A 72089-nucleotide genomic window follows, 5' to 3' on the forward strand; every position below is an offset into this window, starting at 1 on the left:
TCATTAGCACACACACAAAAATAACAAGAATAACAATTAAAGTGAAAAAGAGCAAGTGAAGTAAAAAAGAACACTGGATACCTTTGTCTCTTTGTTTGTTTGTTTCCTTCCCCTATTTTTCTACTCATCCATCCATAAACTAGACAAAGTGGAGTGTGGTCCTTATGGCTTTCCCAATACCACTGTCACCCCTCATAAGCTACATTTTTATACAATTGTCTTCGAGATTCATGGGTTCTGGGTTGCAGTTTGATAGTTTCAGGTATCCACCACCAGCTACCCCAATTCTTTAGAACCTAAAAATGGTTGTCTAAGTTGTGCATAAGAGTGCCCACCAGAGTGACCTCTCAGCTCCTTTTGGAATCTCTCTGCCACTGAAACTTATTTCATTTCCTTTCACATCCCCCTTTTGGTCATGAAGATGTTCTCCATCCCATGATGCCGGGTCTACATTCCTCCCCGGGAGTCATATTCCACGTTGTCAGGGAGATTCACTCCCCTGGGTGTCTGATCCCACATAGGGGGGAGGGCAGTGATTTCACCTTTCAAGTTGGCTTAGTTAGAGAGAGAGGGCCACATCTGAGCAACAAAGAGGCATTCAGGAGGAGGCTCTTAGGCACAATTATAGGGAGGCCTAGCCTCTCCTTTACAGCAACCGTCTTCCCAAGGGTAAATCCTGTGGTAGAGGGCTCAGCTCATCAAATCACCAGTCCCCTATGTCTGTGGTCATGTTACCAACGATCGAGGTGGGGTAGGCCAATACCCCTGCACTCTCCACAGGCTCCTCAAGGGGGCAATACATATCTTTTTCCTTGGTTTTTCTTTTTAAATTTTCTTTCTTTTTTAAATCAACTGTGTCTTAGTTTGCTAATGCTGCAGAATGCAAAACACCAGAGATGGCTAGGCTTTTATAAAATGGGGGTTTATTTCACTACACAGTTACAGTCTTAAGGCCACAAAGCATCCAAGGTAACACCTCAGCAATTGGGTACCTTCACCGGAGGATGGCCAACGGCATCCGGAAAAACTCTGTTAGCTAGGAAGGCAGCTGGCGTCTGCTCCAAAGCTCCAGCCTCAAAATGGCTTTCTCCCAGGATGTTCATCTCTAGCAAGCTTGCTCCTCTTCAAAACATCACTCCCAGCTGCACTCAGTTTTCTCCCCCTGAGTTAGCTCATTTATGTAGCGCCACTGATCAAGGCCCACCCCGAATGGGCGGGGCCATTCCTCCATGGGAACATCTCATCAGAATCATCTCCCACAGCTGGGTGGGGCACATTCCAAGCAAATCGAACAAGCACCAAAAACGTCTGTCCCACAAGACTACAAAGATAATGGCATTTGGAGAACACAACACATTCAAACCGGCACAAACTGTATGAAAAAAAAATTAAAAAAAAAAAACATACAGTAAAAGAACATTTCAAAGAGACCATCACAAGGGAGTAAGAAAAAGACAACTAACCTAAGATAACTGCTTTACTTCCAACCTGTTCCTACTTTACCCCAAGAAAGTTACCTAATATAGCAACATTTCTGTGAACTTGTTCCTGCTATATCCATCAGAAATTAACAGACCATAGTCATTCCTGGGCATCCCCAGAACGTTAAATAGCTTATCTGTTCTTCTTGGATTATTGTTCCCCCTTCCTTAATTGCTCTCTATCGCTAGTTCCCCTACATTCTACATTATAAACCATTTGTTTTACATTTTTCAAAGTTCACATTAGTGGTAGCATATAAAATTTCTCTTTTTGTGACTGGCTTATTTCGCTCAGCATTATGTCTTCAAGGTTCATCCATGTTGTCATATGTTTCATGAGATCATTCCTTCTTACTGCCTTGTAGAATTCCATTGTGTGTATATACCACATTTTATTTATCCAGTCATCTGTTGAAGGACATTTGGGTTGTTTCCATCTCTTGGCAATTGTGAATAATGCTGCTATGAACATTGGCATGCAGATATCTGTTCGTGTCACTGCTTTCCGATCTTCTGGGTATATACCGAGAAGTGTAATCGCTGAATCGAATGGTAACTCTATATCTAGTTTTCTAAGGAACTGCTAGACTGACTTCTGAAGTGTCTGAACCATTATACAGTCCCACCAACAATGAATAAGAGTTCCAATTTCTCCACATCCCCTCCAGCATTTGCATTTTCCTGTTTGTTTAATGGCAGCCACTCTAATCAGTGTTAGATGGTATCTCATTGCGGTCTTAACTTGCATCTCTCTAATAGCTAGTGAAGCTGATCATTTTTTCGTGTGTTACTTGGCCATTTGTAATTCGTCTTCAGAGAGCTGCCTTTTCATATCTTTTGCCCATTTTATAATTGGGCTGTCTGTACCACTGTCATTGAGTTGTAGGATTTCTTTATATATGCAAGATATCAGTCTTTTGTCAGATACATGGTTTCCAAAAATTTTTTCCCATTGAGTTTGCTGCCTCTTTACCTTTTTGATAAATTCCTTTGAGGTGCAGAAACTTCTAAGCTTCAGGAGTTCCCATCTATCTATTTTTTCTTCTGTTGCTTGTGCTTTGGGTGTAAAGTCTAGGAAATGGCCGCCTAATACAAGATCTTGAAGATGTTTTCCTACACTATCTTCTAGGAGTTTTATGGTACTTTCTTTTATATTGAGATCTTTCATCCATTTTGAGTTGAAGGGTGTGAGGTAGGGGTCCTCTTTCATTCGTTTGGATATGGATATCCAACTCTCCCAGCCCCATTTGTTGAAAAGACCATTATGACTCAGTTCAGTGACTTTGGGGGCCTTATCAAAGATCAGTCAGCCATAGATCTGAGGGTCTATCTCTGAATTCTCAATTTGATTCCATTGATCTATATGTCTATCTTTGTGCCAGTGCCATGCTGTTTTGGCAACTGTGGCTTTATAATAAGCTTCAAAGTCAGGGAGTGTAAGTCCTCCCACTTCGTTTTTCTTTTTTAGAGTGTCTTTAGCAATTCGAGGCATCTTCCCTTTCCAAATAAATTTGATAACTAGCTTTTCCAAGTCTGCAAAGTAGGTTGTTGGAATTTTGATTGGGAGTGCATTGAATCTGTAGATGTGTTTGGGTAGAATTGACATGTTAATGACATTTAGCCTTCCTATCCATGAACATGGAATATTTTTCCATCTTTTAAGGTCCCCTTCTATTTCTTTTAGAAGAGTTATGTAGTTTTCTTTGTATAGGTCTTTTACATCTTTGGTTGTTTATTCCTAGGTACATGATTTTTTTAGTTGCTATTTAAAATGGTATCTTTTTCTTGAGTATCTGTTCAGTTTGTACATTTCTAGCATATAGAAATGTTACTGACTTATGTGCATTAATCTTGTATCCTGCTACTTTGCTAAATTTCTTTATTAGCTCTAGTAGCTGTATATCGATTTCTCAGGGTTTTCCAGATATAAGATCATATCATCTGCAAACAATGACAGTTTTACTTCTTCTTTTCCAATTTGGATGCCTTTTATTTCTTTGCCTTGCCAGATTGCCCTGGCTAGCACTTCCAGCACAATGTTGACAATCACAGTGGTGACAGCGGGCATCCTCATCTTGTTCCTGATCTTAGAGGGAAGGCTTTCAGTCTCTCACCATTGAGTACTATGCTGGCTGTGGGTTTTTCATGTATGCTCTTTATCATATTGAGGATGTTTCCTTCAATTCCTACCTTTTGAAGTGTTTTTATCAAAAAGGGATGTTGGATTTTGTCAAATACTTTTTCAGCATCTATTGAGATGATCATTTGATTTTTCCCTTTCAAATATTTAATGTGTTGTAATACATTAATTGATTTCTTATGTTGAAGCATGCCTGGAATGAACCCCACTTGGTCATGGTGTATGTTTTTTTAATGAGTCTTGGGATTCGATTTGCAAGTATTTTGTTGAGGATTTTTGCATCTGTATTTATTAGGAAGATTGACTGGTAGATTTCGTTTTTTGTAACCTCTTTGCCTGCTTTTGGTATTAGAATGATGTTAGCTTCATAAAATGAGTTAAGTAGTGTTCCATTTTCTTCAATGTTTTGAAAGATTTTAAGTAAGATTGCTGTCAGTTCTTTTTGGACAGTTTGGGAGAATTCCTCTGTGAAGCCATCTAACCCTGGGCATTTATTTGTGGGAAGCTTTTTGATGACTGATTGGATCCCTTTGCTTGTGATTGGTTGGTTGAGGTCTTCTGTTTCTTCCATGGTCAGTCTAGGTTGTTCATATGTTTCCAGGAAATTGTTCATTTCCTCTACATTATCCAGTTTGCTGGCATACAGTTGTTCATAGTATCCTCTTATATTTTTTTTAATTTCTTCAGGATCTGCAGTAATGTCACCTTTCTCATTCATTATTTTGTTTATATGGGTCTTCTCTCTTTTTTATTTTTTCAGTCTAGCTAGGGGCTTGTCAATCTTGTTGATCTTCTCAAAGAACCAACTTTTGGTGTTATTTATCCTACATATTGTTTTTTGTCTCTATGTCATTTATTTCTGCTTTAATCCTTGTTATTTCTTTTCTCCTCCTTGGTTTAGGATTGATTTGCTGTTCATTTTCTTTCTTCTTCATTTGATCCATCAGTTCTTTGATTTTGGCTCTTTCTTCCTTTTTAATATATCCATTTAGTGCTATAAATTTCCCCCTCAGTACCGCTTTTGCTGCATCCCATAAGTTATTGTATGTTATGTTCTCATTTTCATTAATCTCTATATATTAAGCAATTTCTCTTGCTATTTCTTCTTTAACCCCCTGATTATTTAGGAGCCTGTTGTTTAACCTCCAGGTATTTGTGAATTTTCTAAGTCTCTGATGGTTATTGTATTCCATTGTGGTCAGAGAATGTGCTTGGAATAATTTCAATCTTTTAAAATATTTTTAACCTTGTTTTATGTCCCAGCATATGATCTATTCTGGAGAAAGTTCCATGAGCACTAGAGAAGAATGTGTATCCTGGTATTTTGGGATGTAATGTTCTATATATGTCTGTTAAATCCAATTCATTTATCTGTCTGTTTACGTTTTCAGTTTCCTTATTGGTCTTCTCTCTGGTTGATCTATCTATAGCAGAGAGTGATGTATTGAAGTCTCCCACAATTATTGTCAAAATGTCAATTGTTTCCTTTAGTTTTGCAGTGTTTCTCTCATGTATTTTGTGGCACCGTGATTGGGTGCATAAACATTTATGATTTTTATTTCATCTTGTTGAGTTGCCCCTTTTATTAGTATGTATTGGCCTTCTTTGTCTCTCATAGCATCCATGACTTTAAAGTCTATTTTATCTGAGATTAATATTGCTACACCTGCTTTCTTTTGGCTGTAGCTTTCATGAAATATTTTTTTCTATCCTTTCACTTTCAATTTCCTTGTGTTCCTGCATCTAAGATTAGTCTCTAGTATGCAACACATTGATGGTTCTTTTTTTGGATCCATTCTGCAAATCTATATCTTTAAATTGGGGAGTTTAATCCATTTACATTCAATGTTATAACCATGAAGGCATTTCTTGAATCAACCTTCTTATCCTTTTGTTTATGTTTGTCATATATATTTTTCCCCCTCTCCATTAATATCTTTTAATGTACCCATACTGAATCTCTTTAGTACTGAACCTTTCTCCATATCCCTCTCTCCTTTCTTTGTTTCTCTGTTGGTAGGGCTCCCTTTAGTATCTGAAGTAGTCCAAGTCTCTCATTAACAAATTCTCTCAGCATTTGTTTCTCTGTGAAAAATGTAAGCTCTCCCTCAAATTTGAAGGAGAGCTTTGCTGGATAAAGTATTGTTGGTGGGAAATTTTTCTCTCTCAGAATTTTAAATGTCATGCCACTGCCTTCTCACCTCCATGGTGGCTGCTGAGTAGTCACTATTTAAACTTATGCTGTTTCCTTTGTATGTGGTGAATTGCTTTTCTCTTGCTGCTTTCAGAACTTGCTCCTCCTCTTCTGTAATTGACATTGTGATCAGAATATGCCTCACAGTGGTTTATTTGGATTTATTCTATTTGGAGTTTGCTGGACATTTATGATTTGTATATTTATGATGTTTAGAAGATTTGGCAAGTTTTCCCCAAGAATTTCTTTGAACACTCTTCCTAGACCTTTATCCTTCTCTTCCCCTTCTTGAACACCAATAAGTCTTATATTTGGACATTTTATATTATCTATCATATCCCTGAGGTCCATTTCAATTTTTTTTTATTTTTCCCCATTCTTTCTTTTATTCTTTCATTTTCTGTTCTGCCATCTTCCATGTCACTGCTTCGTTGTTCACCATCCTCTAGTCTTGTACTATGAGTACCCAGAATCTTTTTAATTTGGTCAACAGTTTCTTTAATCTCCATAAGATCTTCTATTTTTTTATTTAGTCTTGCAATGCCTTCTTTGTGCTCTTCTAGGGTCTTCTTGATGTCCTTTATATCCAGTGCCATGCTCTTCTTCATGTCCTTTATATCTTGTGCCATGGTCTCATCATTCATCTTTAGTTATTTGATTAATTGCTCCAGGTACTGTGTCTCCTCTGATCTTTTGATTTGGGTGCTTGGGCTTGGGTTATCCGTATCATCTGTTTTTGTCATATGCTTTAAAATTTTCTGTTGTTTTTGGCCTCAGCATTTGCTTAAGTTGTTACAGTTTTTTTAGGATTTGTAGACCAATTGAACTCGTTATCTCTAATTTGTCAGATCTACAGCTTCATGGAGTACACTTTAACTAACTGGCAGGTGGTGTCCATGAGCCACCTGTTCCCCTAAAGCCAGTTCTCTCTTGCTTTGTCTTTGTGGTGAGTGGGGGAGTGAGTCTTGTGGGGTCCAATTGGTGTACCAAGCTTGCATGTGTAGTTGGTGTTGCCCACCCTGTATATGAGGCATGTGTCTTGGTGGTCAGGGAGGGGGCAGCTCTAACAATCAACTCTCCCTGGTATTCCTGGAGTTTTAATGCTGTTGCAATAGTCTAATCCTTCAATTTAGCCCTGGCACAGTTTTTCTCTGCCACTGACCCACAAGTCCTTGGTATTGGCGTATGGCCCCTGAGACTTGCAAGTGGGTCATTCTTCCAGGCTTTGCACCCCCTTGTCCTCTGTTGAGGGATGACTGTGCTATGTCACAGGTGAATGCAATCCCCCAGGGTGGTTCTGGTCTGCAGCACTGTTTACAGTGGCTCCCAGACTGCTGAAAATATGGCTGAATGGGGCATGATAATTCACACTGCTCTGTCATCCCAGCTGTGGGACAACCAGCTCAGGGTGCAGGAAAGGCTAATGTCCATGCCCAATTTTGTGATGTGTGCATGTTATTGGAAGAACTTCTGTCACACTGAATTGTCTGGGGCATCTCTGGGCTATGGGGCCATCAATGGGCAGGAGTGTTCCCTGTCCACCAGGATGATGGTGTTGTGGTGCCTGCAAGTTAAAGTTCAAGACAGCCAAATAGAATTTGAAGAGCCTTTATTAGCCAGCTGGTGACTGCTCAGCATCACTCCCTCCACACAGGGAATTCAGTGAGCAGCCCTGACGTGAGGGTACTGGGGACTTATATAGGCAGAAACTAAATCCTGGAAACATAAGCAAGCTATTTTGACAGAAGCAGAGTTGGCAGTTAGTTATTGGTTGCTTAGGACCTTTTAGCAAGTTTGGCACAGAGGTTGGTACAGAAAAATTTCACAAAAAGTTTCACTTGGAATTGGTACAATTGTTGATTTTGAAAAGGGTTACACTTGGCTAATGCATACAACCACAGTTTCACTTCCTTCAAATGGTAGTTTTACTTCCTTCTTCTCATGGCTTAATGCTGCTTACATGACAATTTTTACTTTGCAGTCATTGCCGGTCGAGGGGGAGGGGACCCTCCTGTTACAGATTAAGGGGAGGGGGCCCACTTCAATGGCTGTGAGAGGATACCCCCCTTTTCTTTGAAAGTTGTGATGTTTAGTGAATTCTCTCTGCCACTGGATTATTGTCTTTTGCCTCAGGGTTCTCTTAGTTCTGCTCTTGCATTGACTTCCCCAAATTGCAAGACTTTGAGGCTTTCTGTATTGTGCTTCTTATAGTAATTGTTTTAGAAAAAGAAAAAAAAAAGATAAGAAAAGGGCCCTCCTCACAGATCTAATGGGTTATTGAAATGCTAAGAGACAAAACAATTAGGGCCATTAAGGAAAGGTCCAAGGGGCAGAGGGATGTTTTTCTTTTCTGGATTTGCATATGAGCTTCAGGGCCTGAGCTGTGCCCTTACCCTTTTTATGTTCACCAGAACTCCAAAAAGCCTCTGCTTTTACTTTGGGTTTTTGTTACTGTTTTTTCTATCCCTATCCCTTCTCCACAGGGTTGGCTGCTCCCAGATTCTCTGGTGTCTGGTCTCAGTTTTCTGGAAAAATTTGGATTAGCAATAAAAGGGGTTTGGAGGTGTAGGGCATAGAAAGATATAGTGGAAAAAGGAAGAATAAAGATTCATCTTCAACCCACTATATCTGCCTTCCAAGGTCTCAAATGCCTTTTTTCTCTATATTTTTATTAATCATTTTTGAGGGTTAGAGAAATTGTTTTACAGAAATATGATGCATAAAATATACAACGTACAAAGTTCCCATATGCCACCTTATGATTACCAGCATACATTAGTTTGGTAAAATTGTTATAATTCATGAGAAACCATTTTTATTAATGCAATAATATCCATCATCAATTATTTACAATAGCTTTCAATGTTTTAAACAGTTTTAAGCTTTTTCTTTTAATTTTTATTCCAGTAAAATATATATGACCCAAAATTTCCTCTTTAACCATATTTACATAAATAATTCAATCCTGTTAATTATATTCACAAAGTTCTGCTACCCTCAACTACCATCAACAAACAAAATGTTACAAACAAACAAAATAGAAATTCTGTACAACTTAAGTATTAACTCCCCATGCCCAAACCACAACCCAGCTCCTGGTATCCTATATACTAGATTCTGACTCTGTGTTTATATGTTACAATTATTTCATACTTCTGATATCATATAATATTTGCCCATTTCTCTTTGGTTATTTTACTTAACATGTCTTCAAAATCATTCACATTGTGATATGTATCAGAAATTCATTTCTATTTTTATTGAATTATTGATGCATATTTATATACCATAAAATGATCTAAAGTTTACAAACAGTTGTTCACAGTACCACCATATTTGTGCCTTAATCAACACAATAAACCTTTGAACATTTTCATTACACAGAACAAATAAAAATAAAACTTCAAAATAATGCCCAAAATATCCCATTCTCTCATCCTACTCCATTATTCATTTAATTTTTGTACCCATTTTTCTTCTTATCTGTCCATACAGTGGATGAAGGGAATGTGAGTCACAAGGTTTTCACAATCACACAGTAAAACCATAAAAGTTACATAGTTATACAATTGTGTTCAAGAAGCAAAGTTACTGGGCTGAAGTTGAACAGTTTCAGCTCTATTCTAGCTATTCTAATACAGTATAAACTAAAAAGGGATATCTATATAATGCAAAAGAATAACACTAAAAATAGCCTCTTTTTTAAAATATATTTTTGTTGTGGAAGGTAACATATATACATAACAGTGACCACTTTCAAAGTACAATTTGACAAGTAGATCCAGAGAAAATTTCAAAGAATGTGAGTTACAATTTCACAATTTCAGTTATTTGTTTATTGTGAAATAGAATGTATATACAGAAAGGTGACAACTTTCAAATTACAATTCAAGTTTTATATAAGGAATTTAAAACAATGTAATGGTTTACTGTTCTACAGTCTCAGTTATTTCATTATTGTGAAATATAAGATATATGCAGAGAACTGAAGGAGGTGGGGCAAGATGGTGGATTGGTGAGGCATATGTTTTAGTTAGTCCTCCAGAAAAGTAGGTAGAAAACCAGGAACTGTGTGGACTGGACACCACAGAGCAATTTGACTTTGGTCATGCTTCATACTACACTCATGAACACACTGAACTGCTAAGATCAGCAAGTTTTTGCAGCCAGGCTACCCATATCCCTCCCTGCCAGGCTCACTTCCATGGGAGGAGGGACCTCAGCGCTGGGAAGGAGAAGGGAGAACTGCAGTGGCAGCTCTTATTGGAAACTAATTCTACTGATCCAAACTACAACCATAGATAGACTGAGACCAGACACCACAGAATCTGAGAGCAGCCAGCCCAGCAGAGAGGAGACAGCCATAGCAAAAAACAGCAAAGAAAAACTCCAAAATAAAAGCAGAGGATTTTTGGAGTTCTGGTGAACATAGAAAGGGAAGGGCAGAGCTCAGGCCTTGAGGCTCATATGCAAATCCTGAAGAAAAAACTGATTTCTCTGACCCCTGGATCTTTCCTTAATGGTCCTAATTGCTTTGCCTCTTAGCATTTCAATAACCTATTATATCTGTGAGGAGGGCTTTTTTTTCTTACCTTTTTTTTTTTTTCTGTTTCTAAAACAATTACACTAAGGAGCCCAATACAGAAAGCCTCAAAGTATTGCAATTTGGGCAGGTCAAGACAAGAGAAGAACTAAGAGAGCTCTGAGACAAAAGGCAATAATCCAGTGGCTAAGAAAACTCATTAAACACCACAACTTCCCAAGAAAAGGGGAGTGTCCACTCACAGCCATCATCCTGGTGGACAGGAAACACTCCTGCCCATCACCAGCCCCATAGCCCAGAGCTGCCCCAGGCAACCCAATGTGATGGAAGTGCTTCAAATAACATGCACACACCACAAAACTGGGCTTGGACATTAGCCTTCCCTGCACCCTCAGCTGGCTGTCCCAGAGTTGCGAAGGTGGAGCAGTGTGAATTAACAAAGCCCCATTCAGCCATCATTTCAGCAGACTGGGAGCCTCCCTACACAGTCCAGCAGCCTACAACTGCCCTGGAGGGACAGCACTCACCTGTGACATAGCACAGTCATCCCTCAACAGAGGACCAGGGGGTGCACAGCCTAGAAGAGGGACCCACTTGCATGTCTCAGGAGCCATACACCAAAACCAAGGACTTGTGGGTCAGTGGCAGAGACAGACTGTGGCAGGGCTGAACTGAAGGATTAGACTATTGGAACAGCTTTAAAACTCCAGGATCACCAGGGAGATTTGATTGTTAGAGCCACCTCCCTCCCTGACCACCCAGACACACGCCCCATATACAAGGCAGGCAACACCAACTACACACGCAAGCTTGGTACACCAGTTGGACCCCACAAGACTCACTCCCCCACTCACCACAAAGGTAAAGCAGGGGAGAACTGGCTTGTGGAGAACAGGTGGCTCATGGATGCCACCTGCTGGTTAATTAGAGAAAGTGTTCTCCACAAAGCTGTAGTTCTGATGAATTAGAGATAAGGACTTCAATTAGTCTACAAATCCTAAAAGAACCCTATCAAGTTCAGCAAATGCCAAGAGACCAAAAACAACAGAAATTTGTAAAGCATATGAAAAAACCAGATGATATGGATAACCCAAGCCCAAGCACCCAAATCAAAAAATCAGAAGAGACACAGCACCTAGAGCAACTATGAACTAAAAATCAAAGAACTAAAGATGAACAATGAGACCATAGTACGGGATACAAAGGATATCAAGTAGACCCTAGAAGAGCATAAAGATGACATTTCAAGACTAAATAAAAAAATAGATGATCTTATGGAAATTAAAGAAACTGTTGACCAAATTAAAAAGATTCTGGGTACTCATAGTACAAGACTAGAGGAAGTTGAACAATGAATCAGTGACCTGGAAGATGACAGAAAGGAAAATGAAAGCACAAAAGAAAAAATGGGGAAAAAAATCAAAAAAATCAAAATGGACTTCAGGGATATTATAGATAATATAAAATGTCTGAATGTAAGACTCGTTGGTGTTCCAGAAGGGGAAGAAAAGGGTAAAGGTCTAGGAGGAGTATTCAAAGAAATTTTGGGGGAAAACTTCCCAAATCTTCTAAACACCCTAAATACACAAATCATAAATGCCCAGTGAACTCCAAATAGAATAAATCCCAATAAACCCACTCTGAGACGTATTCTGATCCCACTGTCAACCACAGAAGAGAAGGAGAAAGTTCTGAAAGCAGCAAGAGAAAAGCAATTCACCACATACAAAGGAAACAACATAAGACTAAGTAGTGACTACTCAGCAGCCACCATGGAGGCAAGAAGGCAGTGGCATGATATATTTAGAATTCTGAGTGAGAAAAATTTCCAACCAAGAATTCTTTATTCAGCAAAGCTCTCCTTCAAATTTGAGGGAGAGCTTAAATTTTTCACAGACAAACAAATGCTGAGAGAATTTGCTCACAAGAGACCTGCCCTACTGGAGATACTAAAGGGAGCCCTAAAGACAGAGAAAGAAAGGGCAGAGAGACTTGGAGAAAGGTTCAGTAATAAAGAGCTCCAGTATGGGTATAAAAAGGATATTGGTAGAGAGAGGGGAAAAATATATATGACAAACATAAACCAAAGGATACAATGGCTGATTCAAGAAATACCTTCATGGTTATAATGTTGAATGTAAATGGATTAAACTCCTCAATTAAAAGATATAGATTTGCAGAATGGATTAAAAAAGTGAACCATAAAAATGCTGCTTACAAGAGAATCATCTTAGACACAGGGACACAAAGAAATTGAAAGTGAAAGGATGGAAAAAATATTTCATGCAAGCTACAGTGAAAAGAAAGCAGGTGTAGCAATACTAATCTCAGATAAAATAGACTTTAAATGCAGGGATGTTTTGAGAGACAAAGAAGGTCACTACATAATAATAAAAGGGGCAAATCAACAAGAAGAAATAACAATCATAAATATTTATGCACCCAATCAAGTTGCCACAAAATACATGAGAGAAACAGTGGCAAAACTAAAGGAAGCAATTGATGTTTCCACAATAATTGTGGGAGATTTCAACACATCACTCTCTCCTATAGATATATCAGCCAGACAGAAGATGAATAAGGAAATTGAAAACCTATACAATCTGATAAATGAACTGGATTTAACAGACATATATAGAACATTACATCCCAAATCACCAGGATACACATACTTTTAGTGCTCATGGAACTTTCTCCAGAACAGATCATATGCTGGGACATAAAACAAGGCTCAATAAATTTAAAAAGATTGAAATTATTCAATGCACATTCTCTGATCACAATGGAATACAATTAGAAGTCAATAACCATCAGAGACTTAGAAAATTCACAAAAACCTGGATGTTAAACAACACACTCCTAAACAATCAGTGGGTTAAAGAAGAAATAGCAAGAGAAATTGCTAAATACATAGAGATGAATGAAAATGAGAACACAACATACCAAAACCTATGGGATGCAGCAAAAGCAGTACTGAGGGGGAAATTTATAACAATAAATGCATATATTAAAAAGGAAGAAAGAGCCAATATCAAAGAACTGATGGATCAACTAAAGAAGATAGAAAATGAACATGAAACCAATCCAAAACCAAGTAGAAGAAAAGAAATAACAAGGATTAAAGCAGAAATAAATGACATAGAGAACAAAAAAACAATAGAGAGGATAAATATCAGCAAAAGTTGGTTCTTTGAGAAGATCTACAAGATTGACAAGCTCCTAGCTACACTGACAAAATCAAAAAGAGAGAAGACGCATATAAACAAAATAATGAATGAAAAAGGTGACATAACTGCAGATCCTGAAGAAATCAAAAAATATATAAGAGGATACTATGAGCAACTGTAGGGCAACAAACTGGATAATATAGAGGAAATGGACAGTTTCCTGGAAACATATGAACAACCTAGACTGACCAGAGAAGAAATAGAAGACCTCAACCAACCCATCACAAGCAGAGAGATCCAATCAGTCATCAAAAATCTTCCCCAAAATAAATGCCCAGGGCCAGATGGCTTCACAGGGAAATTCTACCAAACTTTCCAGAAAGAACTGACACCAATCTGACTCAAACTCTTTCAAAACATTGAAGAAAATGGAGCACTACCTAACTCATTTTATGAAGCTAACATCAATCTAATAGCAAAGCCAGGCAAAGATGTTACAAAAAGGAAAACTACCAGCCAATCTCTCTAATGAATGTAGATGCAAAAATCCTCAACAAAATACTTGCAAATCGAATCCAAAGACACATTAAAAAAATCATACAACATGAACAAGTGAGGTTCATTCCAGGCATACAAGGATGGTTCAACATAAGAAAATCAATCAATGTATTACAACACATTAACAATTCAAAAGGGAAAAATCAAATGATCATCTCAATAGATGCTGAAAAAGCATTTGACAAAATCCAACATCCATTTTTGATAAAAACACTTCAAAAGGTAGGAATTGAAGGAAACTTCCTCAATATGATAAAGAGCATATATGAAAAACCCACAGTCAGCATAGTACTCAATGGTAAGAATGAAAGAAGACCCCTACCTCACACCCTAAACAAAAATTTACTCAAAATGGATGAAAGATCTCAATATAAAAGAAAGTACCGTTAAACTCCTAGAAGATAATGTAGGAAAACATCTTCAAGTCCTAGTATTAGGCGGGCACTTCCTAGACTTTATACCCAAAGCACAAGCAACAAAAGAAAAAATAGATAAATGGGAACTCCTCAAGCTTAGAAGTTTGTGCACCTCAAAGAAATTTCTCAAAAAGGTAAAGAGGCACCCAACTCAATGGGAAAAAAATTTTGGAAACCATGTATCTGAAAAAAGACTGATATCTTGCATATATAAAGTAATCCTGCAACTCAATGACAATAGTACAGACAGCCCAATTATAAAATGGGCAAAAGATATGAAAAGACAGTTCTCTGAAGAGGAAATACAAATGGCCAAGAAACACATGAAAAAATGCTCAGCTTCACTTGCTATTAGAGAGATGCAAATTAAGACCACAATGAGATACCATCTAACATCAATTAGAGTGGCTGCCATTAAACAAACAGGAAAATGCAAATGCTGGAGGGGATGTGGAGAAATTGGAACTCTTATTCATTCTTGGTGGGACTGTATAATGGTTCAGCCACACTGGAAGTCAGTCTGGCACTTCCTTAGAAAACTAGATATAGAGTTACCATTCAATCCAGCTATTGCACTTCTCGGTATATACCCGGAAGATCGGAAAGCAGTGACATGAAGCAGATATCTGCACACCAATGTACATAGCAGTATTATTCACAATTGCCAAGAGATGGAAACAACCCAAATGTCCTTCAACAGATGACTGGATAAATAAAATGTGGTATATACACATGATGGAATACTACACAACAGTAAGAAGGAACGATCTCGTGAAACATATGACAACATGGATGAACCTTGAAGACATAATGCTGAGTGAAATAAGCCAGGCACAAAAGGACAAATATTATATGCTACCACTAATGTGAACTTTGAAAAATGTAAAACAAGTGGCTTATAATGTAGAATATAGGGGAACTAGCACTAGAGAGCAATTAAGGAAGGGGGAACAATAATCCAAGAAGAACAGATAAGCTATTTAACATTCTGGGGAAGCCCAGGAATGACTATGGTCTGTTAATTTCTGATGGACATATTAGGAACAAGTTCACAGAAATGTTGCTATATTAGGTAACTTTCCTGGGGTAAAGTAGGAACAGGTTGGAAGTAAAGTAGTTATCTTAGGTTAGTTGTCTTTCTCTTACTCCCTTGTTATGGTCCCTTTGAAATGTTCTTTTATTGTATGTTTTTTTAAATTGTTTTTTCCATACAGTTGATTTAAAAAAGAAGAAAGAGTTCGGGAAAAAAAAAAAAGGAAAAAAATATGTAGTGCCCCCTTGAGGAGCCTGTGGAGAATGCAGTAGTATTAGCCAACCCCACCTCGATGGCTGCTAACATGACCACAGTCATAGGGGACTGGTGGTTTGATGGGTTGAACCCTCTACCATAGGTTTTACCCTTGGGAAGATGGTTGCTGCAAAGGAGAGACTAGGCCTCCGTATAATTGTGCCTAAGAGCCTCCTCCTGAATGCCTCTTTGTTGCTCAGATGTGGCTCTCTCTCTCTAGCTAAGCCAACTTGAAAGGTGAAATCACTGCCCCCCCCCCTACGTGGGATTAGACACCCAGGGGAGTGAATCTCCCTGGCAACGTGGAATATGACTCCTGGGGACGAATGTAGACCTGGCATGGTGGGATGGAGAACATCTTCTTGACCAAAAGTGGGATGTGAAAGGAAATGAAATCATCTTCAGTGGCAGAGAGATTCCAAAAAGGAGCCGAGAGGTCACTCTGGTGGGCACTCTTATGCACAATTTAGACAACCCTTTTTAGGTTCTGAAGAATTGGGGTAGCTGGTGGTGGATACCTCAAACTATCAAATTACAACCCAGAACCCATGAATCTTGAAGACAATTGTATAAAAATGTAGCTTATGAGGGGTGACAATGGGATTGGGAAAGCCATAAGGACCACACTCCACTTTGTCCAGTTTATGGATGGAAGAGTAGAAAAATAGGGGAAGGAAACAAACAAACAAACAGACAAAGGTACCCAGTGTTCTTTTTTACTTCAATTGCTCTTTTTCACTTTAATTATTACTCTTGTTATTTGTGTGTGTGCTAATGAAGGTGTCAGGGATTGATTTAGGTGATGACTGTACAACTATGAAATGGTACTGTGAACAAACGAATGTACGATTTGTTTTGTATGACTGCATGGTATGTGAATATATCTCAATAAAATGAAGACTAAAAAAAATATAAAAAATGAAGAAGACACTAGATGACCATAAAGAAGTATTTGTAAACTTGAAAAAACAAATGGCAGAACTCATGGGAATGTAAGCCACAATGGAGGAGATGAAAAACACAATGGAGGGACACAACAGTAGATTTGAACAGGCAGAAGAAAGGATCAGTGATCTGGAAGGCAAGACATTTGAATTCATATACACAAAAGAACAGATGGTGAAAAATATGGAAAAATATCAGCAGGGTCTTAGAGAGCTGAGTGACAACATGAAATACACAAATACACATGTTATGGGTGTCCCAGAATGAGAAGAGAGGGGAAAAGGGGCAGAAAGAGTAAGAGAAAAAATATTAACTGAAAATTTCCCAACTCTTATAAGAGACAGAAAATTAGAGATTCAAGAAGTACAGCATACCCCAAATAGAATGGATCCCAATAGCCCTACTCCAAGACACTTACTGATCAGATTGTCCAATGTCAAAACAAGGAGAGGATTCTGAAAGCAGCAAGAGAAAAGCAATCCATCACATACAAGGGAAGGTAGATAAGACTATGTAGATTTCTCTGCAGAAACTATGGAGGCAAGAAGACAGTGGCATGATATATTTAAGATACTGAAAGAGAAAAACTACCAACCAAGAATTCTATATCCAGCAAAACTTTCCTTCAAAAATTAGGGAGAGATTGAAGCATTTTCAGACAAAGAAACACTGAGAGAGTTTTTGAATAAGAGACCAGCACTACAAGAAATACTAAATGGTGTGCTACAGGCTGATAGGAAAAGACAGTAGAGAGAGAGTTGTAGAAGAGTGCAGAAATGAAGATTATCAGGAAAGGTAAAAGGAGAGAGAGGAAAAAATAAGATATGACTTGTAAATTCCAAAAGACAAAATGATAGTAGAAAGTACTGCCCTTAAAGTAATAACACTAAATGTAAATGGATAAACCCCATTAAAAAGGCATAGACTGGCAGAATGGATTAAAAAACAGGATGCATCTTTATGCTGTCTACCAGAATCTCACTTTAGACACAAAGACAAAAATAGACTGAAAGTGAAAGGTTGGAAAAAGATATTTCATGCAAACAACAACCAGAAAAAAGTGAGAGTAGCTATACTAATATCAGACAAATTAGACTTCAAAAGTAAAACAATTAAAAGAGACAAATCTTTTTTGCGGCACCGCGACCCTCCGCACCCCTGCGAACATGGCGCTGTGCGCGGCACGGAGTGTGCGGATCGTCGTCTGCAGCCTGCGCGCGGCCTCGGCGCCCGCCACGTCCTGCCCTCGGCGGCCCTGGGGGCTGGGGACTGGCGCTGTTCGGGCGCTGCGCACCGGCCCCGCTCTGCTCTCGGTGCGGAAATTCACAGACAAACATGAATGGATAACAACAGAAAATGGTATTGGAACAGTGGGAATCAGCAATTTTGCACAGGAAGCTTTGGGAGATGTTGTTTACTGTAGTCTACCCGAGGTTGGGACAAAATTGAACAAACAAGAGGAGTTTGGTGCTTTGGAAAGTGTGAAAGCTGCTAGTGAACTTTATTCTCCTCTGTCAGGAGAAGTAACAGAAATTAATGAAGCTCTTGCAGAGAATCCAGGACTTGTCAACAAATCTTGTTATGAAGATGGTTGGCTGATCAAGATGACACTGAGTAATCCTTCAGAACTTGATGAACTAATGAGTGAAGAAGCATATGAGAAATATATAAAATCTATTGAAGAGTGAAAATGGAACCCCTAAATAAACTAGTCTGAAACAGTATAATCCAGCAATATTTTAAATTACTGGTGGATAAAAATTTATAATAGCAACTTTTAGCAATACCATAGGAAAACAGAAACTACTTGTTCCAACTATGCTATTGAAAGAAAATACCCCTTAACTTTCTAATGATAGCAGGTAAACACAATCTGCATCTTTTTCATATCACCCAGTGATTTAGACCAGGATCTAGTTATTATTTTCAGAATCCATGAAATTGTCAGAAGTAAAACTACTTGTAAAAATTATGTAATTCAGTTAAGATTGTTATCGTAAGCCTTACATAATATTGTAACTTGCTTACTTGAGTCCCTGGATTTGGGTCAAAATGCTTAATGATATATTCACTGGAAATAACTGGGAATAGACTTAAGTTTTTGTTAGTTGTACAGTGTCAGGTGAGAAACAGTAGTATCGTAACTTCCCAGTATACCACATTTGCTGGTGCTATTTTCATACAATGAAGCAACAGCCTTAGAGCAAAACAAGACACCCTTTAATAACAATAAAACATTCAACTTCTCCATTAAAAAAAAAAAAAAAAAAGAGACAAATAGGACACTGTATATTATTAAAGGGTCAATTCATCAAGAAAACATAACAATCATAAATGTTTATGCACCAAGCCAGAATTCTCCAAAATTCATGAGGCAAACACTGAGATCACTGAAAGGAAAAGTAGACACCTCTACAATAATAGTTGGAGACTTCAATACACCACTCTCATCAATGGATAGAACATCTAGGGAGAGGATCACTAAAGAAATGGAGATGTTGAATTGTATGATAAATGAACTAGACTTGACAGACATTTATAGAATGCTACATCCAACAACAGCAGGATACACTTTTTTCTCAAGTGCTCTTGGAACTTTCTCTAGGATAGACCACATGTTGGGTCACAAAGCAAGTCACAAGAAATTTAAAAGTATTGATACTACACAAAACATTTTCTCAGACCATAATGGAATGAAGTTGGAAATAAATAAAAGGCAGAAGGTCATAAAATTCACAAACATATGGAGGCTAAACAACACCCTCTTAGAAAACCAGTGGGCAAAGGAAGAAATTACAAGAGAAATTAGTAAATACCTTGAGGCAAATGACAATGAAAACACAACTTATCAAAACTTATGAGATGCAGCAAAGGTGGTGCTGAGAGGAAATTTATTGCACTAAAGCCTATATTAAAAGAGAATAGAGTACAAAAATTGAAGAGTTAACTGTTCACCTGGAGGAATTAGAGAAAGAACAACAAACTAACACCAAAGCAAACAGAAGGGAAGAAATAACAAAGATCAGAGCAGAAATAAATGCAATTGAGAACAGGAAAACAATAGAGAGAATCAACAAAACCAGAAGTTGGTTCTTTGAGAAAATCAATGAAATTGATGGATCACTGGCTAGGCTCACAAAAAAAAAGAGAGAGTGGATGCAAATAAATGCAATCAGAAATGGGAAAGGAAATATAACTACTGACCCTGCGGAAATTAAGGGGATAATGAGAAGATACTATGAGCAACTATATCTTAATAAACTAGACAACTTTGACAAAATGGACAACTTCCTAGAAAAGCACAAGCAACCAAAATTGACTCAAGAAGAAATAGATGACCTCAACAAACCAATCACAAGTAAAGAGATTGAGTCAGTCATCAAAAACCTGCCAAAAAGGAAAAGCCCAGGACCAGATGGTTTCACATGTGAATTCTACCAAGCATTTGAGAATTAGTACCAATCCTGCTCAAACTCTTCAAAAATGATTGAAGAGGAGGGAAGGATACCTAACTCATTCTATGAAGCCAGCATCACCCTAATACCAAAATCAGAGAAACACACAACAAAAAAAGAAAACTATAAACCAATTTCTTTAATGAATATAGCACAAAAATCCTCAACAAAATACTCACAAATTGAATCCAGCAACATATTAAAATAATTATACACCATGACCAGGTGGGATTTATTCCAGGTATGCAAGGCTGGTTCAACACAAGAAAATCAATTAATGTAATACACCACATCAATAAATCAAAGCAGAAGAAACACATGATCATCTTGATTGATGCAGAAAAGGCATTTGACAAAATTCAGCATCCTTTCCTGATGAAAACACTTCAAAGGATAGGAATAGAAGGGATCTTTTTCAGTATGATAAAGGTGATGTAAGGAAAACCCACAGCTAACATCATACTCAATGGGGAGAGACTGAGAGCTTTTCCTCTAACATCAGGAACAAGACAGGGATGCCCATTATCAACATTGTTATTCAACATTATGCTGGAAGTTCTAGCAAGAGCAATTAGGCAAGAAAAAGAAATAAAGGCATCCAAATTGGAGAAGAAGAAGTAAAACTTACACTATTTGCAGAATTGGGGTCTACCAATGTAATAGGAAAATACATCTATCTTGTAGGTTGCCCTTATGGAACTTATTCCTACAAAGCTAAGTCTACTTATAATTATTCCTAAGAGCCATCCCCAGAGAACCTCTTTTGTTGCTCAGATGTGGCCACTCTCTCTAGCCAACTCTGAAGGTAAATTCACTGCCCTGACCCCTTTGTGGACATGAACCCCAGGAGAGTATAACTCCCAACAACGTGTAATATGACTCCCAGCAATGAGCCTGACACTGGCATTGTGGCATTGAGGGATACTTCTTGGACCAAAAGGGGAAGAGAAATTTAACATATTATAGTTTCAGTGGATGAGAGATTTCAAATAAAGTCAAGAGTTCTATTTGGAGGTTTTTGTTATGCCTTATAATGATAACCTTTTTTAACTTCTAGTGTATTAGAATAGCTAGAAGGAAATACCTGAAACTTAAACTGCAATCCAGTAGACTTGATTCTTGGAGATGATTGTATAACTTTATAGGTTTTACAGTGTGATTGTTAATTGTGAATATGCCTCTCTCACTCAATTTTTCCACTGTATGGACAGATGACTAAGAAAATAAGACAAAATTAAATAAATAATAGGGGCTATAAAGGGTATAGCATGCTTTGGGTGTTCTTTTAATTTTTTGATTAATCAAAATGTTCAAAATTGATTTTTTTGAGGAATGCCCAAATATATAATGATATCATGAAACATTGATTGTATACATTGGATGACTAACTTGTATATGAATATATCTAAATAAAATTTGCACTAAAAAGATTCTACACTGTAAACTGTGGAAAATTTTTGGAAAAAATTAAAGATCTAAATAAGTTGAAAGACATCCAATCATCATGAATTGTAATACTTAATTTTGTTAAGAATGTCATTACATCTGAAAGTACTCTATGATGCAATCTCTTTCTTCCAAATTTGAAATGCTTTCTTTTGCAGAAGGAGATAAGCTGACTGTAAAGTTTACATAGAATTCCAGGTATCCCTAAATATCCAAATCAATCTTCATAAATACCAAACTGTGTGATCTCACACTTCCCAAAGACAAAATTCACTACAAAGCTTCTGTAATAAAAAATATGGTATTGACATGAAGGTAAATATAGGGAACAATAGAATTTTTATCCCGGAATCAAACTATTCATCTATGGTCAATTACATGTTGACAAGGTGCTAAGACCACTGATTCTGAAAAGGATAGTTTTTGCAACAATGATGCATGTACAAATATAAAATCAAATGCAAAAGAATATATCCTTACATCAAGCCACATATAAAAATTAACTCAAAATGGATTAAAGACCTAAGTGTAAACATGCATGACCATGGATTTGGCAATTAATTCTTAGCTATGACACCAAAAACACGAGCAACAAAAGAAAAAATATTATGTAAATTTGAAGTGATCTAAACTATAAATATTAGTGCATCATGGATTCTATCAAGAAAATTAATAAAGCCCACAGAGTAAAAGAAAATATTTGCACATAAAATATCTGATGAGTCTACTATCCAGAATACGTAAACAACTCATAACATAACAGGAAAACAAACAACCCCATTAAAAATGGATAAAGGACAATAGTAGATGTTTATCCAAAGATGACATATAAATGACTAGCAACATATGAAATGATGCTTGAAACCATTCATTTATCATTAGGAAAATGCAAATCAAACCCACAAAGAGGTGCTACTTCACATTCAATGGGATGCCCATAATAAAATAGATCAGAATACATGTGTTAATGAAGATGTGAAGATATTATAACTGTTATGCATTGCTGTTTGGAACATAAAATGTTGCAGTCACTATGCAAAATATGTTAATATTTCCTCAAAAAGTTAAACAAAGAATTATCATATGAACCAGCATTTCTATTGCTAAGTATATACATGAGATATTAAAAGAGTCACCAAAGAAAAACTTGTACAAACATGTTCATAGCAGCACTATTCACAATAGCCAAAAGGTGGAAATAACACACTTGTTCATTTACTGAGGAATTGATAAAGAAAACATGTTATATTCATGCAGTAGAAACGTATCTAACAAAAGAAGAAATGATCACTGCTGTATGTTACAATGTGGATGAACCTTAAAAACATCAAGGTACATGAAAGAAGTAGACCAGAAAAACATATATGAATGACTCCATTCACCTGAAATTTCCACAGTAGGTGAATGCATAGAGACAGAAAGCATATTAGTGGTTGCCAGGGGCTATGAGGACAGGGAAATGAGAAGTGACTTCTTAATGGTACATGGATTCTTTTGGGGGTAGTAACAATGTTCTGGAATTAGATAGAGGTGATGACTGCACAACTTTGTGAATGGAGTAAATTCCACTGAATTGTGCACTGTAATATGGGTAAAATAGTGAATAGTATGTTATGTGAATTTTACCTCAAGAAATGCAATAAATAAATAAAATTAGATGATCTCAAAGCTTACTAAATAATAAATTTCATGTAAATTAAAGAATTATGCATAAGAATAAAAATTAAAATACCAGAAAACAACATGAATGGCAATTTGTATATATAGTGATGGGGAGACCTTTATAAACAAAATGTTAAATCCCAAATAAGAAAGAAAATGATTGTTATATTAGACTCCAAAAAATCTGTACAACAAATAAAACAATAAACATAAATTGATATATTAGCTTTAGAGAAGGCAGTACACATATAACAAAGTGTGGTATTATTAATATATAAGAAGTGAAGAAGTCTCACAGAGGACAAATTATTCAGTCAAAAAGGCAACATTTAAAGATGATTAATTCAAACTTAAAAGATTATATATAATCATATGAAAAGATGTTAAATCACAATCAGTCAGAGGAATGTAAATCCAAACATGTTCTAAATGGAAACAATATCATTGGCAAATAGTTCCAAAGTATAGGAAAAATAGAGTGATTGCACCAAGATTAAGATAGAAGAGGGGGGACTGATGAGAACTTAGGAATGGAAAGTGTTCAAAAAAGCCAAGTGGAGAATCACCCAAAGTCTTCATCAAGGGAAGCTATATGGAGCCTTGGACATGAGAGGCGGTGGGAAGAGCAGCAGTTTTAAGGATCCATGATATTTGCAGTTGCATGGGAGAACTGCCATTGGTATAGAAGAGACACAGGTGGAGAATCAGCAGGTACCAATCTCAGGTGCTGGGAGAAGAGATACTCAGACCTCAGCCCCCTTCTAACTTCAAACCTCCCACCAGGGTAAAAGAGAAGACATGGAACTGCAGACAGGCACCTGCAAGGAGGACAGATAATATCCAGAATGATGGGTATAAAAGAATTAGTTTTTCTTCACAGATGGCTAAATTGGTTCAGCCTTTTATAATATGCATATTAGAACTTTGTAAAAAATTCAGAAACCTGTGGTCATTTAAACCAATAAGTCCATTCTTGGAATCTGTTTCACAATAATAATTACATATGTGAAGAAAGGTACTGTACAAAGCACTCATTTTTGAATAGTAGCCATCAAGATTTGAAAAGAGCAGCATAAGTTCATTAATAGACCATTAATTTTAAAAAGGATGACATATCCATCCTATAGAATATGATTCAGTCTTCATGTTATGAACTAGTAAGATACTTAAACTAGTTTACAAGGTAAAAGAAAAAGCAACTTGCAGATCAATAATTGATTTTTCTCATAAAAATACAATTTCAGTGTCTTCTGAGCCATCAGTTTATAGGTTTGCATTTTCTGAACTATGTCAAACAGGCATAGGATACATTAACAAAATAATAACTTAAGATGGGGACATGAAATCAGAATTGTATTAAATGTGAATTTCATTGTATCTAATTTTATTTAAGCCTCTTTTACTAAAACATCCTTAGATATATACTTTTGTTCATTTTGTAATTCCAAAATTTTAAAAACACTTAAGAAAGCAGATGTGTTTAAAAAAATGCAAACTTCTCTACCTAACCAGTGTCACATTATTCCTAAAAGTTTCAATGAAGAAGAATCCCAATCACAGCTTCTAATGTGCTTTGGGAGGATGTAAGAATCACTGGGTTTGTTTTCCTGATGCAAGCACAATTAATTTGTTCAAATGCTGGTGGTAAAACAAGCTCATACACAGTAATAAATTCCAAAGTTTGAAAATCTAAAAATACTTCAGTGAACTGTACAGTTTCTCATTTAGCACTTAGGAAAATGTTTCCACAGTATTTTCCAGATCTATTTTGGAACACTTATACAAGAAACTTGGAGAAGCATTTTTTCTCCATCTCTAGAAATTCAAATAATTATAATTTTACAAAGCATTTTCCCAACTGAACAATTCATGCAAGGTATTTTTTCAGTAAATATTGAAAATTTTACTTTGAACAGTGTATCTAAAAAGACAACTAGTTGTTTTTAAAATATCTACATCTTTTTATTTGGTTAGAGAAAAAATTCATGTTTGGAAGAATATGATTCCACTCACTCAATAGTTTTCTTTTGTTTCCATTTACTAGGGTGTTTTAAATGAAATCAGCAAATATGTTTACCATCATTACCCAGCAAATACAAGGGTGGTACATACACATCTCAATTTTTTCAAAAGCTAAAGATTGTGCTTTCTCATTCATTCAGATCAACCTCAGAAAAAATATTGGAAACTGGTTTCCCAATGTATTTCCCTAAAACACTGCAAGATCTTAATTTTACAGTCAAGAAATAACTGAGAGTATCAAATAGAAAAGATATATTGGACATTTGAAACTGTCTAATTCTTCACAAGTTGGATTCAGCCAATTGGAAAATGGTAGACCTGAATCTTATTTGTGGTGATTTTATTTAACAGATTCAATAAGGACCCAATTGTCCCAAATTCCTCCCCTGTCAGTCCTTTGTGGTATTAAGATGTGTCCCAACACTTTATTCCACTTACATTGACATTTAGTTCACAATTTTCACTTACCCAATCACCCTGCCTTCAGTCTTCAAATTTCCAATTCATTACAACTAAAGTAATATTTCCAAAATGAAATCTGATTATTTCAGTACTAGATTTAAAACCCTGGGTCACACACATTCCAAAGGAATTTGGGCAGAGAATAAAATATATATGCAGCCCCACCCTGAGGAGCCTGGGGAAATGCAGAATTGTTGGACTTCCTCACTTAGACTGTTGCTGATATTCTGACAAACATTGAGGACTCATGGTTTGGTATGGCAAGCCCTCTATATTGGGGTTTGCTCTAATGAAGCTCATTACTGCAAAGAGAGAGTAAACCTGCTCATAATTGTGCCTAAGAGTCTCCCCGAGTACCCTTTTTGTTGTTCAAATGTGGCCCTATCTCTAGCTAAGCCAACTCAGTAGATGAACCCTCTGACCTCCCCCCTAAATGGGACCTGATTCCCAGGGGTGTAAATCTCCCTGGCAATGCAGGACATGACTCCCAGGGATGTATCTGGAACTGGCATCATGGGATTGAGAACATCTTTTTGACAAAAAAGGGGGATGCAAAATGAAGTGAAATAAAGTTTCAGTGACTGAGAGATTCCAAATGGAGTCAAGAGGTCACTCTGGTGGACACACTTATGCACTATATAGTTAAACCTTTTTAAGTTTTAATGTATTGGGATAGCTAGAAGTAAATACCTGAAACTATCAAACTCCAACCAAGTAGCCTTGGCTTTTTTGAAGATGATTGTATAACAATGCAGCTTACAATAAGTGACAGTGAGATTGTGAAAACCTTGTGGATCACACTCCTTTTATCTAGTGTATGGATGGATAAGTAGAAAAATGGGGATGCAAACTATTTAAAAATAAGGTAGGATGGGGATATTTCAGTGTTCTTTTTAACTTTTACTTCTTATTCTTATTCTTTGGGTGATGAATGCATAACTATATAATGGTAATATGAACAGTTGGGTGTACACCATGGATAATTGCATGGAATGTGAATATATGCCAGTAGAACTCAATTTAATTTAAAAAAAGAAACACAAACAAAAAATAAATTGGCTGTACAACTGCCCTCCCTCCTATGTGAGATCTGACCCCAGGGTTGTAAATCTCCCTGGCAATGTGAGATCTGACTCCTGGGGATAAATCTGGACCCAACATCATGGGATTGAGAACATCTTCTTGACCAAAATTGGGATGTGAAACCAAATGAATTAAAGCTTCAGTGGCTGAGAGATTCCAAATGGAGCTGAGAGGTCACTCTGGTGGGCACTCTTATGCACTATATAGATAACCCTTTTTAGGTTTTAATGCATTGAAATAGCTAGAAGAAAATACATGAAACTATCAAACTGCCACCCAGTAGCCTTGACTGTCTAAGATGATTGCATAGCAATGTAGCTTACAAGTTGTGACACTGTGATTGTAAAAGCCTTGTGGATCACACTCCCTTTGTATGTATGGATGAGTAGAAAAAATGGGGGCATAAATCTAAATGAAAAATAGGATGGGGGATGATTTGGGTGTTCTTTTTTACTTTTATTTTTTTATTCTTATTTTTAATTCTTCTGGTAAAAGGTAAATGTTCAAAAAATAGACTTGGGGTGTTGAATGCACAACTATATGATAGTACTGTGAACAACTGATTATACACTTTGAATGACTGTATTGTACATGAATATATCTCAATAAAATTGAATTAAAATAAAACCTGGGTCATAGACAGGCTAGAGTTCAGGCTATAATATGAATCAGGAAAGGAGGAGCCATCAGAAGATTCACCACTCCTGCTTGGTCAATCTCCCAATTCTTTGCTTCTGCTGTACCTTTTGTTGGCATAATTTTGAAGAGCATGTTTCCCCATTACCATCTACCTTACTATTCTGAAGGTAAACTTTGAATCAACATTCAACATTCAGTTCTATGGTCTTTTCTTAGCTACTATGGTTTTGACCAAACTCACAAATCACTGGTATAACTTATGTCTCCTTATGAAGCATTACCTTGCATGTGATGAGCAAAGTAATTTATGTTCCTTATTGCACTTATTTGCATATGCAACAACACCACAGATAAAATTTCTTGGGGACAGTAGCCATGTATTATTCAGATCTTTTTTAAATCCTATTTTTCTTGTGGAATATAACATATATACATAGAAGTGATAAATTTCCAAGTGGAAATTACCAAGTAGTAAATGTCAAAGACTATTTTGGGTTACAGTTCCATGGTTTCAGTTCCTTCATTTTTATGAAATATAACATATATGTACAAGGGTAACAACTATCAAAGTACAATTTAAGAAGTAGTTATACAGGAAATTTCCAAAAACTTTCTGAGTTATAGTAACATAGTTTCAGTTATTTCCATATTGTGAAATATAACATATACATAAAAAGTGATAACTTTCAAATTACAATTTAATGAGTAGCTATAGAGCAAATTTCAAATAATGCTATGGGTTATAGTTTGACCATTTCAGTCCTTTCCTTCTAGCTATTCTAATACCCTAGTAACCAAGAAAAAGAAAATTATATAGGGATTCAGTATCCATAATCTTTTGTTATTATTCAGATTTAAATCACACTGACCTAAGATCTTGCATTGTAATATACAGCATAAAGAGTATTTTTGAATATATGAAGGATATAGTGTTTGGCATCTTGTTTCTCCTTCTTTGGGTAATAAATTGCATACTTCAAAACCCAGCTGTAATATCACTTTCTGCAGGGACTTTCCCCAAATCTTCCTTTCACTTTGGGTTAATATTTTTCTGAGTCCCTCATGTAGTCCTGGATAATAAATCTACAAACACACATTTGCAGAGTATTAATAAACTCAAGGTCCCTTCAGTGTTGGACCATGTAGAACAATGTTGTCCATGATCAAGCTGTACATGACTGAATTGTCTCAGTAATGATTTGTCACTGTGAACTGAGCATTTTCTGAGGTTTTAGGTAACTTATACTGCCATCAGAGAGTAGGAACACAAATGAAAGGGGAAAGACTGATATTTTACTCTTCATTTGGAAGCAATTTCAAATTTTCAGAAATGTAGCATGAATAAAAATAGGGAAAAGAACACCCATAAACCTTTTTTAATTTAAATTTTTTTTGTTTTAGTAACATAGACAGAATTCAAAATTTCCCATTTTAACCACTTTTAACAAATGTCTACCTCTCTATACCCACCCTTCCCTCTGTTATTTGAGAATCAGTAGAACACTTCTTGATATTTTCATTATAGAGAATCACAGTTCAGTTATCAACTTCAATAAATGAAAATATGATTGTCTCATATATTTAAAAAAAGGAAGTACAAAAATGAAGACTTTTCTAGTACAGAGAAAAAGATCTCTAGAATAAAGATGGAGATCGCATGGTCTAAAATGATATGGGAATCTGAATAATAGCATTGGCATATGATTTAAGATTCAGATTTGTAAAGAAAAGGAAAATAATTTTTTTACTACATAAATTTCCTATTTTATAGTTTCTTGAGAGACAGGTCCCACATTGAACATTTTCTTCAGAGCCCCCATAACATCCTTATTCCTGAGACTATTATACTAAAGGGTTTAGCACAGGGTGAGTATGGTATAATAGAAAGATACCACAATGTCCTTCTCTGGGATATGGTAGGAGCTGGGGAGCATAAAAGTGTAGATGGCAGCCCCATAAAACAGGATGACCATAGTCATACAAGAGGAATAGGTGGCAAATATTTTCTTTTGACCCTCTGCTGAGTTCATCCTATGGATTGTGAGAATGATAAAAGTGTAGGAGCATGAAATGACAGTCACAGGTATGAGGAGCATGAGGACACAGCACAGGTACATGAGAGATTCAATGAGAGATGTGTCAGAGCAGGAGAGCTTCATTATGGCAGGGACTTCACAAAAGAAGTAATGGGTTTCCCAGGGTCTGCAGAAGGAGAAGGCCATGGTGATGGGAGTGGGCATGAAGCCATTCACTGAGCCCAAGAACCAACAGCTAGATGCTGGGAGGAGACACACCCTATGGTTCATGAGGACAGGGTACCAGAGAGGATAGGAGATGGCAATGTCCAGTCATAAGACATAGCAGATAGAAGGAAAAATTCTGAGCCTACTAGTGTCAAGTAGAGGAACATCTGTATCCTGCACCTGCATTCTGGGACTGAGATCTTATTCACACCCAAGACCTGGTCCATGAGCATCTTGGGCACAGTGACAGAAATGTACATCACATCCATGAGAAACAACTGGCTGATAAAAGCACATAACTGTGTGGAGGTGGGCATCAGAGTGTATCAGAAGTATCAGAATAGCATTTCCAGTCAAGGCCATCAGGAAAATCACAAATTGACCACACAAAGGAGAGCTCGGTGTTTGGATTGACTGAAGAGTCCCATCAGGTTGAAAGCTTTGTCTCCAGTGTTGTTGGTCAGCACTGTGGTATTGCCCATGAGCTTTCACCTGAGAGCACCAGGAAGAACATTGTGGTTACATAGATCACCTATGGGGAAACAACCATCTGACAGATACATTCAGCAAGAGTGTGTGTGCATGTTGGGTGCACATGTGTGTGTGTGCATGTATGTGCAAACCCAATTGTGCTCATCAGGAGAAATCACATGGGGCTGTTTTTCTGTGGACTATAAATCACCTGTAATTCCCAATGTACTTGACAACTGAGAGGATTCACAAATATGGGTTGGTTAAAAGGATTGTTAACTTCTGGGTTTGCCAGAGTTCAGGTTCTGAGGTTTTGGCAACAGTGTAATTTATCAACATGTACTGGAAAATTGAGCCATCGTCCTATGCAAATGCAAGAATTAATCATTGAAAACAACAAAATAAACTTGTTTTGAGAGATTTTTATGGAGCTCTGCATTGAATTAACATCTCTGGCTTAAGGATCCACCTGTGATAATAAAAACTCTTGTGGATGTATCTCATGTAGTGAGCATTCAGAAAATAGCTAAAACCTTATTTGGGGTTAACTCATACAAAGCAGTTTACTTCCTGTGCTGATATGATCTGCTCTCTCTGTGAGGTGCTGTGGCTTTGTGGAATGAGATGTGCAACCTAAAACTAGTGGAGTTCTCATGACCAAAATGACCATCAGAGAACTCAAGGGTTAGAGGGTGAGAGGTCCAGACACTGTAGCCAGGCTACAGCCATGGACCAAGTCTCCCCTCTTCTGGTACTGTGCCCAAGGCAATTTTCTAAACCCTCCTTTCCTCTGTGCTCTCTACATGCAAAGGGGAAAGAATACAGCTTGTCCTTACAATGTGTTGAGGATTAAATGATGTAGCACAATGAAAATACTCAGAACATCACCAGTCACAGGTGGATATAGACATACAATGCTAGTGTAGAGGGTTAATATCGAAGCATACTACCGGGTAGAAAACAATTAAGAGTTGGCTCATTATTGCCTTATGATATGAGATCCATTATTTCAGGTCTCCAGTTTCAGTATTCTACTTATAGACTTAAATTTTAGATTTGATAATTCCTTTTCTTTTTCCAACTGTGATCTACATCCACATACCCTCTAAGCATATGAATATTCAGATCCTATGTAAGAATTGGCTTTCACTATGATTGCTTATCATGTAAGATACATTACTTCATTTCTCTGGTTTCAGGATCCTATTCATAGGTTTAAGTATTTGAATCTGATCATTTCTGAAGTACCAAACATTTTTTCCATTTGCTTTTTGCTCCTCTGATTACACAGTGCTTTATAGAGAATGTCATTCCTTTCTCTTTTTGTCTAGCACATAATTCTCCAAGGGGCAATTCTTCCTACCATTTTCTGTGCATCTTAGGGCAGTGGAAGAACTAGCAGTTATAGCCCTGATTTTACATAGGAGGTTTTAGTTGTTTTTTAAACATCATTTGCTTTATTGCTTGCCACACCAATTATTCAGGAATGAGAACTGAGATGCTGAGAGAAATTTCATACTGAGATGACTGACTCCAATTCATTGCTTTCCTCTCCTATATTCTGCATATAGATCTCTAGGTGTTAGATCTTGAAGACAAATCAAGGTTAAATTTAAATTCATTAATTTAAGGAGATCACAGACTACCTATTCAGAAAAAAACATTTTATAAATGTAATTTACAATAGAACTGAGAATGGCTACAAAAAAGATACAAGCAATAGATGTAAAATATATCTGGCCTTTCCAGAGGGATTCATTAATAATTTCTTCCACATTTTCTGTTAAGGAAGGAAATGTCACTTCCTCTTGCTGGGTAGTATGTAAATGGTTATGAGGCAGAGATAGTTCATGAAGAATTTAGAATAGCTCCATATTTATATATATACATGTGTATATGTATATATATATAATTCAAAAGACTACTATTAATGTTCAATTTATTAACAGTCCCAAGTTTTAAGGTATTGATGTAGTAACATAGCAAATGCATTTAATACCATGATAACATATGCATAAAATCACTGACACATTGCATGAACAAAGTATATTTTTTCTATCAAATCCCACCCACAGTGGCAGATGGAAGCTAAGTTCTACGCAAAATTTTAAAACAGGTTGATAAAAGGCAGAACAAAGCTGCTGATTTAGTCTACATATGCACACAAAATGAAACAAGGACAGGTGAAGTTACTGGCACATATGCAGATTTCCAAGCCATATGTTGAATGAATCAATTGTGGGAGGAGAAGGAGCAGGAAGGCAGGTGGGTAGGTGCTGGGAAAATCTCTGCAGTACTTTAGTAAAAGGGTCACTGCCATCAAGCCATGTTGACTGCTCCACCAAGGCACCAGACAGATGAGTGGATACTGTCCCTGCAACATGCAGGGTAACTGACCTCATTGATCTCCTTTAATCTTCTCAATCCAATAGCTTGAACCAAATGCCAACAACTTAGTGCATGTTTAACATAGGGGATTATCAATTGTGGTAGTGAAGAATTTTTGAGGTTATATTTGGAGTTTACTGCATCTCAAGACTCATTCTAGTGTTTAATCACACTTAATCTTCTCCAAGAGTCTATGAGGAACTTACTTTTACCTTAATTTCTCCTTTTTGCCAATTAGAAAATACAAGTTCTCAGGGAATCTGCCTGAAGTCACACAACTAGTTGAGGGAGGACTTGAATTTCACCTCTGCATCAGCTCTCTCAGGGATAGTTCTAGCTCTTCACTTTGGCCTTTAAGCCTCCCGCAGTCTTTTCCATCAGGGAAGCATAAATATGATCCAGACATTTGTTCCTGGTGTTTACTATCAAAAATGATCCCTATTTAAAGAAGAAATCGTGAAAACCTTGGTACAATTTTAGCCTCAGGAGAACACATTGTCCAAAAATATTAGAGGAATATATGCCCTTATGTCAATAAATAATTTGAAATCCAAAACTTGTTTCATGATACATGTCAGTAAATGAGTATTGTGTAAAGTGATTCAAAGGAAAACACACATGTTTTTCTCTGTAAAAATAGGTGATAGGGGAAAAATTGAGAAGATACTGTCAAAAAAAAATCCACAGGATGTGTCAGCCCAGAAATAAGCATGGATAATGGTTACCCTTTAAATCCAGAAGGTCTGTCTGGTGTCTGGTTGAAGTCACCATCAGATGCTGCTGGGAGATTCATCCAGATGGAAAATGGAGTGTGGCTGTGTTTAAATGTACAAGAAGAAATAGCAAAGTGATATCATCTGAATATGGCTCTGCCCATTGTTGGAGTGAATGAAGATTTTCTGTTGTAAAATCCCCTCTGGGACTTTGAAGAGAATAGAAATGAAAGGGTTAAATGTTACTAGATATCTCTATTGCACTTCTATTTGTTTTCTTTTCATTCTTTTTTGACTCTCATTATATTGCTAACTTTAATGTGTTTTGAGTTCTTGACCAATATTAGTAATATCCTCAAATCTTATCACCACCAATAAAACATTATCTATAAAAACTTTGAGTTAGTTTATTTGACATTTTTCACTTTACAAAATATTTTAAATTTAATATCATTTAATTTTCAAGAAAATTTTGTGAGATATTGTTATTGTTCTTACCTTTTGAAACTACAGAACCTGAAGCTCAGAGTTCAATTAACTTATCAAAGCTATTGCCACCCATCAGTACTATGAACAAAACTAGGATTGAGATCACATTCTCCACATCTTTGTCCCTTCACTCTTTGGTTTTTCACTGTTCTTTTTCTCCTGTTGCTCGCTTAAATTCATGTGCCTTGTTTTGCATTTAATTTTAAAGGACTTTTTTATTTTAAATGTCAATATGCATGTTAATTATAGTGAAATCTAAAAACACAAACTTATATACAGAAAATAATAAAATCAGCCATAATGTAGTCACCCAGACAAAACATTCATTAAAAATCTTATCTTGTCTTCAAACTACATATGTTTATTGAGTGCAAACCAGGCTCCAGGCTTCCGGGATAAAAGAGAGATAAAAGAGGTTGCTTCTATCAACCATTCACTCTCTTTTAACTTTCATACCAATTCTTCTGAATTCTTTCTCTAGATATCTGTTCTGTAACCATTTTAATTTGCATCATTTTCCTGCTGTGTTAAATAGTTTCTGAGAAAAGGGCTTCCTGTGATATCTTTTCTTTGTCCTGTCCATACTTGCCTGCTGTATGCTTCTCTGAACCACCAGGGATTCAGCCTGAAGATGGCATTTCCTTGCTTGTCTCTTCTTTCACCTGGTTTCCTGTAAGGCTGAGGGGTGGGGTATAGGAGGGTTATGTACAGGGCAGTGAAGGGAAGAATGGGGGAGGGCAGTGGTGGCGAGGGAGTTCTAGAGAGTTTAAGGAAGAAATAAATTGCTGCTATTTTTCCTTCTCTGGCAACTGCAGAAGCAGTTGTGGGTGACAGGAACCATACAGATGCTGTGTGCCCCATCACATCAAAGGGAGCTTCAGCTTTATTCATGAGCATGCCCATTTGGGTGACTCTGAATCAGAAGAGAGTTTCACCAGCAGCACTGGGGGCACAACACCTCCATCAACTCAGCTGTTGAGAAATATGAGGGGATCCAGAATTGAGACCTTTCTGCTCCTTGGGTAACATCACCTTCCCTTGCTTCTCCAGATATCCACCTGCATGTTATTACAGCCTGCATTAAATTAACTTGCATTGAACAGTCTCCTGTATTAAAACCCTCTTTGAAATGTCTAAAATACTTTAATATAAGTGGACCTTCACCAATGAGTTTTATAGTCTATCAAATTAATTATACCATAATAAAAATTGCCTCTGGTATTGAATACTTATCCTGTGTTCAACTTTTAAATTATAAAATGATTTATAATTGATAATAAGCTGAAAATTTATATAAGCTGAAATAAAATGTTTATATGCAAATTATTCTCTGAATATAATTTTTCTTAAGATAAATTAGCAGACTTTTATAAAAAAATATTTCAAGTCTGTTAACACACAATATTGAATTACTTTTCCAAAAGCTTCTGTAAATTGTATTAAAACATTAAACTTCACCTGCACCAGCAATGAAGTGAGGGTATTTACACCTTTGAAAATTTGATATATACAGCATTGTTTAAATTATCATTCTTGATTACTAGCATATTTATTTGACTACTCATCTGCTTATCTATGTGTACTGCTGCTGCTGTGAAATGTGTTTATTTGCTTTACACAGTGTGCCTTTTCTTATAGATTTAAAAGTGCTTATATGTTAAGAATGGCAACTTTTGTGAGTATGATGGACTTATGCCACACTAGCAACTGCCAACACTCACAGAAGCCCCAGGAAGTGAGAGACCAAAAGTCTTCCTGTGTCCTAGTCTAGGTCAATCTCACTCTGAAGTACAACAGGAGGATTGAGAGAAAGGAAAGCCATGATAGGATTTTTGTTGTGAAAACACCAGCAGGGAAGCTTTATGGATAATAAATTGGGGTTCAATGACTCAGGCAGGGATTTAAACTACTCCTGGTGAGAGATATGGTGGCTGGATTAAGGTAGTGGTGAGGGAAGGGGTGGGGTTGGTAGAGCTACATATGCACTGACAAATTCCAAGGCTTCACAGAATGGAGATTAAAATTAGAACTTCAATTTGTGACTGAGATGTCCAGCACATGTCTACAAGGAGGTAATGCAGGGCCATTGGATTCATGCATCAGAAGTTGAGGGGAGATGAAATGCCTGAAGACTTGAGCTTGAGAACAAGCTTGTGGTAGAGGGATGAAACAATGGGTTGATCTTAATTCTTTTAAACACACTTTGTTTTACTGATTGTTGCTTCATGATTTTCTACCATCTAGTGGAACAATTCTTGTCATTAGTATATTTGCATTCAAAATATTCAAACTCTTACTTATTTGTTTTACCTTTAAGTTCATCTTTACATCATTTTGTCAGAATCAGGACATCTAATTAGAATTTTGATTAGAATATAAATATGAATATTTTGGGGGAAGAATTGATAGAGTTAAAATGTTAAGGATTTTTATCCAGAAACATTATAGTTGCCACAGGGTATTAAAACAATTTGATTATCTGTAAGCAAACCCAGACTTTTAAATTTTTTATATTTTTCCATGGTAATTGTTGATATTTTTCCAGACATTTTTTGTTTTATTTGAAAATAATATTCCCCTTTCATTCTTACTAATTGATAGTGAAAAGAAAGCTATTCACTTTACCTAACTACATTGCCCACATTCTTGAATTCTGCTGCTAATTTCAATACTGCAGATGAATCTGTTGCATGTGGATATTTTATCATGTATTTTAGTTCTGTTTCAGGTATTAATACAATGCACTTTACAATCTATACCTTTAATTTTGATAATAAGGGACATCTCTTTTTGAGTTTTTTTCTTTATTAGAGAAGTTGCAGGTTTACAGAACATTCATGCACAAAATACAGGATTGCCATAAACTACCCCACCACCAGTACTTTGCATGGGTGTGGAACAATTGGTACAATTGATGATAGCACATTTTTCTAAATATACTAATATAGTCCATGGTTAAACTTAGGTTATATTATTTGGGTAGAGTACTTCCATGATTTTTGAAAAATGCTTTATTCTGCTACCATATATACAGCATAACATTTCCCAGTTTGGAACACAGGACATTTTAAGTCTAACTTTCCATTCCCTATACCCATATCATCCCCTGGTAACATACTTCCTGGATGGTGACTCTATGAGTTTACTTATTCTGGTTATTTCAAATCAGAGAGATCATACACTGTCCTTTTGTGTCTGACTTATTTCACTCAACATGATGTCTTCAAAGTTCACCCATGTTTTCACATATATCAGGACTTCATTCCTTTTTATGGCTGGATAATATTCCATTATATTTATATACAACATTTTGTTTATCCGTTCATCAGTTGATGGGCACTTCTGTTTCTTCCATCTTTTGGCAATGGTGAGTAATGCTACTATAATGTTGCTGTGAACATCAGAGTGAAATTATCTGTTCAAATCCTTGCTTTCAATTCTTTTGGGTACAAAACTGGTAGTGGGATTGGTGGGTCATATGGTAGTTCTATACTTAGCTTTTTGAGGAAATACCAAGCTGACTTCCCCAGTGACTGAACCATTTTACATTGCCACAAGCAATGAATGAGTTTTTAAGAAAATTCCCTTTAATGTTTCTCTTTCAAGAATGATACTGAATATTGCTACCATATGCTTACCTTTAAGATAAAAAGTTACAAAAGAGGAGGCGGGGCAAGATGGCAGACTGGTGAGCTGTATGTTTTAGTTACTCCTCCAGGAAAGTAGGTAAAAAGCCAGGAACTGCGTGGACTGGACACCACAGAGCAATCTGTCTTTGGGCATACTTCATACAACACTCATGAAAACGTGGAACTGCTGAGATCAGCGAAATCTGTAAGTTTTTGCGGCCAGGGGACCCGCGCCCCTCCCTGCCAGGCTCAGTCCCGGGGGAGGAGGGGCTGTCAGCTCCAGGAAGGAGAAGGGAGAATTGCAGTGGCTGCTCTCATCGGAAACTCATTCTACTGATTCAAACTCCAACCATAGATAGACTGAGGCCAGACACCAGAGACTCTGAGAGCAGCCAGCCCAGCAGAGAGGAGACGGGCATAGAAGGAAAACAACACGAGAAGCTCCAAAGTAAAAGCAGAGGATTTTTGGAGTTCTGGTGAACACAGAAAGGGGAAGGGCGGAGATCAGGCCTTGAGGCGCATATGCAAATCCCGAAGCAAGGCTGATCTCTCTGCCCAGGGCACCTTTCCTTAATGGCCCTGGTTGCTTTGTCTATTAGCATTTCAATAACCCATTAGATCTCTGAGGAGGGCCGTTTTTTTTTTTTTTTTTTTTTTTTTTTTTTAAATCCTTTTTGCTTTTTCTAAAACAATTACTCTAAGAAGCTCAATACAGAAAGCTTCAAAGAATTGAAATTTGGGCACGTCAAGTCAAGAGCAGAAATAAGAGAGCTCTGAGACAAAAGGCAATAATCCAGTGGCTGAGAAAATTCACTAAACAACACAACTTCCCAAGAAAAGGGGAGTGTCCGCTCACAGCCACCATCCTGGTGGACAGGAAACACTCCTGCCCCTCGCCAGCCCCATAGCCCAGAGCTGCCCCAGACAACCCAGTGTGACGGAAGTGCTTCAAATAACAGGCACACACCACAAAACTGGGCGTGGACATTAGCCTTCCCTGCAACCTCAGCTGAATGTCCCAGAGCTGGGAAGGGGGAGCAGTGTGAATTAACAGAGCCCCATTCAGCCATCATTTGAGCAGACTGGGAGCCTCCCAACACAGCCCAGCAGCCCAGAACTGCCCTGGGGGGACGGCACTCACCTGTGACATAGCACAGTCATCCCTCAACAGAGGACCCGGGGTGCACAGCCTGGAAGAGGGGCCCACTCGCAAGTCTCAGGAGCCATACGCCAATACCAAAGACTTGTGGGTCAGTGGCAGAGACAAACTGTGGCAGGACTGAACTGAAGGATTAGACTATTGCAGTAGCTTTAAAACTCTAGGATCATCAGGGAGATTTGATTGTTAGGGCCACCCCCCCCTCCCCGACTGCCCAGAAACACGCCCCACATACAGGGCAGGCAACACCAACTACACACGCAAGCTTGGGACACCAATTGGGCCCCACAAGACTCACTCCCCCACTCACCAAAAAGGCTAAGCAGGGGAGATCTGGCTTGTGGAGAACAGGTGGCTCGTGGACGCCACCTGCTGGTTAGTTAGAGAAAGTGTACTCCACGAAGCTGTAGATCTGATAAATTAGAGATAAGGACTTCAACTGGTCTACAAACCCTAAAAGAACCCTATCAAGGACAGCAAATGCCACGAGGCCAAAAACAACAGAAAATTATAAAGCATATGAAAAAACCAGACGATATGGATAACCAAAGCCCAAGCACCCAAATCAAAAGACCAGAAGAGACACACCTAGAGCAGCTACTCAAAGAACTAAAGATGAACAATGAGACCCTAGTACGGGATATGAAGGAAATCAAGAAGACCCTAGAAGAGCATAAAGAAGACATTGCAAGACTAAATAAAAAAATGGATGATCTTATGGAAATTAAAGAAACTGTTGACCAAATTAAAAAGATTCTGGACACTCATAGTACAAGACTAGAGGAAGTTGAACAACGAATCAGTGACCTGGAAGATGACAGAATGGAAAATGAAAGCATAAAAGAAAGAATGGGGAAAAAAATTGAAAAACTCGAAATGGACCTCAGGGATATGATAGATAATATGAAGCGTCCGAATATAAGACTCATTGGTGTCCCAGAAGGGGAAGAAAAGGGTAAAGGTCTAGGAAGAGTATTCAAAGAAATTGTTGGGGAAAACTTCCCAAATCTTCTAAACAACATAAATACACAAATCATAAATGCTCAGCGAACTCCAAATAGAATAAATCCAAAAAAACCCACTCCGAGACATATACTGATCACACTGTCAAACATAGAAGAGAAGGAGCAAGTTCTGAAAGCAGCAAGAGAAAAGCAATTCACCACATACAAAGGAAACAGCATAAGACTAAGTAGTGACTACTCAGCAGCCACCATGGAGGCGAGAAGGCAGTGGCACGATATATTTAAAATTCTGAGTGAGAGGAATTTCCAGCCAAGAATACTTTATCCAGCAAAGCTCTCCTTCAAATTTGAGGGAGAGCTTAAATTTTTCACAGACAAAGAAATGCTGAGAGAATTTGCTAACAAGAGACCTGCCCTACTGGAGATACTAAAGGGAGCCCTACAGACAGAGAAACAAAGACAGGACAGAGAGACTTGGAGAAAGGTTCAGTACTAAAGAGATTCGGTATGGGTACAATAAAGGATATTAATAGAGAGAGGGAAAAATATGGCAAACATAATCCAAAGGATAAGATGGCCGATTCAAGAAATGCCTTCACGGTTTTAACGTTGAATGTAAATGGATTAAACTCCCCAATTAAAAGATATAGATTCGCAGAATGGATCAAAAAAAATGAACCATCAATATGTTGCATACAAGAGACTCATCTTAGACACAGGGACACAAAGAAATTGAAAGTGAAAGGATGGAAAAAAATATTTCATGCAAGCTACAGCCAAAAGAAAGCAGGTGTAGCAATATTAATCTCAGATAAAATAGACTTCAAATGCAGGGATGTTTTGAGAGACAAAGAAGGCCACTACATACTAATAAAAGGGGCAATTCAGCAAGAAGAAATAACAATCGTAAATGTCTATGCACCCAATCAAGGTGCCACAAAATACATGAGAGAAACATTGGCAAAACTAAAGGAAGCAATTGATGTTTCCACAATAATTGTGGGAGAATTCAACACATCACTCTCTCCTATAGATAGATCAACCAGACAGAAGACCAATAAGGAAATTGAAAACCTAAACAATCTGATAAATGAATTAGATTTAACAGACATCTACAGGACATTACATCCCAAATCACCAGGATACACATACTTTTCTAGTGCTCACGGAACTTTCTCCAGAATAGATCATATGCTGGGACATAAAACAAGCCTCAATAAATTTAAAAAGATTGAAATTATTCAAAGCACATTCTCTGACCACAATGGAATACAATTAGAAGTCAATAACCATCAGAGACTTAGAAAATTCACAAATACCTGGAGGTTAAACAACACACTCCTAAACAATCAGTGGGTTAAAGAAGAAATAGCAAGAGAAATTGCTAAATATATAGAGACGAATGAAAATGAGAACACAACATACCAAAACCTATGGGATGCAGCAAAAGCAGTGCTAAGGGGGAAATTTATAGCACTAAACGCATATATTAAAAAGGAAGAAAGAGCCAAAATCAAAGAACTAATGGATCAACTGAAGAAGCTAGAAAATGAACAGCAAACCAATCCTAAACCAAGTAGAAGAAAAGAAATAACAAGGATTAAAGCAGAAATAAATGACATAGAGAACAAAAAAACAATAGAAAGGATAAATATCACCAAAAGTTGGTTCTTTGAGAAGATCAACAAGATTGACAAGCCCCTAGCTAGACTGACAAAATCAAAAAGAGAGAAGACCCATATAAACAAAATAATGAATGAAAAAGGTGACATAACTGCAGATCCTGAAGAAATTAAAAAAATTATAAGAGGATATTATGAACAACTGTATGGCAACAAACTGGATAATGTAGAAGAAATGGACAATTTCCTGGAAACATATGAACAACCTAGACTGACCAGAGAAGAAATAGAAGACCTCAACCAACCCATCACAAGCAAAGAGATCCAATCAGTCATCAAAAATCTTCCCACAAATAAATGCCCAGGGCCAGATGGCTTCACAGGGGAATTCTACCAAACTTTCCAGAAAGAACTGACACCAATCTTACTCAAACTCTTTCAAAACATTGAAAAAAATGGAACACTACCTAACTCATTTTATGAAGCTAACATCAATCTAATACCAAAACCAGGCAAAGATGCTACAAAAAAGGAAAACTACCGGCCAATCTCCCTAATGAATATAGATGCAAAAATCCTCAACAAAATACTTGCAAATCGAATCCAAAGACACATTAAAAAAATCATACACCATGACCAAGTGGGGTTCATTCCAGGCATGCAAGGATGGTTCAACATCAGAAAAACAATCAATGTATTACAACACATTAAAAACTCGAAAGGGAAAAATCAATTGATCATCTCAATAGATGCTGAAAAAGCATTTGACAAAATCCAACATCCCTTTTTGATAAAAACACTTCAAAAGGTAGGAATTGAAGGAAACTTCCTCAACATGATAAAGAGCATATATGAAAAGCCCACAGCCAGCATAGTACTCAATGGTGAGAGACTGAAAGCCTTCCCTCTAAGATCAGGAACAAGACAAGGATGCCCACTGTCACCACTGTTATTCAACATTGTGCTGGAAGTGCTAGCCAGGGCAATCCGGCAAGACAAAGAAATAAAAGGCATCCAAATTGGAAAAGAAGAAGTAAAACTGTCATTGTTTGCAGATGATATGATCTTATATCTAGAAAACCCTGAGAAATCAACGATACACCTACTAGAGCTAATAAACAAATTTAGCAAAGTAGCGGGATACAAGATTAATGCACATAAGTCAGTAATGTTTCTATATGCTAGAAATGAACAAACTGAAGAGACACTCAAGAAAAAGATACCATTTTCAATAGCAACTAAAAAAATCAAGTACCTAGGAATCAACTTAACCAAAGATGTAAAAGACCTATACAAAGAAAACTACATAACTCTACTAAAAGAAATAGAAGGGGACCTTAAAAGATGGAAAAATATTCCATGTTCATGGATAGGAAGGCTAAATGTCATTAAGATGTCAATTCTACCCAAACTCATCTACAGATTCAATGCAATCCCAATCAAAATTCCAACAACCTACTTTGCAGACTTGGAAAAGCTAGTTATCAAATTTATTTGGAAAGGGAAGATGCCTCGAATTGCTAAAGACACTCTAAAAAAGAAAAACGAAGTGGGAGGACTTACACTCCCTGACTTTGAAGCTTATTATAAAGCCACAGTTGCCAAGACAGCATGGTACTGGCACAAAGATAGACATATAGATCAATGGAATCGAATTGAGAATTCAGAGATAGACCCTCAGATCTATGGCCGACTGATCTTTGATAAGGCCCCCAAAGTCACCGAACTGAGCCATAATGGTCTTTTCAACAAATGGGGCTGGGAGAGTTGGATATCCATATCCAAAAGAATGAAAGAGGACCCCTACCTCACCCCCTACACAAAAATTAACTCAAAATGGACCAAAGATCTCAATATAAAAGAAAGTACCATAAAACTCCTAGAAGATAATGTAGGAAAACATCTTCAAGACCTTGTATTAGGAGGCCACTTCCTAGACTTTACACCCAAAGCACAAGCAACAAAAGAGAAAATAGATAAATGGGAACTCCTCAAGCTTAGAAGTTTCTGCACCTCAAAGGAATTTCTCAAAAAGGTAAAGAGGCAGCCAACTCAATGGGAAAAAATTTTTGGAAACCATGTATCTGACAAAAGACTGATATCTTGCATATACAAAGAAATCCTACAACTCAATGACAATAGTACAGACAGCCCAATTATAAAATGGGCAAAAGATATGAAAAGACAGTTCTCTGAAGAGGAAATACAAATGACCAAGAAACACATGAAAAAATGTTCAGCTTCACTAGCTATTAGAGAGATGCAAATTAAGACCACAATGAGATACCATCTAACACCGGTTAGAATGGCTGCCATTAAACAAACAGGAAACTACAAATGCTGGAGGGGATGTGGAGAAATTGGAACTCTTATTCATTGTTGGTGGGACTGTATAATGGTTCAGCCACTCTGGAAGTCAGTCTGGCAGTTCCTTAGAAAACTAGATATAGAGCTACCATTCGATCCAGCGATTGCACTCCTCGGTATATACCCGGAAGATCGGAAAGCAGTGACACGAACAGATATCTGCACGCCAATGTTCATAGCAGCATTATTCACAATTGCCAAGAGATGGAAACAACCCAAATGTCCTTCAACAGATGAGTGGATAAATAAAATGTGGTATATACACACGATGGAATACTACGCGGCAGTAAGAAGGAACGATCTGGTGAAACATATGACAACATGGATGAACCTTGAAGACATAATGCTGAGCGAAATAAGCCAGGCACAAAAAGAGAAATATTATATGCTACCACTAATGTGAACTTTGAAAAATGTAAAACAAATGGTTTATAATGTAGAATGTAGGGGAACTAGCAGTAGAGAGCAATTAAGGAAGGGGGGAACAATAATCCAGGAAGAACAGATAAGCTATTTAACGTTCTGGGGATGCCCAGAAATGACTATGGTCTGTTAATTTCTGATGGTTGTAGTAGGAACAAGTTCACTGAAATGTTGCTATATTATGTAACTTTCTTGGGGTAAAGTAGGAACATGTTGGAAGTTAAGCAGTTATCTTAGGTTAGTTGTCTTTTTCTTACTCCCTTGCTATGGTCTCTTTGAAATGCTCTTTTATTGTATGTTTGTTTTCTTTTTAACTTTTTTTTCATACAGGTGATTTGAAAAAAGAAGGGAAAGTTAAAAAAAAAAAAAAAAAAAAAAAAAAAAAAAAAAAAAAAAATGGGAAAAAAAAAAAAAAAAAAATGTTGTGTGGCCCCCTTGAGGAGCCTGTGGAGAATGCAGGGGTATTCGCCTACCCCACCTCCATGGTTGCTAACATGACCACAGACATAGGGGACTGGTGGTTTGATGGGTTGAGCCCTCTACCATAAGTTTTACCCTTGGGAAGACGGTTGCTGCAAAGGAGAGGCTAGGCCTCCCTGTATTTGTGCCTAAGAGTCTCCTCCTGAATGCCTCTTTGTTGCTCAGATGTGGCCCTCTCTCTCTGGCTAAGCCAACTTGAAAGGTGAAATCACTGCCCTCCCCCCTACGTGGGATCAGACACCCAGGGAAGTGAATCTCCCTGGCAACGTGGAATATGACTCCCAGGGAGGAATGTAGACCTGGCACCGTGGGACGGAGAACATCTTCTTGACCAAAAGGGGGATGTGAAAGGAAATGAAATAAGCTTCAGTGGCAGAGAGATTCCAAAAGGAGCCGAGAGGTCACTCTGGTGGGCACTCTTATGCACACTTTAGACAACCCTTTTTAGGTTCTAAAGAATTGGGGTAGCTGGTGGTGGATACCTGAAACTATCAAACTACAACCCAGAACCCATGAATCTCGAAGACAGTTGTATAAAAATGTAGCTTATGAGGGGTGACAATGGGATAGGGAAAGCCATAAGGACCAAACACCACTTTGTCTAGTTTATGGATGGATGTGTAGAAAAGTAGGGGAAGGAAACAAACAGACAAAGGTACCCAGTGTTCTTTTTTACTTCAATTGCTCTTTTTCACTCTAATTATTATTCTTGTTATTTTTGTGTGTGTGCTAATGAAGGTGTCAGGGATTGATTTAGGTGATGAATGTACAACTATGTAATGGTACTGTAAACAATCGAAAGTACAATTTGTTTTGTATGACTGCGTGGTATGTGAATATATCTCAATAAAATGATGATTTAAAAAAAAAAAATAAAAAAAAAAAAAAAAAAAAAAAAAAAGTTACAAAAGAATATAATAAAGGGTCAGGTTATCAAATCAACAAAAAATCCATATCTTCACATGCTAAAAAATAACTAGAATATATAAAAGAGGAAATCCCATTTCATCCCATTTAAAAACAACAAAAATGTTGAAATTTTAGGAATTAAACTTAACCAGACATTAGGAAAACTTTTGTGAGGATAACTATTTAATTAACAATTTAATTTAAAAGATTTTATATACAGATTGAACAAAAACTCAACAAAAATACTCAACAGACTTTTTTCTTCTTCAAGAAAAAGTAATTGATTCTGATGTTCTTTTTGGAAGTAAACTTCTAGGTGTACCAAAAAAAGACAGCAACTTGAAAACCAGGAGCAATGTTGGGAAATAGACCTTCTAGAGACTGAAGTCTCTATAATAAAATAATGTATGACAATAGAAAGTCCAGAAATGAACACAATTACAATTAGTATATGATAATGGTGACATCTTAAGTCATTGGAGAAGAAATAGAAGTGAATTTCTTTTATTTGGTAAATTAATCCCTTGATTTATAATTTCAATGCTGTAAAGTAACAATAAAAAAATACAACATGTTGTCTGTAACTGAATCCTGGATCAAAATGAAACACCTATACAGGCCTTCCAACCTAAAAATCTTAAAAAGTGAAAATATATTTCAAGGATAAAGGGTACATTCAAATAAAGAGATGAATAATACAGACAATAAAAATGAGGGAAGGAGTAAAATAATGTTTATTATAAAAGTGGCAATACTTGCATCTAATTAAGTTTTTATTTAAAGGATGACATTAAAAATAGCTGACAGCAATACCATATGACTAGGGAGGGGAAATATTGAGTTCAAGTATTTTAAAGTCCTAACACTATCTGGGAGCAGTGTGGAGATCTTACTAAATTTAGATATTGATAAGTTGTATATGCATGTTTCATTTAGAGTTTAATGAATCAACAATTAGAAAAGAAGTGTCTAAATACTAAACACAAAGAAAAATTTGCTGTAATTTATTGTTATAAACTCTAAGTCAATACATAAAAGCATAAGAACAGAAAAGCAAAGAAGAGTCATAAAGTATAGAGAAGAGAGAGACAATACAGCATACATCAATATTAACATTGCTGGAATGCACTGAATACTCTACTTCAAAATTGAGGATTTCAATTGAAAAACAAAGCCCATCCCAATTATAAGCTGTTACCAAGATAATGTAAAGGGGAGGAATTTGAAGTTTAGAATAAATGTAGAAAATATATTCAATATGATGCCTAACCCAAAGAAAGTTGGTTCATCAAACAATATGGACATTAAAGCAAAAAGCATGTCTAGAGACAAAGAAAGTAATCTCAAAATAATAAAATATGCAATATATATTTTAAAATATCATGTACTTAACAAGATGTCCTCAAAATATATCAAATAATAAAAACTTAGAACTAAAGGAAAAGTAATTGGGGATTATATCACATTCCATATGCTATAACTGACAGATGGAAACTAAAATTTGAACAGCACAATTCTTAATGAATATGAAAAACAATCCACAATATAGAGAAATATTACAAAAATCAGTCAGTACTAGTGGTCTGACATGTTGGAATTTAAAACTCAATTAAAATATATACACAAATGTGTCATATTATAGATTAAAATATTATTCTGAGTAAAACATGGGACAAAATAAAAATTCCACATATCAAAATCTGAAGGATACTGTTAAGCCACTCACCACTTAAAAGGAACCTTAAGAGTCTTAGACACATATCATAGAATATTAAAAAACAAAATGAAAACTGTGATAGTGCTAGCTTTTATCATCCTTTAACTTTGACTTCAGAAATAAATTTACCTTTCTGCAAACTTTCTGCAAATTTCTGCATTCATCTTAAGTTTTGCCCTTTATTTTTCCTTTATTCTGAAACAACCAGCCACCTAGGACCAAACTACCTTCCTTTCTCTTCAAAAACACATTTCTCATATCCATCACATTCAACCCACCAAAATTTTGGAAACTGGTTTTAAGCAAGCAACACTTTAGTTGATGCATTATTGAAAGAGTAATATACATTTCTTAACAAAAACTGATAGCATGGGTACACATTAACTGGATGACTGAGAGGTTTAACAATATATAAGCTGAGTTTTTATTAGTAGATAGAAGAGTTTTAGGTAAGGGGTCATCAGGGATTTGGGTATTGTTTAGCCCAGTGCCTGGGCTGTTTGCATTTAAAACTGGCTTTTGGTGGTGTTTGTCTTTAGGGCTTTTTTACATTTTTAATGTTAAAACCCTAAAGCCTAGATCAATCAGCACATTGTTTTTAGTGGGGTTGCCTGCTGAGCTGTTTGCATTTCTATTGTTACATGAAATTGTTCTGCTAGTTATACTCCTTCCTTTTCCTCGGGAATGAGGCAAGTAGAGAGAATGATATAGAGATCTTGCTTTGTGAAGTCATAGGACACAGTAACATTGAAATTTTTTAAGAAACCGGGTAGGGTTACTGGAGTACAAGCTTAGGTGTCTTTTAATTTGGGAAAGGTTAGAAAGAGAGAAGGGAACATGGATGCTGACGGGCTGCTATGGTCCAGACACTTCTTGAAAGGACAGAATAGTCTGAGGTTGAGAGGAGTGGGTTTTTTGCAGAGAAGGAAATGAGGTTTGAGATTTTGAGGAGGAATTTGTAGATGCAGGAAGGTTGCTTACCAGCCGTAATTTAACATCATTTTAAGTTTGGCCAGGAGGGCTGCATAAGGACGAGAAGGAGGAGAATTACAGCAGTGGTTGCTATGTCCCTGGTGGGTGGGGAGCCTGGCAGCAGTGGTGGCTTGGAGATCTGGCAGGGCTGGGCCTGACACTGGGCACAGCAAAGGCTGGGGGATGGAGTCAGGTGAGAGCTCAAGGAGAATTGAGGAGAACATATTTGGAAGGATTGAAGAGTCAGGATGTGGGGGTACAGAGGAGGGGAAGCTCAGAGTAGGGGAATTCAGTAGGTGGTACAATATTGGCAAAGGGAGGGGTGTTTACAGAGATAAATGAAGACCTGAATATAAGGAATTTGGGACTATTTGCCATTGTGCTCTAGTAATTTGTAAGATTTTGGAGAATTTGTTAATCAAAAGTTCCATTTTCTGGCCACTGCCTTGGGAGGAACTGAGTGAGTTTCCCACGGTGGGTGCAATTGGGTAGAGCTTTAGCAACCCCAAGTGGGGAGCAAGAATAAGAGAGTCAAGTATCCTCAAGACTTTTACTTCTTGTTCAGAAGTGGGAGTGGAGATGGACCTCCAACAAAGAGGGGTCTGACCTTGGTAACAGCTTCCCAGAGCTGAAGAAGGTTGCTGACCTAGCACTAGGATTTTTGGAGAAAATTGGAAGTGGGCAGGATCTTCCAGATGGGCCACAAATACCTACCTATGGAATGTGAATTGGTGTTCACTGTTGGGTGACTGATTGGCAATGGCAGTGTGGAAGTTCCTCATGGGTCTGTTGGTCTCAACATAACCCTGATCCAAGTCACAGCACCATAATTTTAGAAAATTTGGGGGTACACAGTCATCTTTCAGGCAGGAAAGTTTTATTTGAGCAGCAGGGTGGCGGTTGGAAAGAAAAGCACCATCAGCATGGTGGGGTGTAGAGGGCGATTAAGGTAGCATGTATAAAATCCACCCTCAGCAATGCCAGAAATATGCAACATGGCCGCCAGGGCTGATGCAACAACAGCTTAAGTTACCCTCAGCCTTCTTTACGGAAGTAGTTCGCGCCAAAAGTGCTAGTTCGCGGCAAAAGTGCTAACCTTACATCTGCCATCTACCCTAGCAACAGCAGCCACCAATCCTAGACCGCCACGAGCCCTTGCTAGCCACTTCCCCTTCTCCTAGAGTATATATGCTCTGCCTCTTCAATAAAATTTTGCAGCTTGATCAGAAACCTGTCTTGCTGTCGTTCCTCGCGTCTCTTGTCCCATACCATTCTTCCCTCACAGGATTCAGTCTCCGTTGAACGTCCCGCGGGCCGGGACAGTGGGGGTCTGAAATAAAGCTTCAGCCCACTTGAAACAAAGGGAGATCTGTATTTATGCTTTGCTTTTGGAGGTGGCCAGTGTTAGGCCTGAGTGTTGGGACCATTCCCCTGCTTCTTTTTATGTAAAGCCAGGCCATCTCTTGCTGCCTCCTCCCCTCCTTTGCAGCCTCTTCCCTTTCATTCACCAGTTCACAATCCTTGCTAAGCTTATTGCTGCCTACTCTCAATTCCTTTCTCATTTCTCACAACTTTACTGCCTTTGTTAAAAGTACATCACCCTCTCCCATGCTTTCTCCCTCTTTGTGCCACAAGTTACTCCCTCTCTTTCTCACCTCTCTTGTTAGAATCTGCAAACCAGGCACTGCCAAAGTTACAAGATAAAATACAGTAATTCCCTATTGGCCAAAAGTCACATACCTTACATATCTAAACACGATGTAAACTTCTAGTGGACCAAAGGCCATACAAAAAGATAATCCCATCACCCATCTGTGCCATTCTTGAGCAGTCTTTTCCTGCTGGCTCAAGGCCATCTTGCAGTTTATTTCAATTAATTCTAATAAACTTTTTGATGCCTCACACCTGACTTTGTCACTCATCTTTGGGTCCAAAACTGTTTACATTTGGTGCTAGAATGCTGGGAGGGAGATGAGGTGACTTATCCTTCCTTTGCCATTTAAACATCAGCATCAGCTAATTATCCAGCCTGGGGGTAAGTAACTTACATATGCTGTGAATTTCTCTTCTGCTGCACCATCAAAAATCCTAATGTTAGGTAGAGAAATTCACTACTGGCTGCTGGGCCATGGCACCAGGAGGCAGTGGGGACACTCCTCCTCTTGGTTCCTTCCAGGAGTAATTCACTTTTCTAGGACATGAGGACAACTCATGGGAATTCCTGTTTGCTTACCTCATGTCCCCTGGGTTTTAAAGCTCATTATTTCCCTCAGGCTGCCTTCAAGGCTCCTTATGGGCAACATGCTCTCTGCCCCACCATGGGACTCCCCCATAAGTTGCCTCATAAAGGCAAGGGATCAATTAAGCATAAGCTTTACACACAAACAACTCATTTATTACTGCAATACTGCCTGGCCCCAATATGATTTAGACAATAGCTCTAAATGGCCTAAAAATGAGACCTTTGATCTCCAAATTCTCACTGATCTTGACAAATTTTGCAAACAAATGGCAAATGGAATGAAGTACCATATGTCCAATCTTTATTTGAGATACACCACAGACCTTCCCTCTGTTGCTCCTGCTCTACCTACCAAATGTTGCTCCTCTGATCTCCCCTTCCCGAAAAATCCTTCTGTCTAATCCCCTCACCTGTCCCAAGCCCTCCTAAAATAGCTACTCAGTCTTCATCTCTAGATCTCCCTAAGCACATCTCAGACAACAAACTCTTAGATGACCCAGCAGATTATTCTTTCCCCTTCATACACCAAAACTCTCCTCAATGCTCTCCCAGTTCCCTTACGGCATCCCTTTTACCTTCCCCCTACTTGCCTTCCTCATCAAACTCCCCTCCTAACTTTTCTTCTGACTCACCACCATCCACCTTCCCTATCCCTTCCCCATCCAAGCATACTTCCATGCTGAACTACAGCCCAAATGTCTCCCTGATTCTTCTTCCTATCCTCCACCATACCCCTCCCATGTCCCTTCCCCACCCCAAACACACTCTTCTATGGACCCACAACCCATACCTCTCCCTAATATTTCCTCCAATTCACCATCTTCAACTTCTATTCCTTCCATGCCCCAAACATGCTCTTGCATTGGCCCATGGCCCAAACTTTTCCCTGATTCTTCTTCCAATCCTCTGTCACCACCTTCTCCTATCCCTTCCCCACCCCAAACATACTCCCTTACTGGCCCCTGACCCAAACCCATCCTTCCCTTGTGGGAAGTTGCTGGACCCAGAGTTATCATCCTGGTCCATGTGCCATTCTCTATGGCAGACCTCTCTCAAATAGAAAAGCACTTAGGCTCCTTTACAGAAAACCCTAGCACATTCATTAAAAGAAATTGAACATGTCACAACTCCTTATGACCTCACTTGGCATGACCTTCATATCATTCTATCCACTTGCCTCAACTGTGAGGAAAAAGAAAGGGTCTGGCTATCAGCACAACACCATGCAGATTCCCTCAACTGGCAGGACCAAACTAATGGCCCAGTGGGAGCTACCATAGTTCCCCATGAGGAACCTGCTTGGGATTATCAGGAAGGACAGCCAGGGCAAATAAGATGTAATTACCTAATTGCATGATTCATCACAGGACTTAAAGCCTCAGGACACAAAGCTTAAAGAAGTCACACAAGGACCAGATGAAAATCTTGCCCTTTTTCCCTCCCACTTCAGACAGGCCCTCCTGCATTATACAAATCTCTCACCCAATTTGCCAGAGGCTATATTACTCCTTAATACGCATTTTATTTCTCAGACAAATTTTGATATATGCTGCAAATTCCAAAAGTTAGAATCTGGCCCCCAAACTCCACAAGCAGGTCTTGTAGAACTGGTCTTCAAGGTGTTTAATAATAGAGACCTGGAGCATGCTCAATAGGAGCAGGAGAAAGAGAAAGTCAAGGCAAATACTAAAATACAGGCATATCAATTTTTAACAGAAGCCTTAAAGGAAGGAAAAAAACCCTCAGTTCCTGCCAAAAGGGCAAAATCTGCCTGGATCTTGTTTCAAGTGTGGCTAGGTAGGCCAGTGGGCAAGACTTTGCCTGCTGTGCAAACAGCAAGGCCACTGGAAGTCTGACTGCCCTGAGGTCCCTCCAGGTTGGAGAACATCAGACTCCCAAAGACAGTCCAATCCATGGTTTGAACTCCCTAATCTCCTGGGGCTTGTCATGAATGACTGAGGATGCCTGGGGATTTTTAGAGGGTCCAACCGCCACCATCATGATGGCAGAACTCTCAGTTGCAGGTAACAGAATTTCTTTCCTTTTGAATACTGGAGTCACTTACCCTGCTATGCCTGAATTTTCTGGACCACTGATCCACTCCTTGGTCTCTATTATGGGAATAAATGTTATAATCTCTAGGCCACTGCAACCCCCCCACGGCCTTGTGCCCTCCATAATATATCTTTTTCACACTCCTTAATAATCCCAAGATGTCCACTTCTATTTTAGGCCATGGTATTCTAGACAAATTCAAAACAAAAATATATATGCCCTCCTCTCCCTCAGAATCTAGCCTTTTTTCTGTTACATCTCACCCAAGTTACTCACATAAGCAAAATTCCAATAACTCTAAAAGGTGTAAATCCTTTGGTCTGGAACACAGAACCTCCTTCAGTTGCTACACACCATATCAAAATATCTCTCAAAAATCCTTCTCACTTTCCCTCCAGACCCCAATACCCCATCTCTCTCACAGTCCAAAAGGTCCTAAAGCCTGTTATCTCTTGTCTCCTCACAGTCAACATCCTTACCCCCATTAACTCTCCCTTTAACACTCCATCTTGCCTCTTAAGAAACCTGATGGCTCTTACCACCCAGTACAAGATCTTAGAGTAATCAACGAAGTCACAACACCCCTACATCTGGTAGTACCCAACACATACACTGTATTCTCTCTCATCCCCCTACAATTACTCATTTCAGAGTCCTTGATCTCAAAGGTGCCTTTTTCACCACCACTTCACAAAGAAACCCAAAGCATTTTTGCCTTTACCTGGATGGATCCAGATACTAACACCTCTCAGCAACTAACATTGACCGTACTCCCCAAGGGCTTCAGAGAAGTTCTCATCTCTTTGGGTAGGCTCTTGCCAAAGATTTAAAACACCTCAACTTAACCCGCAGTGCCTTTCTCCAATATGTTGATGACCTTCTGTTCTGTGGCCCTTCCTTTCAGCTATCACAACAACATATCATCACTTTCCTCAACTACTTAGGATTTCTCCATCCAAAGCCCAAATTTCTCTCTCAAAACTCATATATATAAGATTCCTCCTCATCCCACAGTCCTGAACAGTAACTCAGGGCTGAAAATGTCTTTTAGCCTCTGTGGTCACACCAACTAACAAACAAGAACTCTTCTCTTTCCTAGGGATAACACGGTACTTTAGAATTTGGATTCCTAGATTACAGCTCCTAACTAAACCCCTTTATGATGCAGTTAAAGGACCCCCAAATGAACCTCTCCCCAACAGGCAGCCTATACACTCCTACCTCAAACAATTATAGAAAGCTCTCAAAACATTGGCCTTAACTCTTCCAAACCTTATCAAGCCCTTCTTCCTTTTCATGGATGTCGGAAATAAAGCGGTACCTGTAAGGGAATAAACGCTTTCTCGGTTTTGGAGGAGAAAAGAATTTATTTATGATCTTGCAAGATAGGGCGTCCAGCCAAACATGGAGAAGGCTGGCGCGCCAGAGGAAGAGAATGGCGATCTTTAAATCTCCTACTCCTAATTCGCAAGTCCCTCCCCTGTTTCTCCACTGACTGGGTACTACAGAGGTTACAGCCTATCCGAGAACACTAACTAATTTATTCTTTGAGATTTAAATTTGTACAGCCAATCCCAGAGAGCCAACTAGCTCATTATTGAGATTTTGAACTGATCAGCCTATCCCAGAGAGTTCATTTAGTTAAAAAATTTATATAGATAGATAGATAGATAGATAGATATAGATAGATATAGATATAGATATAGATATTTATATATAGATATATATTTGCTGTGACTTCCCGCCTCTGATTTTACCTCATATCCCTTTACATTCCAGTAACCATGGTTACTTTTCCATATAAGGAGCAGGCAGATTCTCTCTTCTCTTTGTCTGGGGCTTGTTTAAACTGGTTTTGCCTCCATTTCCCTTATTCCATGCTGTCTCTATGTGATAATGAAACTTATTCCTTTCTTACAGATTCCCTCCTCTTTCTTTTTAAACACTTAGTTTTCACATTTTAGATTCTCAAATTTGCTAAGGGCTTTTTCACATTTCTCATCATAGGGATCTTTCTTATTTTTGATTCTAGTGGTTTTGATGGGTTTTTGAACTAGCCTTTGAGCACATGGGATTATGTAGCACCCAGCTGTTATAAACATTTTGGCTGGAATGATAAGGAAAATTAAAATAGATGTTGCAATTCCTTTCCATTTCTTGAACCAGTTTTCCAACCATTCTGTGAGTGGGTTGTTAATGCTAGAACTCTTTTCTAGTTTTTGAAATAAGTCTGTTAAGCCTTGTAGGGCTTAGGTGATAGTTCCATTAGGTGTGGTATTATTGGGGATGAATGTACAACAATTTCCCCCAACTATAGCACAGACGCCTCCTTTTCCAGCTAGCATCATGTCTAGGGCCATTCTGTTTTCCCATGCCATTCGGCTAGTGGCATCTAACTGTTCTGCTATTTCTTTAGTGACATCCCTGGTATAGTTGATAAATTTTAGCTGATGATTGATGTTTTTATTGATGGTGACCCACCAGAATAAGGATGATTTAAATTCTGCAGCTACTTGATTTTTAGCTTTAAACTCATTAGGAACTTTCTGGGGAACCCCTATACTATCAACAAACATTTTTTTATTGAAGGAATTAGGTACATTTTGTACATTTTTCTTTTCTCCTTTGCCTTGGGTTGGTACTTTCTTATTACTTTCAAATGCCAGGGTAAATGAGATAGCCAATTGAACCAGAGCACAGGTTCCTCCCCACCTTTCAGGTAGCATTGGCCAGAGGATGCCCTTCCCACAGTACCACCAGAGGTCTGCTCGGGGTATAGTTAGGCTGGAGAAGTTGCCAGTACTATCCTTGCTCACATTCCACACCTGTGTACACAAAGCCATGGTACCAAGATCCTGGAGCCCTTCTTCCCATCTGGAGAGACAGGCAGAGTGGTTTCCGGGACCAAGGTGAGATGCTGGTTTGGCTTTGACACTTCCCTTCTGGACTGGAGGGAAAAGGGAGGACAACGTACTACAACTTTCACCAGGAGTAGAATTTTGAAAGAGGAGTGTTATACATTTAAACTCCCTTTCATGCTTTTTCATCCCCAAGGGGAAGGGCATAATCTGAACAGTGGGTTGTTTGGTTGTACAAGCATAACAGCCACTTCTGTTTAGACTCTGGATGGTATGTTTGCCCCATTCTACCCAGGCATTTGTATTTCCATAACCTGTCTCTATTTCTGTGGTTTGCTTTAAGCCTTTGGCCTTAAGTATTCTAATGACCTTGGGGTCAATTTGAACTGGAGAGTTAAATTCCAGCCAAGTTTCCCTTAATGGTTTTTCCTCCAACCTGGGTAAGACCCATCCCTCATACTGTGTGGTCCACCAAGCAGTGTTCCAAGAATAACAGGGGTTAGGTGTCTCATAAGTTATACTCTCAAATGTTCACTCCCCAACAATCTTGCTTTCTATTTGAACAGTCTGCTTACATAAATGCTTATATTCCTCCCTCAGTTGTTGCTGATGTTTTAGATTTTTACAGCTCATTACTTGACAAACATCAAATTGTACAGTTTGAGACTTTAAGCTTTTGACTACACTTATAACCAGCTTAGCAGAACCTGTTACTCCTTGAATATAGAACATTATGATCAGTATAAGCAATTTCATCATTAAGCTATACACAGAGCACAATGCAAACACAGGGTTTAATCCAGCCCTCCCTCTCTCCTAGTATGTTCTTTCAAATGTTGCCTATTTAAAGTGATCCTTAGGGGATCTGAGGTAGGAGTCACTTTCCAGGATTCAGGTTGAGTTGCTGGATACTTATTTTCTGGTTCAGGCACTGGTCCCTTCACTCGTGTGTAATGAGTCCAGCCTCTTTCTGCCGTTTGGACTGCCATCTTAGTTGTCAGCAAGACTTGATAGGGTCCTTCCCAGATCGGTTGAAGTTTGGATTCTCTTCATGACTGGATCAGAACCCAGCTGCCAGGCTGATGTCGATGGGCAGCAAATTCAAGAGGCGGGGTCTGAGCCAGCAGTCCACGGTGCCTGAGAGATGATAAAGTGGAAGACAAGGCCAGTATATAATTCTTAAGAAAAAGATCCTTCATGTCTAGGGAGGGGAGCTCTCCAGTCCTCCTGGGGAAAGGCAAACCAAAAAGCATTTCATAAGGGGAAATTCCCAGTTCTTTTCTAGGGGCAGTCCTGATTCTTCGTAGAGCTATAGGTAAGCACTTGATCCAAGGTAACTTTGTTTCCAAAACTAATTTAGAAAGATGTTTCTTTATGGTTTGATTCATTCTTTCCACTCTCCCAGAGGATGGTGGATGCCAGGGAGTGTGGAAGTCCCAAGTGACACCCAGGCTTCTCATTACATTCTGCAATACACGGGAGGTAAAGTGACTGCCATTATCAGAGTCTATATTTTCCACTAACCCATAAAGGGGAATGATTTGTTCAAGGATAACTTTAGAAGTTCCCAATGCTGTAGCTGAGGATAGAGGGTAGGCTTCCACCCATCCAGTGAGATGGTCGACAGTTACCAAAATGTATTTTAAACGACTGATTGGTGGCATTTCAGTATAATCAACTTGAATGCTCTGGAATGTTCTCAGGCCCGGCTCTCTTCCCCCTTGTACCTGTTTTCTTAAAACCTTTTTATTAATTTTTTGACAAATTATGCACCGTTCACAGATTTGTTTAGCAACTGTATAAAGGCCTACATATCCAAATTGTTTAAGTACTACATCACACATGGCTTGTACCCTCCAATGACTCCCCTGGTGTAGGACTGCTAATATCTCCTTCATTATTTGTTTATTTAACATTTGTCTGCCATCTGGGAGAAACCATTTCCCCTGATCGTTTAAGGTTGCTCCTAACTGTTTCAACTCTTTTACTTTTTTGGCAGAGAATGTAGGGACCCCAAATTCTTTAGGGATAGAGGGTATTAGGACCATTATTTTTAAAGGGGGGTAGAGAGAGGCCTCCTTAGACTTTTCATCAGCCAACCTATTGCCTTTTGCCTCAAAAGTAGGTCCCTTCTGATGTCCATTTATATGCACCACTGATATTTCTCTAGGTAAGAGTAGATTGGTTAATACTTGTTTCACCAATTCCCCATGAACCAGTTCTTTTCCTTTGCTATTGATTAATCCCCTTTCTTCCCAGATCTTTCCAAAGGTGTGGACTACCCCAAAGGCATAGTTAGAGTCAGTGTATATTGTACCATCCTTTCCTTCTAATAATTTGAGGGCTTGATTTAGTGCATACAACTCACAAGTTTGAGCTGACCACTTATTGGGCAATTGGCTAGCTTCTTTTACTTCACAAGTTATCCCACCTACAACTGCATAGCCATTGTGCCTTTCTCCTTCTAGGACTTTAGAGGATCCATCTATGAACAGTCTTTCCCCCGAGTGCAGGGGAAGATCCCTTAGGTCAGGTCGGACTCGAATTTGGTATTCAATTAGGTCTAAACAGTCATGTTCAGGGGTCTCTACTTGCTCAGGCCCCTTCCAGAGGAAGGAGGCCGGGTTTAGGCTATGATCTCTTGTTAAGACCAAATCATCTTTTTCCATTAGGATTGCCTCATATTTTAAGATTCAGGAATCAGTTAACCATTTCCCTGCCCTTTGAGACAGAATAGTTCTCACTTGATGAGAAGTACTAACTACTAATGCCCCTCCAAAGGTTAATTTCCTGCTTTCTTCTACTAAAAGGGCAGTTGCTGCAAAGGCTTGAACACACCCAGGCCACCCCCTAGAGACTGGATCTAAAACCTTTGAAAGGAAAGCCACCGGCTTTCTTTGGCCTCCCCAGATTTGGGTTAGGACCCCCAAAGCTGTTCCCTTATCTACTGTAACAAACAGGTGAAAGGGTTTTTCGAGGGAAGGAAGTGCTAGAACATGAGCGTGCACCAGTGCCTGCTTGAGTTCATTTAATGCCTTTATTTCCACTTCCTCCCATTCTATCTTGTCAAGCTCTTCCTCTAGTAATTTTTGGTATAGCCCTTTAGTTTGAGATGCAAAAGAATCTATCCACAATCTACAGTATCCTACCAATACCAGGAATTTTCTTAGCTCTCTTTTTGTTTGAGGAAGAGGCAACTCTACCATGGCCTGGATTCTTTCTGGATGGATTTTTATTTTTCCTTCACTTATGAGGTGGCCTAGGTACTTAACTTCCCTTGCTACAAATTGCAGTTTACTTTTACATACCCTTAATCCTTGTTCCCCTAAAAAGTTCAGTAGATTTTTCATAGCTTGAGCCAGCACTTGCCTTTCTTTACCTGATATTAATAGATCATCTACATATTGCAGAAGGGTGATTTTAGGTGGGAATGGAAATTTTTCCAGTACCCTCTCTAACTCTTGCTCAAAGAGATTGGGGGACTCCGTGAAACCCTGAGGTAAGACCGTCCATCTGTATTGCTGCTTTTGCCCATTGAAGGGATCTTCCCACTCAAAGGCAAACAGGTCTCTACTTTCTGGATCAAGGGGACAGGCCCAGAAGGCATCCTTTAAATCCACTACACTAAACTACTTATGATGGAAGGGAATTCTACTCAGGAGAGTGTAAGGATTAGGAACTACAGGGTGTCGAACCTGGACAATTTTATTAATGGCCCTTAGATCCTGCACCATTCTCCAGCTACCATCTGGTTTCTGAATGGGGAGAATGGGAGTATTAAAAGAGGACATACAGGTTTTCAAGAGTCCATCTCGAAGGAGACCCTCAATGATGGGTTGGAGCCCCTGTCTTCCTTTAAGAGGAATAGGATATTGTTTCTGGCACACGACCTCCCCTTCCTTTTTTAACTTGATTTTAATTGGGGAAATTTGCAACCCTCCCCTGTTTCCTTCTTTTACCCATACCTCCTCCTTAATGTCTTTTTCATCTTCTTCAGTGAGCAGGGCCAAAACCTCAATCCATCCATTCCTTACCTCTAAATTCAGTCCCATAGGTATTATTAGGTCTTTTCCTAATAAATTACTCCCAGCTTCTGGGATGTGCAACAAGGGAGCTATGATTTGATTATTTTCCCAACAAATGTTAGTAGGTTCAAGAATGGGAACTTTAAATCCCTCCCCTTTTACCCCTGTGACGGTGAGGGAACTGCCAGAGAGCCTGGCCCCCTTTGGAAGATGATTTACAGAGGAGCAAGCTGCTCCAGTGTCTACCAAGAATGTAATTTCCTCTTGATATGGGCCCACCTTTAAATTTACTAAAGGCTCCCGGTGGGCTTCTGAGATGAGGAGCCTCTGACTCTCCTAGTCTTCAAAATTCATTAGCGGTATAACTCGACCCTCCTTCTGTAAGTCTGGGCACTCCCTTTTGAAATGGCCAGGCTTTTCACAATGATAACACCCTGCAGAGTTCTGCATTTTCCTTGCTCCTTTTCTTAAATCAGCCCAGCCCCCTCCCCTATCTCGCCTCTGTTTGCATCCCCCATTTCCTGTTTTTAACCTTTTCTTGATCAAGTGGTTAACAGTGGCTATCATGACTTTAGCCTGCTGCTTTTGTTTTTCGTCCTCCCTTCTTACAAATACTTTCTGTGCTTCCCTTAATAACTCCTCCAATGGCTTATTCATCCATCCATCTATTTTTTGGATCTTTTTCTGAATATCAGGCCAAGATACCTTCACATAGCTGACCTTTAACATTCCCTGGGCTACAGGGTCATCAGGATCCATACCTGAATATTTCCTCACTTGTTCTCTCAATCTTTGTAGATAAGCAGAGGGAGACTCATCTTTCTCTTGATTTACCTCAAAGGCCTTATCCAAATTTTGAGATTTGGGTACCACCAATTTTATTCCCTCTACAGTGAGGTCTCTGAGATCCTTCATTTGTGCCCTATCCTCTTTATCATTATTATCCCAATCAGGGTCAGTATTTGGAAATTTTTGCTTTGCTGCCATCACCCCTTGCCCTGGCAGGTGTTGCCTTTCCCATTCTTTCATAGCTGCCCCTCTTATCATTCCTCTCTCCTCTTTTGTAAAGAGGATATTTAATATGGACATAAGTTCAGACCACGTGTATAGGCTAGAGCCTAGGAACTGGTTTATTTGCTCAGCCAGCCCCATTGGGTTCTCTATTAGTGATTTCATCTCTTTCTTAAAATTTCTTACTTCTGCACTCATTAATGGGATGTTTACATATCCGACTTCCTTTGGCCCCATAGGCACCTCCCTCAAGGGGTAAAGGGATTTAACGGGGTGATGTTCCCTTACTCTCTTTCCTTCAAGAGTTTTTGGAAATGGAAAATTCTGTACATCCTTTTTGCACTGTGTTAATTCTTTCCTCAACCATTGATGGGTCATATCCGGTGGGGCAGTTGGCGCCGATGGGCCTCCTGATTCCCCTGGAACCTGTGCGGACTTTACTAGGTCCTCAGACTCTAACAATCTCTGTCCCGGGGGAGGAGGGGAATAGTAGGGAGGAGGCAGGCTTAATAAGGGGTCCCAGGGTTTAGATTCTACCAACTCATCTTCCAAGTTTGGGTTTTTATCTTTCATAGGGTAGAGGGGAGTTTTTTTGTTCTTTAGCCAGCACGTGGCATAATCAGACTCCTCCTTAGAAAAGGGTTTCTTCTCATTAACATAAATTACAAGGTTGGCACAGAGCCAGTCCTCCTCTGTCCCAAACTTTGGCCAGAATACATCTGGAGGTGAAATGCTCTCTTCAGTCCAAATGTAACAGCAATATTTAATCATTTTCTTTTTGTCCTTTCCCTTGGTCCGATCGCTATCGGTCCAATATTTTAACATTCTACCTAGTGGGCTATCTGGAGGGATATCCACAAGGGACTCTATAAGTGCCCCCTTTTCTTCTTCCCCAGCCAGCCAACTGCCTCTATTTCCCATCCTGAGTCTTGTCTGGGCTTCTTTCTCTCAGTTCCTTTCACTTCGTCCATCTCTGGCCCTTTCCCTCGCGGGAGAAGGGAACCGCAGGTTGGGACTCCACACTCGCTTCGTGCAGTATGTCGCACATCTCAGTCACACACGAGCAGCTCCAGACTCATCAGGAATTCCGACCACCAAGGCAATATATTACTTTCCTTACCTTGGTCCGTGCACGGAGTTGCCTGGTCAAACAGAGGCAAGCCCTTCCTTTTCCCCCTTTTCTCATCCACAACCGGCAGATCCAAGCATCTGGTCTCGGGCCCTTTAGCTGCCAGAGATGGGCCCCCAATGGCGGAGTCCGAGACCGCTCAATCAGCGGGGTGCGCCTTCCCTTTGTCCACCTCGGGGGTCCCCCTCCGAAGCTTCGGATCCCAGACGAGCCCCCAAGTTGTCGGAAATAAAGCGGTACCTGTAAGGGAATAAACGCTCTCTCAGTTCTGGAGGAGAAAAGAATTTATTTACGATCTTGCAAGATAGGGCGTCCAGCCAAACACGGGGAAGGCTGGCGCGCCAGAGGAAGAGAATGGCGATCTTTAAATCTCCTACTCCTAATTCGCAAGTCCCTCCCCTGTTTCCCCATTGACTGGGTACTACAGAGGTTACAGCCAATCCTAGAACACTAACTAATTCATCCTTTGAGATTTTAATTTGTACAGCCAATCCCAGAGAGCCAACTAGCTCATTATTGAGATTTTGAACTGATCAGCCTATCCCAGAGAGCCAGCTAGCTCATTATTGAGATTTTGAACTGATCAGCCTATCCCCTCCCCCAAATTTTTATTTTTATTTTTTTGCTGTGAGTTCCCACCTCTGATATTACCTCATATCTCTTTACATTCCAGTAACTATGGTTACTTTTCCATATAAGGAGCAGGCAGATTCTCTCTTCTCTTTGTCTGGGGCTTGTTTAAACTGGTTTTGCCTCCATTTCCCTTATTCCATGCTGTCTCTATGTGAAAATGAAACTTATTCCTTTCCTACAATGGATAAATGGCAAGGAGTTGCATTAGGACTTTTAACATAAAAATCAAGTCCTGATCCCCAAGCAGTTGTTTAATTATCAAAGCAAATAGATCTCACTGCCTGAGGATGGCCAACATGACTCTGAGCACCAGCAGCTACAGTTATTCAAACAAAGGAAGCCCAAATCTTAGCTTTTCACAGTGAATGACAGTCTACTCCCCACACTGTCTCACATAACTCATTTCTAACCAAGCCTGACAAATTTCTCAGCCCATCCAGACTTCAGCAAACTCATCTAAGCCCACTCCAACCACCAAACATCACCTTAGCTTCATCCAACTCTCTTAACCATGCCTCTCCTTCCTTTACCCAACCCCCTTAACCCTATCCCCTCTCACTCCTGCCCCCAAATCCTATCCTCCCTAACTAATCCTTTCCTACAGTGAGCTTCCCTGAAATAACCCATAGGACACCTAGTTTACAGATGGAAGCAGTTTTATTAAGGATGGAAAATCCAGCTATGCCATAGTTAAACATGAAAGAATCTTGATTAGAAGCAGAACCCCCTCTTCCAGGGACCTCCTCACAAAAGGCAGAGTTAATAGCCCTAATTAGAGCCCTTCTGTTAAGCAAAGGCAAGAAAATACAAATTTGCACTAACTAAATACACCTATAATGTTCTCCATTCACATGCAGTCTTCTGGGCTGAAACGGGATTTCTTACCAACAAAAGGATTTCCTGTCACTAATGAATTAATCCTAAAGCTTTGTCAAACTGCATTAACTGCCAGGGTTATTGCTGTTATCTGTTGTAAGGGCCAGCAGGGAAACATCAACAGTATCCCAGGGAAATCAAAGAGCACACCTGACCCCTAAGCAAGCTGCCATGACTATCTTAAACAAAAACATGTCTATTAACTTAACATTAACTACCCTCACTGTGCACCCTCTACATTCCCCCCACAGAAGTCCAGTCTTACATGGCAAAAGGGGCAACATGGGAAGGAAAGTGGCTCACCTCACAAGGGTAGAACATTCTCCCTAAATCCCAAGCTGAACAAATCCTCATCACCATGCACAACTCTCTCCATGTAGGCTATTGTTCCCTCCTCAAATTTCTCAACCCCCTGCTTACCTATCCACAACTAACTGGTATATTAGACATCATTACTAAACATTGCCCCAACTGCTTTCAAACTTCCTTACAAGGTAATCTAAAACCACGTCCCTCTTTTCCTATCCACCAAGCACAAGGACATGTACCTGGCCAAGACTGACAAATCAATTTCACCCATATTACCCCTGTAAAAAAATGAATTGCCTACTTACCCTCATCAATACCTACTCAGGATGGATGGAAGCCTGTCCTACTACATCAGAAAGAACCTCAGAAGTCACACAAGTCCTTAAAATCATATTATACTGCAATTCAGACTCCCTACCTCTATTCAGTCAGACAATGTCCTGCATTTGTCTCACAGGTAATGCAACAAGTTGCCCAAACCCTTAATATCCAATGGGAACTGCATGTTTCATATAGGCCTCATTCATTAGATAAGGTGGAAAAGGCCAACTCTATCCTCAAAATACATCTCACCAGTTTAATGAGAGAACTAAAGGAAATTTGGGTTTCAAAGCTGCCTCTGGCCCTTATGCACATTTACTCAACTGCTGGGGCCCCAAACTGTCTTAGTTCATTCCAATTAATGTATGGCTGGACCTTTCTACTCAGCCCTTTCCCTAAACTCTCCTACTCCCCACTTGGAGATTATCTCCCTACTCTCTCTCTTACTTGAAAAATTCTGTGTGAACAAGAAAAGTTCTGCTGCAGCCCACAGCAGAAAGCCCTGTTCCAAGCACCCTTGAACCTGGGGACTGGGTACAGCTCAAAAACAGAGACTACATGGCTTTCCACTCTTTCCCTGAAATAGCAGGTACCTTATAAGGTAATACTCACCACACCTGCTGTGGCTAAACTGTTAAATCTAGCCCCCTGGATTCATCTCTCCCAGTAAAAAAGACTGATCTTCTGACAGACTCACTTAAAAATCAATCCAGTGCAAAGATAACAATGACACCATCAGCCAGCCTTCCCCAGTTCCAGTCCAAACTTGTAATGACTACCCACCTTCAGCTGACCTGCATCTGGGAAGAAAACAAAGCATCACCTGAAGTGCTGTCTGTAAACTTGTGACAGTCCATCTGCACCAGCATCTATTAACTCTTCAGGCTATGACCAATTGAGCTATAGGTAATGTGCTTCTCATCCAACAAGCTCAATACCGGACTCTGCCACAAGTTTACTCCTAGGGACATCTCTATGCCCTTGGTCAGCTCAAAGCAGTTACAGAAGATGGATTATTGTCCCAGGCCCCCAGCAACCTATAATAAAAGGAGTCTGGAATATTAGGTCTGACTCTTCAACCTTCCTTCCATTTCTTTTGATGTAAAACCAGGCCATCTGTTGCTGCCTCCTCCCTTTCTTTTCAGCCTCCTCCCTTCCATTCACCACTTCATCATCCTTCACCATCCGTCCTAAACTTGTTGCTGCCTACCCCCACTTCCTTTCCCATTTCTCACCACAACATTGTAAGAAAGGAATAAGTTTCGTTTTCACATAGAGACAGCATGGAATAAGGGAAATGGAGGCAAAACCAGTCTAAACAAGCCCCAGACAAAGAGAAGAGAGAATCTGCCTGATGTAAAGAGACATGAGGTAGTATCAGAGGCGGGAACTCACAGCAAAAGAATAAAAATTTGGGGGGGGCATTGGCTAATCAGTTCAAAATCTCAATAATGAGCTAGTTGGCTCTCTGGGATTGGCTGTACAAATTAAAATCTCAAAAGATGAATTAGTTAGTGTTCTCGGATAGGCTGTAACCTCTGTAGTACCCAGTCAATGGGGAAACAGGGGAGGGACTTGCGAATTAGGAGTAGGAGATTTAAACATCGCCATTCTCTTCCTCTGGCGCGCCAGCCTTCCATGTGTTTGGCTGGACGCCCCATCTTGCAAGATTGTAAATAAATTCTTTTCTCCTCCAGAACCGAGAGAGCGTTTATTCCCTTACAGGTACCACTTTATTTCCGACAACTTGGGGGCTCGTCCGGGATCCAAAGCTTCGGAGGGGGACCCCCAAGGTGGACAAAGGGAAGGCGCGCCCCGCTGATTGAGCGGTCTCGGACTCCACCATTGGGGGCCCATCTCCGGCAGCTAAAGGGCCCGAGACCAGATGCTTGGATCTGCCGGTTGTGGATGAGAAAAGGGGGAAAAGAAAAGGCCTGCCTCTGGTTAACCAGGCAACTCCGTGCACGGACCAAGGTAAGGAAAGAAATATTATATTACCTTGGTGGTTAAAGCATTCTGAAAGTCTGGGGCTGATCCTGAGGGAAAGATGCCCAAACAAGACTCAGAATGGGGACATTCTGATGAGCCTAGAGCTGATCCTAAGGGAAAGATGCTCAGGCAAGACTCAGAATGGGGAATAGAGGCAGTCAGCCGGCCGGGAATAAAGGGAAGGGGGTACCTTTAGGGTCCCCGGGGAACATTCCTCTAAATAATCCATTGGGAAACATGTTAAAACATTGGGCTAAAAGTAATTGGACCAAGGGAAAGGGTAAAAGAAAATGATCAAATATTATTGTTATGTTTAGACAAAAAAAAAAAGGCATTTTGCTGCCAAATATATTCTGGCCAAAATATAAGGCAGATAAGAGTTGGCTTTGTGCTGACCTCGTGTGTCATGTTAATAAAAATAAATCTTTTTCCAAGGCAGAATTGAACTGTGCCATGTGGTGGCTGCAGGGAAAAAAGAAACTAAAACCTGGGATAAGAATTCCCCCACCTTATGGTTTCCCCTCCCCCACTGGGGCGGGAACCATTAAAGCCTGAGGTTTTGGTGGAAGCAGTCTATGCCCCCAGGCAATTGGAGAGCCAGTTAATGCTGACTGCTCCAGTAATTACAACCCACCAAAAGTTAAAAAAAAAAAATGGAGAGATTTCCAAAAGTTTCTGTTTCTAAAGGCTCTTAAAGAAAGGAAGGTAAGAATCATTAATAAAAAAAGCCTAGCAAGGCTAGCTGAATAACAATTAACTTGATTCTTAAAATCTGATTTATGTAAATATCCCTTTCTTCGGAGAAGAAAGGGAAATGGGAAAGAGGGCGGCTATGAGAGAAAGAGAGAGACTGCATCCACCTAAAATAAAATTGGCTGTACCCATATCCCCAAAGAACGATGAAAGTTGAGGTCTGAAGTCAAGTGGTCTCAGGCTGGGAGAGTGGAGTGGCCCACATGCATGAAAAGGGTGAGTTTGCCCTGGGGGTTGAGGGTGGGCCTTCCGCCTCAATGCTCTAGAAAAGTTTTGCCGCCTCAGGACCCAGAGGGTGGAGCACATTCCCAGGGGAACGGGAAAAGCCTGGCCGCCACCCCACTGTTCAGAGAAGGTAGAGCCTTTACCCCGAAGAGGCAGAGTCTGGGTGGCACCCCGATGTTTAAGAAGGGTGGGGCCAAAAAGGTAATCTCCCCAACATCACCCCAGACTTTGAAAAGAAAAGGGCTGCCACAAAAGCCTCTAAAAAGGGTTGGACTCCCACTCCCTCAAGCCCCAAGAATACAATGTCATTCTGTTAATAACTCAGACTTTAAAAGGTCAGTTATATAAAGGAATTTTAGCCTAATATTCAGAGAAGATCCAAAAATCGATGAATGGCTGAATAAGCCATTAGAGGAAATATTCAGAGAGTCAACAAGCCAGGGAGGAAACAGACAAAAGTGAGATAGAGAAGTAATTGGAGCAGTTTAAAAAAAAAAAAAAAAAAGGAGGAAGGAAATTTGTAGCATGGGGTTTGTGTGATTCTCTATTCATATACTTATGTGGGGCTAAACAGGTATTAATAAATACATTTACATATTTTAGTGTGCTGTGTAATTAAGTCTAAGGCATGTGGAAGCTACATTTAAAGTCCCTTAATGTGTGTATCAGGGTATACAGAAAGTTATATGCACATTTTTTAGGACTGTATTTTGATGCATTCTGAGAGTTAAAACTTCATGAATCTAATGGGAGTTTAAGTTGTATGTTTACACAGGAATGTGGGATAGTTGTATTTGTATGTAATAAAAGCATGTATATAATTACGTAGGAGTCTTTCAAACTGTTAAAGTTTGTCAGTGTGTAATTTAAAACTTGGCAAAAATTTCCTGTGTACTCATCTATAGTAAACTGAAGCTATTTCTTTGTGTCTTTATAGCGTATACTAGTTTGTGTGTACTCTAAAGCTGGGCAATTGTGTGCAGTTTCACAATAGTGTGAAAAATGAAAAAAAGTGAGAAAAACTGTGTAAAAGTTTTCTATGTATGTGTAACAGTAGTGTATTGGCTATGCATGCTTGTAAATGGGAATGTATGTCTGTTTCATATGGTTATGAGTGTGTATATAAGTTATATGTGTCTGTATTCCAGATATATGAGACTGTGTATTCTTGTAAAAAGCAGAATAATTTTTCTGATATATTTTGGGCAAAAGCAAAAGGTCCATACTCAAAGTGCAAGTAAATGTTCCTATAAAAGGGTTTAAGGTTCACTAAAGCTGAATTAAACAAACTTAGAACAGTGAATGGTTCATATCTCTTCCCAGGTCTCCATTTGGTAATGCCAGGTTGCTATCTTAACATTAAGTCTAATAGGAATAAAGACACCACATATATTGTCAAGTACTACACACCAAGGCTTGTCCTCCTCTCCCTGGAGAGTGGGTTTTTACTCATCTAACAGCAAAACTTGTGTGTATGTTCAGGGTATGCATATATGTGAATCACGTATATTCAAGCATCACTAAACTAGGTGTACTAAAAACTGAATTTTAAGTTAGCATTTAAGAGTGGTAAGCCTTTTTATGTTCATTAATCTTAGGTTATTGTAAATTACTGTTGTCCTTTAGTCTAATTGTTCTAGCCTGAAATGTTGGTAAGTTCTTGCTGCTCTTCATGCACATGACTTCAGGAGTGTCTGTACCTAAAGCAGGTATTAGCAGTTTTACACTAGGGGAGTCATTAGAGGGGTGCAAGCCATGTGTAATTTAGTACTTAGGCAATTACAAGGTGTAGGCCTTTGGTTTTTGGTTTGCCTTTCCCCAGGAGGACTGGAGAGCTCCCCTCCCTAGACACAAAGGATCTTTTTCTTAAGAATTATATACTGGCCTTGTCTTCTACTTTATCATCTCTCAGGCACCGTGGACTGCTGGCTCAGACCCCGCCTCTTGAATTTGCTGCCCATTGACATCAGCCTGGCAGCTGGGTTCTGATCCAGTCGTGGAAAGAATCCAAACTTCAACCGATCTGGGAAGGACCCTATCAAGTCTTGCTGACAACTGAGATGGCAGTCCGAATGGCAGAAAAAGGCTGGACTCATTACACACAAGTGAAGGGACCAGTGCCTGAACCAGACGATAAGTATCCAGCAACTCAACCTGAATCCTGGAAAGTGACTCCTACCTCAGATCCCCTAAGGATCACTTTAAATAGGCAACAGTTAAAGGAACATATTAGAAGGGAGAAAGGGCTGGATTAAACCCTATGTTTGCATTGTGCTCTGTGTATAGCTTAATGATGAAATTGCTTATGCTGATCATAATGTTCTATATACAAGGAGTAACAGGTTCTGCTAAGCTGGTTATAAGTGTAGTCAAAGGCTTAAAGTCTCAAACTGTACAATTTGATGTTTGTCAAGTAATGAGCTGTAAAAATCTAAAACATCAGCAACAACTGAGGGAGGAATATAAGCATTTATGTAAGCAGACTGTTCAAATAGAAAGCAAGATTGTTGGGGGGCGAACATTTGAGAGTATAACTTACGAGACACCTAACCCCTGTTATTCTTGGAACACTGCTTGGTGGACCACACAGTATGAGGGATGGGTCTTACCCAGGTTGGAGGAAAAACCATTAAGGGAAACTTGGCTGGAATTTAACTCTCCAGTACAAATTGACCCCAAGGTCATTAGAATACTTAAGACCAAAGACTTAAAGCAAACCACAGAAATAGAAACAGGTTATGGAAATACAAATGCCTGGGTAGAATGGGGCAAACATACCATCCAGAGTCTAAACAGAAGTGACTGTTATGCTTGTACAACCAAACAACCCACTGTTCAGATTATGCCCTTCCCCTTGGGGATGAAAAAGCATGAAAGGGAGTTTAAATGTATAACACTCCTCTTTCAAAATGCTACTCCTGGTGAAAGTTGTAGTACGTTGTCCTCCCTTTTCCCTCCAGTCCAGGAGGGAAGTGTCAAAGCCATACCAGCGTCTCACCTTGGTCCCGGAAACCACTCTGCCTGTCTCTCCAGATGGGAAGAAGGGCTCCAGGATCTTGGTACCATGGCTTTGTGTACGGTGTGGAATGTGAGCAAGGATAGTACTGGCAACTTCTCCAGCCTAACTATACCCCGAGCAGACCTCTGGTGGTACTGTGGGAAGGGCATCCTCTGGCCAACACTACCTGAAAGGTGGGGAGAAACCTGTGCTCTGGTTCAATTGGCTATCTCATTTACCCTGGCATTTGAAAGTAATAAAGTACCAACCCAAGGCAAAGGAGAAAAGAAAAATGTACAAAGTGTACCTAGTTCCTTCAATAAAAAAATGTTTGTAGATAGTATAGGGGTTCCCCAGAAAGTTCCTAATGAGTTTAAAGCTAAAAATCAATTAGCTGCAAAATTTAAATCGTCCTTATTCTGGTGGGTCACCATCAATAAAAATGTCAATCATCAGCTAAAATTTATCAACTATACCAGGAATGTCATTAAAGAAATAGCAGAACAGTTAGATGCCACTAGCCGAACGGCATGGGAAAACAGAATGGCCCTAGACATGATGCTAGCTGAAAAAGGAGGCGTCTGTGCTATAGTTGGGGGAAATTGTCGCACATTCATCCCCAATAATACCGCACCTAATGGAACTATCACCAAAGCCCTACAAGGCTTAACAGCCTTATTTCACAAACTAGAAAAGAATTCTAGCATTAACAACCCACTCATAGAATGGTTGGAAAATTGGTTTGAGAAATGGAAAGGAATTGCAACATCTATTTTAATTTTCCTTATCATTCCAGCCAAAATGTTTATAACAGCTGGGTGCTACATAATCCCATGTGCTCAAAGGCTAGTTCAAAAAGCCATCAAAACCACTAGAATCAAAAATAAGAAAGATCCCTATGATGAGGAATGTAAAAAAGCCCTTAGCAAATTTGAGAATCTAAAATGTGAAAACTAAAAGTGTTTAAAAAAAAAAGAGGAGGGAATCTGTAAGAAAGGAATAAGTTTCGTTTTCACATAGAGACAGCATGGAATAAGGGAAATGGAGGCAAAACCAGTCTAAACAAGCCCCAGACAAAGAGAAGAGAGAATCTGCCTGATGTAAAGAGACATGAGGTAGTATCAGAGGCGGGAACTCACAGCAAAAGAATAAAAATTTGGGGGGGGCATTGGCTAATCAGTTCAAAATCTCAATAATGAGCTAGTTGGCTCTCTGGGATTGGCTGTACAAATTAAAATCTCAAAAGATGAATTAGTTAGTGTTCTCGGATAGGCTGTAACCTCTGTAGTACCCAGTCAATGGGGAAACAGGGGAGGGACTTGCGAATTAGGAGTAGGAGATTTAAACATCGCCATTCTCTTCCTCTGGCGCGCCAGCCTTCCATGTGTTTGGCTGGATGCCCTATCTTGCAAGATTGTAAATAAATTCTTTTCTCCTCCAGAACCGAGAGAGCGTTTATTCCCTTACAGGTACCACTTTATTTCCGACAACATTACTGCCTTTGTTAAAAGTCCATCACCCTCTCCCATGCTCTCTCCCACTTCATGCCACAAGTATTCCCTCCCTTTCTCACCTCTCCTGTTAGAATCAGCAAACCATACACTGACAAAAGTTACAAGGTAAAATACTGTAATTCCCTATTGGCCAAAAGTCACATATCTTACATGTCCAAACACTGTGTAACCTTCTAGTGGACAAAAGGCCATATAAAAAAAGAATCCCACCACCCATCCATGTGGTTCTTGAACAACCTTTTCCCACTGGCTCAGGGCCATCCTTCAGTTTATTTCAATTAACTCTAATAAACTTTTTGATGCCTGGCATTTGGTTTTGTCCCTTGACTTTCAAACAAATACTGTCTTGCAGTCAGTTGCTTAAGATGGACAGGGGTTTAGCTGATGAATTAAGTAATGATTGGACTCAGGGGTCTGTCAGTGTGGGAAATGAGAAGGAATGACATTGAGACAATGGAGAAGTCAGTAGTGGGTTTTAGTGTCCTTTTAAGGATTGGAATGCATATGTGGAAGGGGGCTTTGAGGAAGATGCAGTGGGTGCAGTGTGTTATTCTGGCCACCAGGAAGTTTTGCACAAAAGGCTTGCTTAATGTGCTGTTTGAAAAGGTGTGGAATTTTCTACCACCACCCTGTCTGAGCATTGGGGTGGTAGCACTCTCCATGAACAATGTGCTGCAAATTTGCCCTCTAAACACTGAAGCCAATAGCCTGATTCCTCCAAGCACAGAAGAAGATCTTCACTTTCCACATGAATAGGTGAGCCTACCCTATTGCATGGAAGAGAACTTTTGGTCTAGAACTTAGCTTCCACGGTTCTGCCTTTAAAGTCATTGTTTCTTCAATTTGTCCCTTATACTCCATTCTGGAAGTGGTTCTGTTTATACAAATTTTGTAAAGAATTTGTTATCTTTGCATGCAGTTCACAACAGTCCAAACCATCAGATATAAGGAATTTCTACATCCTTTTTGCATAAATGTATCTACAGTTCTGACTTCCACTGAAATGTCTGACTGGATCTATGCCCAGGTAAACCCTCACACAGGGCACTATTCTCTTGTGACTTGCTGTCCAGAAACTCAGGGTGGTCCCTGATAGAGCTACA

At 39.0% G+C, this 72089-nt stretch overlaps 1 protein-coding gene and 1 pseudogene across 1 annotated transcript; one reads left to right on the top strand and one right to left on the bottom strand.

Moving 5' to 3' along the window:
- The first annotated feature begins 17898 nt into the window (after positions 1 to 17898).
- LOC119525745 (glycine cleavage system H protein, mitochondrial-like) lies at positions 17899 to 18456 on the top strand. The gene has a single exon (XM_037824545.1). It carries the CDS (start codon positions 17899 to 17901, stop codon positions 18418 to 18420), a length of 522 nt encoding a protein of 173 aa, XP_037680473.1. The 3' UTR covers positions 18421 to 18456.
- Positions 18457 to 29261: 10805 nt separating this feature from the next.
- LOC119525746 lies at positions 29262 to 30226 on the bottom strand (annotated as a pseudogene).
- Positions 30227 to 72089: the final 41863 nt, after the last annotated feature.

This window comes from Choloepus didactylus (assembly GCF_015220235.1).
Source record: "Choloepus didactylus isolate mChoDid1 chromosome 26 unlocalized genomic scaffold, mChoDid1.pri SUPER_26_unloc1, whole genome shotgun sequence".
Lineage (NCBI taxonomy): Eukaryota > Metazoa > Chordata > Mammalia > Pilosa > Megalonychidae > Choloepus > Choloepus didactylus.

What these genes read in the sequence shown, in the direction of transcription:
- LOC119525745 (XM_037824545.1), top strand. Translation starts at nt 17,899, where the DNA reads ATGGCGCTGTGCGCGGCACGGAGTGTGCGGATCGTCGTCTGCAGCCTG.